At 34.3% G+C, this 59,409-nt stretch overlaps 3 protein-coding genes and 1 non-coding gene across 4 annotated transcripts; 2 read left to right on the top strand and 2 right to left on the bottom strand.

Annotated features, from left to right (window-relative positions):
- Positions 1-28,265: 28,265 nt before the first annotated feature.
- TRNAN-GUU lies at positions 28,266-28,339 on the top strand. The gene has a single exon. It is a non-coding gene; the product is annotated as a tRNA-Asn (tRNA).
- A 623-nt stretch (positions 28,340-28,962) lies between these two features.
- On the top strand, positions 28,963-29,397 carry LOC115991344 (AAA-ATPase At3g50940-like). Its single transcript, XM_031115049.1, has one exon. It carries the CDS (start codon positions 28,963-28,965, stop codon positions 29,395-29,397), a length of 435 nt encoding a protein of 144 aa, XP_030970909.1.
- Positions 29,398-30,551: 1,154 nt separating this feature from the next.
- LOC115991674 (V-type proton ATPase catalytic subunit A) lies at positions 30,552-42,517 on the bottom strand. The gene is made up of 20 exons (XM_031115508.1): positions 42,195-42,517; positions 40,388-40,514; positions 39,716-39,771; positions 39,581-39,637; positions 39,299-39,410; positions 39,166-39,203; positions 38,935-39,036; positions 37,426-37,482; positions 37,255-37,326; positions 37,069-37,170; positions 36,915-36,977; positions 36,685-36,817; positions 35,759-35,865; positions 34,596-34,790; positions 33,649-33,735; positions 33,434-33,538; positions 32,887-32,984; positions 32,694-32,772; positions 31,042-31,130; positions 30,552-30,950 (listed from the first exon to the last, which is right to left on the bottom strand). Exons 1-20 carry the CDS (start codon positions 42,270-42,272, stop codon positions 30,836-30,838), a joined length of 1,872 nt encoding a protein of 623 aa, XP_030971368.1. The 5' UTR covers positions 42,273-42,517; the 3' UTR covers positions 30,552-30,835.
- Positions 42,518-49,994: 7,477 nt separating this feature from the next.
- LOC115988872 (receptor kinase-like protein Xa21) lies at positions 49,995-53,642 on the bottom strand. Its single transcript, XM_031112499.1, has 3 exons — positions 50,779-53,642; positions 50,255-50,653; positions 49,995-50,167 (listed from the first exon to the last, which is right to left on the bottom strand). Exons 1-2 carry the CDS (start codon positions 53,474-53,476, stop codon positions 50,280-50,282), a joined length of 3,072 nt encoding a protein of 1,023 aa, XP_030968359.1. The 5' UTR covers positions 53,477-53,642; the 3' UTR covers positions 49,995-50,167; positions 50,255-50,279.
- Between the last annotated feature and the right edge of the window lie 5,767 nt (positions 53,643-59,409).

Genomic DNA, 59,409 nt, shown 5'->3' with positions numbered 1-59,409 from the left:
TGTCTATGCTATTCTAAATTTGGAATGGTACTGTAGCTCAATGCAAAAAATTTTAGCATTTGCAACCTTAGAGCATTCACAAGAAAGCTCTTAAAAGATAAAAACTCAATTTTTAGCAACTCATTCCAAAAAACACACTACAACAATGTTGTCATTTCTATAAATTTTGACAAATGAGTTAGAGCACTCTCATCATTGTAAAATTTTTAGCATTTAGCATCTAGAATACAACCTACATCACTTTACAATACAACCTACATCAAAACTTCTATTTTTTTTTTTTACCACTTCATTTAAATATTCTTTCTTTATTATTTTTTATTCTTCCTTTCGCTCCCTATCTCTCTCTCCTCTATTTCTCTCTTTCACAACCCAACTATTCTCAGCACCGCCGGCCACCACACCACCAACAATCACCACAAAACTCACCACCCAACCACTCACCGAAAACCCACCACCCATACCACAACCACCACAAACCTACCACCCATGCCACAACTAACAAAAAAAAAAGTTTCCACCATCGCCACCACCACCCAGATCCACCCACAACCACAAACCACAACAGGAAAAAAAAAAAAAAAAAAAAAAACCCTCCACCGTCGTCGCCACCAGCCAAATCCATGACCATTAAACCGTTGGACCCATGATCCATTAAAAATATCGCACCGTGACCCATGACCCACAAGAACCAAAGCCACGACCATTATACCATCGAACCCACGACCCATGCCCATCGGACCACAATCACCGACCATCGGACCATCGTTGCCACCACCCACGACCATTGGACCATCAGACCATGACCCACAACCCAAAATCAAAACTCACAGTCATCGGACCCACAACCCTGACCATCAGACCATGACCCACAACCCAAAAACAAAACCCATAGTCATCGGACTCACGACCTTGACCATCGGACCACAACCCATGACGACCTATATATAATCGCAAAAAAGAGAGATGAGAGGAGAGAATTGAGAGAGGAAAGAGAGACAGAAATGAGAAAAAGAGTTGTTGGTTGGATAAAAAAAAAAACGATTTTTATTTTTATTTTACAATCTAGCTACAATGAGCTGTTATTGATAACAGCTTGCTATAGCTCAATGCTAAAAATTTTAGAATTTAGCATATTTGATGTAGGTGTGTTTTTATCATTTGAGGCGCTAAATAACAGCTTGCTGTAGCTCAATGCTAAAATTTTTAGGATTTAGCATATTTAATGTAGGTGTGTTTTTATCATTTGAGGCGCTAAAAATGCTAAAAAAAAAAAAGCATTTATCATATTTAGCACCTTTGATAAGAATGCTCTTATAGTAGATTGCCATGAATGTTTTGGTGTTCTAGGATAATTTAGGCCATCTACTATAGCTCAAAACTTATTACTAAATGCCTACCCATCCTAAACCACTACATGCCTTCTCCTATGCATATGTTACTAAATTACCAATTCTATGTTCTATAATTTACACAAACTAGTACTTTTATTTTTGTTTAAATTGATGCTAAGATACTCTTTTATTTCCATATACCTATCATTTGCTAATTATCATTTTTACGCGCTTTTGGGGCTCTATAAAGTGATATAGGCATATAATAAGATGCTCTTTTATGCCATTTTTCATTTGCTAATTATGATTATTATCAAGTTCTCTTAATAAATTAAGATTGTCAAATTTTATTTTTTGGTTAATTTTAAGCATAAAATTTATGGGGATTTTCTAATTACTTCTGTCTAACTCTTTATGGTACAACATCTTTCTACTTTTTGTTTTATAGATATAAAGATCAAAGATCTGATGACCCAGGAAAACCAAACCGGTAAAAAACCTATGGAGTATTTAACCTAGCTATCCTCAAGGTAAAACAGATCCACTATGAAAGAATTGAAGTTTGTACAATAAGACTTAGACCACTAACATCCTATTGCTACCTCGAGTAAAAAACTTACTACCACAACCATGTGACAACTCCGAGTCCACGAACTACTTCTTTCTCTTGATCCATAGCAACCGCAAGTTCTCCTACTTGTGACTTTGAGACTCCATTCAAAGATTTCAGATCTTCATTAAGTTCTTGCGCAGCAACTGAAGTGATCACCATACTCTTGACATCAATCTTGATCTTGATAACCCTAAGTATGTATGAAGGTAAACACCTCTAGATCTCACAAGAGATTCACACATACAGCATATCAAAAGCCTTTAAAACATAGCTAGGGTTTTCTTTTTATATGAGACATAATGCATAAAACCCTACACGTTAAACGGGATTGGGCTGAGTTGGAAATTATACAGAAAAAACAATCTATACGAGGTTCGATCGATCAAGTCTAATTTTTGATCGATCGAGCCTTACAGAATTTGACCAATAATTTCTGCAGTCACTCGATTCCAACTTTACAACAAAGCATACTTTGAGCAAGTCTAAACCTAGACTCTATGTTTTGATCATGGTTTGCCAACATATACATATTGAAGTTCTAATACATTTGTCCCTAAGGTTTTAGAACCTAACATACTCCTACATGGGGACAAGGATAGTGAGTCACCAAATGAGAGCATCTCCCCTAAAAGATTATCAAGTCACTACAAAATGAGAAACATTCTCTCCTCCAAGGAAGGTTCTGGGACTTGTAAATAAGTTTTGAGAAATAGAAAGTGATTTGCCCTTTGTTGCCTTTGATGCAATAAGGACCAAAATGTTGTTAATATTGGTGAGGGAAGAGGAGAATAATAACAAGAAGGAGTAGAAGAAGAAGGAGGAGAAGAAGAAAAATTATCAGAATAAGAAGCTAGTTTACAAGATTGGAGATACTGAATACAATAGTCCAAGCCGACATCTTTAAGTAACTCTTCAAACTTGTGTATTGATAAAGAATTATCAAAAATAGTTTGTTTGATTTTTTTTTTTTTTTTTTTTTTTTTTGCAGGTTTGCTAGAAACACAACCTAGTAGGTAAGAGAAATAGTAGTTGTATTTATCTAATTTTTCTTTTAGGTGCAATAATGTTTTATGGTATTCCTCACTTAATTTCACATATAATCTGCTATACAAAAAGTAGATAATTGAAGGAACCGTCAACATCTAAACCTTCCAAAGGTGGTGTTTTACAGCCATCATAATCTAAATCCACAACCACAAACCTTGATCTTGGTACGCATTTTTTTGTGTGGCTGTATATATCTAATTTTTCTTTTAGTTGCAAGAATGTTTTATAGTATTCTTCACTTAGGGTGTGTTTGGATACCGCTTATTTTGCTGAAAACTGAAAACACTATAGCAAAATAATTTTTAAAAGTGTGAATAGTGCCATGAAACCCATTTTTAATGAAAGTTTTGTTAAAAAAAGAAGTTTGTGGGTCCCGTGAATAGTACATGGGACCCACTAGAACCTAGTTAAGACGCTTCTTAAAAAAAAAAAAAAAAAATGGCCAAAACGTTGGTCGTGGAAATTTCATCTGTATCCAAACGAATACTTAATGTCACATATTATCTACTATACAAAGAGTAGATAATTGAATTGTAGGTGTTCTATAACTGTCAAAATCTAAACAGGGTTCCAAAGGTGGTGTTTTAAAGGGTAGTTTTTGGTTTGCTATTTATGTTAGAATCTAGGAAGCACTTGCACGGATATAGGTGCAGGTGCAGTGCAGCGACGTGACAATTTTTGAAAAAATAGGACACAGGTGTGGCAAGATACGTTTATTAAGCCAAATGATATAAATTAATGAATGTAATATCATTTAATGAAGGTGATATATATTTTAAAAGAAATAATATAATAATAAATAGGGTGATTAGATTTGTTATTTTAAATATCAAGCTTGGGTCTTTTTATAAATGAACAAACATTGTTGGGACTAGGAAGCTCCCTTTTCACCTAAACTCCATTCCACCACCTGCCTCGTGCAAATGCAATGACTTCTCTACTTGTATTCTACTTTATTTCAAAATCTCATCAGTTTTATAACTTACAATATCTCATCACTCCTATTTTCTTAGAAAGTTTCAGAGAGCCAGAAGTTTTTAAGTACAAAACTAAAGAAGAAAATTTCAAATGCAACCAAAACTTGAGCTTCCTCCACCACGGCTCTAAATTTTTGTTTTCTTCTTCTTCTTCTCCTTTTTTATTATTATTATTTTTTATTTTTTTATTTTTCAAATCATTTGGTAGCACTGTAGCAATCCCAATCCCCTTGTGAATCGCGGCAACCAAGACAGTACTGTTCAAGAGTAAATGCAGCCAGGAGGTTTGGTGGGATGCATTAAATGTGGTGGCAACCACCAACTCTTCAATCATGACAGTGCTAGCCCCTTCCCCCAAAGCTCTTTTTTTACAGTATGACCTTCTTTGATGATGTGCTATTGACGTAGACTTACAGTTCAAGGGCGTGGCCTCCTCGGCAGGATAACAGTCCTCCTCAGCCATGGGTATGACACATGGCGCAATTACGTTATCGGAATTCCTATACCCCACACCATGCATATGCATGAAGTTACAAGCTAGTCTATATATATAATAATAGGTGAAGTTGAGAGAAGTTCAAATTAAAATTTCAAATTAAAGTTTCAATTTTGCACCATGTGTCCTAAATTATTTATTCTTAAAGAGTTTTGTTTCTTAATTTTAGAATAAAATGTGGGACTACATCATAAATATTCATCCAAGTGAGTTATTCAGTACAAAAACCAAAGAGTCTAGAATAAATAATTCGTAAAATAAACATGTTTCACAATAATTTAAAAAAAATGGACAATTTACATTTTATACCTAAAAATACTCTTACAAAATTTTTAAAGAGTTAACAAAATATAAAAATGACTATCAATAATATTTAAATTATATATATATATATGATTATATTATGCATCTTATTATATATCTTTAAATGTATCCATGTATATGCATGATGTTACAAGCTAGTCTATATATATAATAATAATAATAATAATAGGTAAAGCTGAGAAAAAATTCAATTAGATTTCAAATTAAAATTCAATTAGAGCCTAATTTTGTACCACGTGTTCCATCTAATCTAAGTTTTTAATTTTTTGTGGCAAGTGAGTTAATTCAATGTAAAAATTGGATTTTAATTAGAGTTTGATTTTGCAACATGTGTCCTATTTAATCTAAGTTTTTTAATTTTTGTGTCAAATGAGTTAATTTAGTATAAAAAAACGAGGAGTCCAACATAAGTAAACAAAAAAATATATATAATTTTTGAATATTTTATATTTTTGAGCCTTTTTTTTTATAGAATTAAAAACAATTCAAGTTTATAAGTCATCTATATATATATATATATATATTTATATTTATGTATGTCCCATCTAATCAAAAAAATTTAATTTTTGTGCCAAATAAGTTAATTTAGTGTAGAAAACGAGGAGTTCAATATAAATAAATCATTAAAAAAAATAATCATATATCTAACACTATATAAAATCAAAGGAAGAAAGAGTTTGAATGATTTTATATTTATGAGTTTTTTTTTTTTTTTTTTTTTTTGTATAACTAAAAACAATTCAAATTTATAAGTCATCTATATATATATATATATATATACTCATAGGTAAAATTTAGAGAAAATCCAATTAAATTTTACAATTAAAGTCCAATTTTGTATCATGTGTCCTTAATTATTTACTTTTAGAGAATGTTTTATTTCTTAATTTTGAAATCAAATGTGGGGGACTATATCATAAATCTCCATTCAAGTGAGTTATTGTACACAAAAACCAAAGAGTTTACAATTAATGAACATAAAAATATTTTTAAAATGGACAATTTACATTTTCTACCTAATAACATTCTTACAAGACTTTTTAAAAAGTTTTGAAAAATAAGAATAACTATCAATAATATTTAAATTATATATGTAAGAATTATAGTATGTATTTTAATGTGTATCTCTTAAGTATATTCATGCATATGCATGGGGTTACAATCTAGTATATATTAATAGGTAAACCTTAGAGAAAATCCAATTAGATTTTAATTAGATTCTCAATTTTGGGCCACGTGTCCCATTTAAATTAAAATTTTGTGTCAAATGAATTATTGGGTCTAAAAATCAAAGAGTCTAATTCCATTTAGATTCTAAATTAGATTTCAATTGAAGTCTAATTTTTCGCCATGTGTCTATTTAAGTTTTTAATTTTTTTAGCAAGTGAATTATTGGATGCAAAAACCGAAGAATCTAAAACCAATTAAATTCTAAATCATATATATACACACACACACACACGCATATATACATGATTTTAAAAAAGTGTAAGTTAACACCGTGTATAATTTGAACATCTTCTAAATAAAAATGTATAATTTGAATTATATAATTATGATTGTTTTTAATTATACCCATGCATAAGCATAGAGCTACACACCAGTAATAATAATAAAATTTAACTAACACTACCAATATCCTAGTAGTTTTTAGAGTACCTGAGTTTCAGTAATCCTATTCCTAATATTCTTATCCTTATCCTATGCAGCAAATAAGATAACATCCAAGGTTTTTTAATTTTATAAGCCCTCGAATCGAAAAATAAAAAATAAATGAGAGAGTTCAGAGTTCAGACCTTCTTCAGGATGTGGTGTGTGGTGACAACGCAAAAGCTGGTTCTAGGTTAAAATGACATTGCTCTTTCTCGATCCCACAACTAATCTTGTGCCTTTTTTTAATTGTCTTTGCCATTGTTATATTGAATTGAATCATTAATGATTATTAGCTCAGCTTGAAGAGTTATGTAAGTCGACGGGTCCCTTCAAATCAAACTCTTGGGCCTTTGATGTTTTCTAATCCATTACAATCGGGCTTGGGAGACCCATTAATTTTTCAATTTCTTTTGTGTTTGTTTTTTAGAGAGAGAGAGAGAAAAAAAAAAAAAAAACAATCGGGCTAGGCTAAATCCCCAACTCAATGAAATTCACTCTGAATTTGGTAAGTGTGTTGGGCCGAATTAGAGTGGGTTTGGGTTAAATATAGGTCGTCCTAAATGGTTTGTGAGCTGAGTTGTATTTTTTCACATGTAGGGTGAAAAAATAAATTTATTGTATTATCTTTCTCTTCCTTTCAATACAAATAGGAGAATGCATAACATAAGAATTAAAAATAAAAATTAAATAATACATAATAAATTATTAAATTTACAAAATCCAAGATTTACTAATGATATTATCACCATAAAAAATAACCATAAAAAAGTCTTCGACCATGATATGTATAAAATTTTTAATTAAAGTATATCATCACTATAAAATTCCAGTATTTTAGTTTCTTTTTTATAATCGTGTGTGGGTGTTATCTAGCATGTGCTTGTAAAACTATGAAGGATAAATATAGATATATACAAAGTAGGTTTTCTAACATAGATGGCATCAGTTTATGTGGATATGTAAGCTCGATACACACACATACACACAAACTATTAAGAATAAATATAGATATATGTAATAATGAGTCTGAATTGAATTCCATACTAATTTGTATTGAAGTAGATTTTACAAATCTTCGTACAATCCTTCTTTAAGAGTTATTGAGAAAATTAAAACTAAATAAGAAACAATAAATATAGTTTATGTTTACATATGACAATTATAGTTGTTTACTAATAGCTCTAAGCACAGTAATATTATTTCCATTTACAATAATTACTGTGCTTCCACTCACACTCTTCAGCAGCGTGTCCCCTTCCCCCTGTATGGTATCAGAGCCACTCTTTTCTGGCCGGTGGTAGTGTGGTTGTGTTCTTTGTCTTCTTGTCCGTGTCTACCCGAACGCTTGACATTCCGTTGTTGTGTTCCCTTCTTACCGTCGTTGGCGCCACCCTAGTCGTAAAGTGAATTCCTAGGACCTAGCTGTAAGGCCCGTTTGAGCCAAGAGAGGGCGTGTAGGGCATGAGAGGTATAAGGTTGGTTAGGGTATGTGTTACGAAATGCAACGGTTGTGAGAAAAACATGATAACTGAGTGTTGAACCTAGGATAATATGGATAAGTTGTGGAGATCCAACTCCTCTATCAGCTCCAGGACTAGTTGTCCTCCTGATATTGTAAATGAAGAAGATCACACTATTGATGATAATGAGGTGATCCCTGATTTTCGTAAATGGACTATTCCTAAAGTTGATACTAAAACTATTTATAAAACTAGTTTTGTTGAAAGTACTTTTCATTCTGCTTATAAAGCTAGAACTGTTGAACAAATTTTCTCTATTTCGAGAATTCATGAAAAATGTTGTTTATTCACTAAAAAGAATATTAATGACTTCCTTGCTGCTAAAAAATTCTATTATTTGCATATTGGTATGGTTCAAGTTGCTATTAAACCACTTACTCGAAAGGGTATTAATGCTTCTGTTCTCATGTGTTTAAGAGATGCTAGATTTAAGATTTTTAAAGATAGCATTCTTGGTATGATCACTGCTTCTTTGTATGATGGTCCTGTTTATTTTAACTGTTATCCTGATCTTACTCTTGCTTTGGATGATCCTAATATTGTTAAAGCTTTAACTTTGAATATTGCTTCATCTGGCTATCACATGGAAGAGGGTAGTAAGCCTTTTGCTTTGATCTATCGCATTTATTATAAACTAATGGGTACTCAAATGAATCCTTGTGCTATAATGCCTAGAGAGCCTTCAGGTAAAACCATGTTAATTCAATGTTCAACTCCTGATGCTAAAATCCAAGTTCCAAAAATGATTCAATGGCAAGATGTTAAACTTCCTAATGATTGGTTGTTAGAACAAGAAACCCCTCCTGCTAAACCCATTTTTGATGAGCTTGATCTCACCCATATTCAACAATATCTTGATGGTACTGTTAAAATAAGTTTTCAAAACAATCCACCTTTAAGGATCAACGAAGGAAGACATTCCTTTGCTGGATCTGAAAGTATTTCAAAAAGAGATCGCGAGATCAATGAATTTTTGAAAAAGAATTTGGAAACATCCTCTGATTTAAAGCTAAAAGGTATTTCAAGTGATAAATCCCAATTTAGCTCTGTTTACTATTCAACTAAGCCCGAAACTTCCACTCCATTTAGTAAAACTGCTAATGAAGATGAGGAAGATACTGTTTCTGTTACCCCATCTGATCTTGATTCTCCTATTGAAACTCCTCCTGTTTACCAAAATCAATTAAGAGTTTTGACTTTTTTAAATGATGATTTTGAAATTGATTGGGACTCTTTGTACAATGAGTTTATGCTTGCTTCAAACAAAACCAAGAGAAAATATTTCCAAGATAATTTTGCTCAGTCTGATAAAGACCGTGTTAAAAGAAAATGGTTGGAAATGATGAACCAATTGAAAAAACATATTTTGTTTTTTGATTTTCTTGAAAACCATTATGTTCCAAATAATGAGGTTTCAAAACAACATTTGAATGTGATAAAGAAATCAAATTTTGTTAAGATTGATAAAACCATTATTAGATCTAGTCATCCTCCTCTTGATTCTATTTTGATAACTACCAAAAAAGATGAAGTGACAAAAGAGGAAGTGAAGGCCTCTCCTTTCAAAATTGCTGATGATCAAACTCCTATTGTTAGCCTTATTGAACAAAACAACTTCACTAATCAATCTTTGCATATTATTGGTCAACAGCTTGACCGTATTGAAGAAAAATTTGTTGAAAAATCTGTTCCTGTTTTTGAAAAATCTGTTCCTGTTAAGACTGAGAAACCTTTGATTGATTTACCCAGTCAAAGAGAAAAAGTTATGTTTAAAACTTCTCAGTCCAAGACTCTTGAAATTGTTGACAAAATGCTTTCTAATTTAAAAATTAAAACTGAGGATACTGGTACAAGTGCTTCAATGAATCGAACTATTTCCAAAAAGGAAATTGTTTCTGAAGAAAATACAGATTCTGATACTGCTTCTTCTGTTTCTTCTGTTCCTGCAAAAAGAATCTTTGATGACGATTTCCCAGAAATTAAAAGATTTGTTGGGAACTCCAAACCCATGTCTTTTACAAAAAATTGGTATCCAAAACCTACTCCTCCTGACATGCAGTTTGAAGAGAGATCTTTTCAAACACAGTTTTCTGTCTCTGCTGATAAGCTCTATGAATGGAATATTGATGGTTTGTCTGAACAGGAAATTATTAATAAAATGAGTCACATGTCTATGGTTGGTATTGCTTATCAAAACAACCATGATCTTGATCAACCTGAGATTGTTAACTTGCTTCTTACTGGGTTTTCTGGTACTCTTCGTGGATGGTGGGATTCGTACATCACTGAGGAATCCAAAGAGTCTATTAAACATGCTGTTAAAAAGAATGAGGAAGGTTTGCCTATTTTTGATGAAAGTATTGGTCGTGGTATTCCTGATGGTGTCAATACCTTGATCTATACTATCCTCAAACATTTTGTTGGTACTCCATCCAATATTTCGTCCCGTGTTTCTGATTATCTGAATAATCTGAGTTGTCCAACTATGTCTGATTACAGATGGTATCAAGATGTTTTTACTTCCAGGGTGATGCTCCGGAAAGATTGCCATAAGCCTTATTGGAAAGAAAAGTTTATTGACGGGCTGCCTCCTATCTTTGCTCATAAGGTAAAACAAGAACTAATGGGTAAAAATGATTCTATTGATTATGATAATTTAACTTATGGTGATATTTTCAGTACTATTAAAAAACTTGGTATTAATATGTGCAATGATGAAAAATTGTTAAAACACCAATTAAAGAATAAAAGAAAAGCTAAATATGAAATGGGAAATTTCTGTGAACAATATGGTTTGCCTCCTATTGCTCCTTCTAAGCAAAAAAGTAAAAAACATGATAAAAGCTATAAAAAATACAAAAATAACTTTGTTAAACCCAATGATTTCTATGCTAAAAAGAAAAAGGTTTCTAAAAAACATGTTAAACAGAGATCTAATAAAGGTAAATGTTTTAACTGTGGTAAACCTGGACACTTTAGTAAAGACTGTAAAGAAAAACCTGGTAAACTGAAAAACAAGTTCAACATGTTAAACATTGATGATAATACGCAAGAAGAATTATTCAGAATCCTTGAATCAAACAACTCGTCTGATTCTTTGGAAGATGATTTCTCTTCTTCATCTGATTCTTGCTATCACTCTGCTGATGATTCTTCTGATTCTCCTAATATTAAAATTGGTTGTAGAGATTCTTGTTGCAATGTTATTAATGCTCTCACCAAAAGTGAAGAAGATGAAAAATTAATAATTCAACTAATAAACCAAATTCAAAACCCTGAACTCCAGAAAGAATATTTGGATAGGTTTAAGAAAAATTTGATAAGAGATGAAACTGGTAAAAAACCAAAATCTACTATAAGCTTTGAAGAAACTTTGGAAAGATTTAATAAAAAGAAATCTAAAGAACTAACTGTTAATGATCTCCAAAATGAAATTCATATTATTAAACATGAGATAAATGAATTAAGACATGAATTTAAAAGCATGAAAAGTGATAACCATAATCTCAAACAAGAATTGACAATGCTAAAACTTGATAAAGATCTTAATAAGTCCAGTAACGATCAAAATGAGCACAGTGATGGAAATGATTCCAGTCAACAAACTCTTCTTTCTGATAAAGGTACTCCTGATACTTTCATTAATCCCCAACTTGCTTTTGTTAATAAATTATTTCCTCCAAAATGGTTTACAAAGGTTAAAATTGTTGTTTCTCCTGATTATCATTTCACTGTTATTGCCATGATTGATTCTGGTGCAGATATGAACTGTATCCAAGAAGGATTAATTCCCTCAAAATATTTTGAGAAATCTACTGAAAGATTGGTTTCTGCTAATGGTTCTCAAATGAAAATTAAGTATGAATTGAATAATGCTCAGGTGTGCCATGATAATGTTTGTTTCAAGATTCCTTCTGTTCTTGTCAAAAATATGACTGATAAAGTGATTCTTGGTCTGCCATTTATTAATGCTTTGTATCCCTTTCTTGTTGAACATGATGGAATTACTACTGATCCATTCGGACAGAAAGTAAAATTCAAATTTGCTTCAAAGTTTGAGATTGATATTGATAATCTGTCTTATAAGAAAGACTCTCCCATGAATGAACTTGTTCAAGAACTAATATGAATTCTGATGATTTTAAAGGTAATTTTCACAATACCAAAATGTTAAATACTATTCATTATCCTAACATTATCGATGATCCTTTGCAGGAACTGGACAATGATGCGTGGATAAATACCGCTAATAAGTGGGATAATAATAATATTCATATTTATACCACTAGTAAGTGGATCATTATGGAAAGGAAAAACAAGGGAAAAGCTCCTGCACAGGACTATTCTCAAAACAAAGGCTTCCCAGCGGGACGACCTTTTAAATTGCATGAAGGCGCATCTTCTGGTGTAAAACCCAGTGGATCAACATCCCTTCAAGGAGATGTCCCAGCAGAGGTGACATACTCTAATGGTGATATATTAATTGCTTTACAGGAAGTTTTGTCAAGAAATCTACAATTCCACAATGGAACCTATTCAGAATTACCAGATTCTATTAAATTCATTCTTGATAACCTTCAGTTTGCTTTTACCAAAAACCACAGTAATGTTTTTCATAAAACCCTTAGAGCCCTTGAAATCCACCTTGTTAACCTTACTGCTCAAAACGAGATTTACATGAGCCATTATGGTAACCTTATTCCAAATAATGACCTTGCGTCAAATATTGACTTTGTTCCAGAAAACAACCCTGTTTCAAAAAATGAGGCTCTTGTGAGCCGTCTCAAAGCCTACATTAGTCAACTCTTTGGCAAAGAGGAAATCCATTCGATGGATAAAAAGACTATAATGGGCACTGATTATGCTAGATTGAGTCTTAAGACCCAATCCATGTTAAGAAGTGCTGTTGCCAACTTGCCTTCAGATTTACAATCTCGTATTCTAGATAGCAAGGTTATGTCTAGGTCTTTTGACCTATGGTCCAAGTATTTCAGAAAACTTGTTACTGCTACTATTCCTGACCCTAATGAAATAGACGAAGGTGATAATGTCTTTATTCAACTTGAATGGGAAGATCACTTTGGGAGCAGTCTCAGAGTGTATGAAAAGAAACATCCATTTCCCGGTCTCCTTATTAATTTTGGTGATGGTTCATATTTCACTGATGAAGAATCAGATGATGGTGATGATGATGATCCTAATTCTAGCTGGCTTTCCCAAATGTTTGAATATGGCTTTGTTAGGTTTGTAAAGTTGACAAGTCATAAACAAGCCAGCCAACTTCCACAGATCATTCAGGATGCTATTAAAGGGTTTGAAAACTCTTCCACTAGACCTTTTGTTACCATTAGATGCTGGAGCACTCTACCAAAATGGGAAAAAAATAACTGGATGAATGTTAACCCCTCAAAGCATCTTATTCTCATCAATGGTCATACTCACCAAGGGCCTTGGTTCGAAGGCAATTCTCAATTGTCCTTTAAAGATCCTTCTGGTCTTGCAAAATGGTGGAGGAATTATTTTAATAATCAAATTCGCGAAGTTGCTCACGATCTATGGAAAAATTATCATTTCATAGGAAGCACAGGTAGAATTGCTGTTTTTGGTCCCAAACCCTACGCTGATGCCTTTGTTCACCTACAAACAAAAGATCATCCTAATCTAAACAGTCTCCTTATCCCAGGAAAAACCCCAAATTTTGAGCCAATTTTATATTGTGGATTCTGTAATAAGTATGCTATTTACCATGAGCATGTATGTGATTCTCCACAAGGTCCTTTTGATCCTTTTGATGGATATCCCTCTGATGCTCCCTCTACTGATTGATGAGGTCATTACTATCTCAAGACTGGTGTTACTTTATTTGTCTGGCTTGCACAAACAGCCAAGTTAAAATATTGCTATTCACAAATATGTTGCGGAAAATCCGGTACTGGTTCATAATAATCCGGATTTTGCGGAAGATTTTGATTCTCTTATTTGTCTAGCCTGCACAATGGCCAATGCTCCAATATTTACTACTGTTAGAAGCTGGTTTTCCACTATTATGATGCTTCCAAAAAATGTTCACATGAAGACAACAAAATGCATGCCTATTTCCTTTTGTTGGTCTTTTTCTTATTGACTTCTTTTGTCTCTAAAGGACACCAATGATGAAGCCTTGTTCCTACACTTATAGGACACCAATGATGAAGCCTTGTTCCTACACTTATAGGGCACTACGGAGGATTCCCAAAATCCTACAAAATTCCTCACAAGATTGGGTCAAAAAAGAGGAGATATTCCAAATGTCACTATTCACCTGTCACTATTCACCTGTCACTATTCACTGGTACTGTTCATCCGTTACTATTCATGACACTGTTCACTCCGAATTTTGCCTATTTAAGGGGGGTTGTCCCTTATGTTTAGGGGGTTTTTTAAGCATAGTTTTAGTTCTGATTTCTCTTCCCTTAGAACTAGCCTTATTAGAAAGAGAACCCACTTGCTTCCACTACTACTATTGTTCTACTACTACCTTGTTCATCCTTGATTACTATAAGCCTTGTAATCCTACAAACCTTGTAACTAGGACTAGTTCAAGCTTTGTAATTCACTACTACTACTGTAAGTGTTTATCCTACTTTCAATAAGAAGTATTTTCAGTTCTATGTTCATTACTTTACTTGTTGCTACCACCACCTTGGACGGATTACCGCCATACCGGATGGTTCTAAATTGCTTTCATTTATTTTGAACTATTGTTCTTATTTACTTTAAATTATTTTGATATATACTGCTTGGCTGGTTCTACCGCCTTATTATTGTTTCAAGGGCTCTAAGGGTTTTATGAAAAACATTACTGTGGTTTTTGGTAAAAGCAAACTGAAGGTTATCAAGAATGAATTTAATAGAATCTGGTAATTCTGGATAGGTTCCATTGTGGAATTGTAGATTTCTTGACAAAACTTCCTGTAAAGCAATTAATATATCACCATTAGAGTATGTCACCTCTGCTGGGACATCTCCTTGAAGGGATGTTGATCCACTGGGTCTTATACCAGAAGATGCGCCTTCATGCAATTTAAAAGGTCGTCCCGCTGGGAAGCCTTTGTTTTGAGAATAGTCCTGTGCAGGAGCTTTTCCCTTGTTTTTTCTTTCCATAATGATCCACTTACTAGTGGTATAAATATGAATATTATTATTATCCCACTTATTAGCGGTATTTATCCACGCATCATTGTCCAGTTCCTGCAAAGGATCATCGATAATGTTAGGATAATGAATAGTCTTTAACATTTTGGTATTGTGAAAATTACCTTTAAAATCATCAGAATTCATTATTAGTTCTTGAACAAGGTCATTCATGGGAGAGTCTTTCTTATAAGACAGATTGTCAATATCAATCTCAAACTTTGAAGCAAATTTGAATTTTACTTTCTGTCCGAATGGATCAGTAGTAATTCCATCATGTTCAACAAGAAAGGGATACAAAGCATTAATAAATGGCAGACCAAGAATCACTTTATCAGTCATATTTTTGACAAGAACAGAAGGAATCTTGAAACAAGCATTATCATGGCACACCTGAGCATTATTCAATTCATACTTAATTTTCATTTGAGAACCATTAGCAGAAACTAATCTCTCAGTAGATTTCTCAAAATATTTTGAGGGAATTAACCCTTCTTGGATACAGTTCATATCTGCACCAGAATCAATCATAGCAATAACAGTGAAATGATAATCAGGAGAAACAATAATTTTAACCTTTGTAAACCATTTTGGAGGAAATAATTTATTAACAAAAGCAAGTTGGGGATTAATGAAAGTATCAGGAGTACCTTTATCAGAAAGAAGAGTTTGTTGACTGGAATCATTTCCATCACTGTGCTCATTTTGATCGCTACTGGACTTATTAAGATCTTTATCAAGTTTTAGCATTGTTAATTCTTGTTTGAGATTATGGTTATCACTTTTCATGCTTTGAAATTCATGTCTTAATTCATTTATCTCATGTTTAATAATATGAATTTCATTTTGGAGATCATTAACAGTTAGTTCTTTAGATTTCTTTTTATTAAATCTTTCCAAAGTTTCTTCAAAGCTTATAGTAGATTTTGGTTTTTTACCAGTTTCATCTCTTATCAAATTTTTCTTAAACCTACCCAAATATTCTTTCTGGAGTTCAGGGTTTTGAATTTGGTTTATTAGTTGAATTATTAATTTTTCATCTTCTTCACTTTTGGTGAGAGCATTAATAACATTGCAACAAGAATCTCTACAACCAATTTTAATATTAGGAGAATCAGAAGAATCATCAGCAGAGTGATAGCAAGAATCAGATGAAGAAGAGAAATCATCTTCCAAAGAATCAGACGAGTTGTTTGATTCAAGGAGTCTGAATAATTCTTCTTGCGTATTATCATCAATGTTTAACATGTTGAACTTGTTTTTCAGTTTACCAGGTTTTTCTTTACAGTCTTTACTAAAATGTCCAGGTTTACCACAGTTAAAACATTTACCTTTATTAGATCTCTGTTTAACATGTTTTTTAGAAACCTTTTTCTTTTTAGCATAGAAATCATTGGGTTTAACAAAGTTATTTTTGTATTTTTTATAGCTTTTATCATGTTTTTTACTTTTTTGCTTAGAAGGAGCAATAGGAGGCAAACCATATTGTTCACAGAAATTTCCCATTTCATATTTAGCTTTTCTTTTATTCTTTAATTGGTGTTTTAACAATTTTTCATCATTGCACATATTAATACCAAGTTTTTTAATAGTACTGAAAATATCACCATAAGTTAAATTATCATAATCAATAGAATCATTTTTACCCATTAGTTCTTGTTTTACCTTATGAGCAAAGATAGGAGGCAGCCCGTCAATAAACTTTTCTTTCCAATAAGGCTTATGGCAATCTTTCCGGAGCATCACCCTGGAAGTAAAAACATCTTGATACCATCTGTAATCAGACATAGTTGGACAACTCAGATTATTCAGATAATCAGAAACACGGGACGAAATATTGGATGGAGTACCAACAAAATGTTTGAGGATAGTATAGATCAAGGTATTGACACCATCAGGAATACCACGACCAATACTTTCATCAAAAATAGGCAAACCTTCCTCATTCTTTTTAACAGCATGTTTAATAGACTCTTTGGATTCCTCAGTGATGTACGAATCCCACCATCCACGAAGAGTACCAGAAAACCCAGTAAGAAGCAAGTTAACAATCTCAGGTTGATCAAGATCATGGTTGTTTTGATAAGCAATACCAACCATAGACATGTGACTCATTTTATTAATAATTTCCTGTTCAGACAAACCATCAATATTCCATTCATAGAGCTTATCAGCAGAGACAGAAAACTGTGTTTGAAAAGATCTCTCTTCAAACTGCATGTCAGGAGGAGTAGGTTTTGGATACCAATTTTTTGTAAAAGACATGGGTTTGGAGTTCCCAACAAATCTTTTAATTTCTGGGAAATCGTCATCAAAGATTCTTTTTGCAGGAACAGAAGAAACAGAAGAAGCAGTATCAGAATCTGTATTTTCTTCAGAAACAATTTCTTTTTTGGAAATAGTTCGATTCATTGAAGCACTTGTACCAGTATCCTCAGTTTTAATTTTTAAATTAGAAAGCATTTTGTCAACAATTTCAAGAGTCTTGGACTGAGAAGTTTTAAACATAACTTTTTCTCTTTGACTGGGTAAATCAATCAAAGGTTTCTCAGTCTTAACAGGAACAGATTTTTCAAAAACAGGAACAGATTTTTCAACAAATTTTTCTTCAATACGGTCAAGCTGTTGACCAATAATATGCAAAGATTGATTAGTGAAGTTGTTTTGTTCAATAAGGCTAACAATAGGAGTTTGATCATCAGCAATTTTGAAAGGAGAGGCCTTCACTTCCTCTTTTGTCACTTCATCTTTTTTGGTAGTTATCAAAATAGAATCAAGAGGAGGATGACTAGATCTAATAATGGTTTTATCAATCTTAACAAAATTTGATTTCTTTATCACATTCAAATGTTGTTTTGAAACCTCATTATTTGGAACATAATGGTTTTCAAGAAAATCAAAAAACAAAATATGTTTTTTCAATTGGTTCATCATTTCCAACCATTTTCTTTTAACACGGTCTTTATCAGACTGAGCAAAATTATCTTGGAAATATTTTCTCTTGGTTTTGTTTGAAGCAAGCATAAACTCATTGTACAAAGAGTCCCAATCAATTTCAAAATCATCATTTAAAAAAGTCAAAACTCTTAATTGATTTTGGTAAACAGGAGGAGTTTCAATAGGAGAATCAAGATCAGATGGGGTAACATAAACAGTATCTTCCTCATCTTCATTAGCAGTTTTACTAAATGGAGTGGAAGTTTCGGGCTTAGTTGAATAGTAAACAGAGCTAAATTGGGATTTATCACTTGAAATACCTTTTAGCTTTAAATCAGAGGATGTTTCCAAATTCTTTTTCAAAAATTCATTGATCTCGCGATCTCTTTTTGAAATACTTTCAGATCCAGCAAAGGAATGTCTTCCTTCGTTGATCCTTAAAGGTGGATTGTTTTGAAAACTTATTTTAACAGTACCATCAAGATATTGTTGAATATGGGTGAGATCAAGCTCATCAAAAATGGGTTTAGCAGGAGGGGTTTCTTGTTCTAACAACCAATCATTAGGAAGTTTAACATCTTGCCATTGAATCATTTTTGGAACTTGGATTTTAGCATCAGGAGTTGAACATTGAATTAACATGGTTTTACCTGAAGGCTCTCTAGGCATTATAGCACAAGGATTCATTTGAGTACCCATTAGTTTATAATAAATGCGATAGATCAAAGCAAAAGGCTTACTACCCTCTTCCATGTGATAGCCAGATGAAGCAATATTCAAAGTTAAAGCTTTAACAATATTAGGATCATCCAAAGCAAGAGTAAGATCAGGATAACAGTTAAAATAAACAGGACCATCATACAAAGAAGCAGTGATCATACCAAGAATGCTATCTTTAAAAATCTTAAATCTAGCATCTCTTAAACACATGAGAACAGAAGCATTAATACCCTTTCGAGTAAGTGGTTTAATAGCAACTTGAACCATACCAATATGCAAATAATAGAATTTTTTAGCAGCAAGGAAGTCATTAATATTCTTTTTAGTGAATAAACAACATTTTTCATGAATTCTCGAAATAGAGAAAATTTGTTCAACAGTTCTAGCTTTATAAGCAGAATGAAAAGTACTTTCAACAAAACTAGTTTTATAAATAGTTTTAGTATCAACTTTAGGAATAGTCCATTTACGAAAATCAGGGATCACCTCATTATCATCAATAGTGTGATCTTCTTCATTTACAATATCAGGAGGACAACTAGTCCTGGAGCTGATAGAGGAGTTGGATCTCCACAACTTATCCATACTATCCTAGGTTCAACACTCAGTTATCATGTTTTTCTCACAACCGTTGCATTTCGTAACACATACCCTAACCAACCTCATACCTCTCATGCCCTACACGCCCTCTCTTGGCTCAAACGGGCCTTACAGCTAGGTCCTAGGAATTCACTTTACGACTAGGGTGGCGCCAACGACGGTAAGAAGGGAACACAACAACGGAATATCAAGCGTTCGGGTAGACACGAACAAGAAGACAAAGAACACAACCACACTACCACCGGCCAGAAAAGAGTGGCTCTGATACCATAAAGGGGGAAGGGGACATCGCTGCTGCGCAGTAATAGTAATATTGTAAATGGAATGTAAAGAGCTTGAAAGTAAATAGCTTGAAAGTAAGTAACTTGAATGTAAGAACAATAATAAGGCGGTAGAACCAGCCAAGCAGTATATATCAAAATAATTTAAAGTAAATAAGAACAATAGTTCAAAATAAATGAAAGCAATTTAGAACCATCCGGTATGGCGGTAATCCGTCCAAGGTGGTGGTAGCAACAAGTAAAGTAATGAACATAGAACTGAAAATACTTCTTATTGAAAGTAGGATAAACACTTACAGTAGTAGTAGTGAATACAAGATCTCAACAGTTACAGGTTAACAGTTACAAAGCTTGAACTAGTCCTAGTTACAAGGTTTGTAGGATTACAAGGCTTGTAGTGAACAATGGTGAACAAGGTAGTAGTAGAACAATAGTAGTAGTGGAAGCAAGTGGGTTCTCTCTCTAAGAAGGCTAGTTCTAAGGGAAGAGAAATCAGAACTAAAAAACTTTGCTTGAAACCCTAAGGGACATCCCCCCTTAAATAGGCAAAGCTTTGAGTAAACAGTACTCATGAACAGTAAAAGTTAACAGTAAAAGATAAATAGCTGAAAGCAATCTTGATGTGACTAAAAGTTACGGGAAACACGGAGAATCAACTTTTACTATTGTTCTACTACTACCTTGTTCATCCTTGATTACTATAAGCCTTGTAATCCTACAAACCTTGTAACTAGGACTAGTTCAAGCTTTGTAATTCACTACTACTACTGTAAGTGTTTATCCTACTTTCAATAAGAAGTATTTTCAGTTCTATGTTCATTACTTTACTTGTTGCTACCACCACCTTGGACGGATTACCGCCATACCGGATGGTTCTAAATTGCTTTCATTTATTTTGAACTATTGTTCTTATTTACTTTAAATTATTTTGATATATACTGCTTGGCTGGTTCTACCGCCTTATTATTGTTCTTACATTCAAGTTACTTACTTTCAAGCTATTTACTTTCAAGTTCTATACATTATTTCCATTTACAATAATTACTGTGCTTCCACTCACACTCTTCAGCAGCGTGTCCCCTTCCCCCTTTATGGTATCAGAGCCACTCTTTTCTGGCCGGTGGTAGTGTGGTTGTGTTCTTTGTCTTCTTGTCCGTGTCTACCCGAACGCTTGACATTCCGTTGTTGTGTTCCCTTCTTACCGTCGTTAGCGCCACCCTAGTCGTAAAGTGAATTCCTAGGACCTAGCTGTAAGGCCCGTTTGAGCCAAGAGAGGGCGTGTAGGGCATGAGAGGTATAAGGTTGGTTAGGGTATGTGTTACGAAATGCAACGGTTGTGAGAAAAACATGATAACTGAGTGTTGAACCTAGGATAATATGGATAAGTTGTGGAGATCCAACTCCTCTATCAGCTCCAGGACTAGTTGTCCTCCTGATATTGTAAATGAAGAAGATCACACTATTGATGATAATGAGGTGATCCCTGATTTTCGTAAATGGACTATTCCTAAAGTTGATACTAAAACTATTTATAAAACTAGTTTTGTTGAAAGTACTTTTCATTCTGCTTATAAAGCTAGAACTGTTGAACAAATTTTCTCTATTTCGAGAATTCATGAAAAATGTTGTTTATTCACTAAAAAGAATATTAATGACTTCCTTGCTGCTAAAAAATTCTATTATTTGCATATTGGTATGGTTCAAGTTGCTATTAAACCACTTACTCGAAAGGGTATTAATGCTTCTGTTCTCATGTGTTTAAGAGATGCTAGATTTAAGATTTTTAAAGATAGCATTCTTGGTATGATCACTGCTTCTTTGTATGATGGTCCTGTTTATTTTAACTGTTATCCTGATCTTACTCTTGCTTTGGATGATCCTAATATTGTTAAAGCTTTAACTTTGAATATTGCTTCATCTGGCTATCACATGGAAGAGGGTAGTAAGCCTTTTGCTTTGATCTATCGCATTTATTATAAACTAATGGGTACTCAAATGAATCCTTGTGCTATAATGCCTAGAGAGCCTTCAGGTAAAACCATGTTAATTCAATGTTCAACTCCTGATGCTAAAATCCAAGTTCCAAAAATGATTCAATGGCAAGATGTTAAACTTCCTAATGATTGGTTGTTAGAACAAGAAACCCCTCCTGCTAAACCCATTTTTGATGAGCTTGATCTCACCCATATTCAACAATATCTTGATGGTACTGTTAAAATAAGTTTTCAAAACAATCCACCTTTGAGAATCAACGAAGGAAGACATTCCTTTGCTGGATCTGAAAGTATTTCAAAAAGAGATCGCGAGATCAATGAATTTTTGAAAAAGAATTTGGAAACATCCTCTGATTTAAAGCTAAAAGGTATTTCAAGTGATAAATCCCAATTTAGCTCTGTTTACTATTCAACTAAACCCGAAACTTCCACTCCATTTAGTAAAACTGCTAATGAAGATGAGGAAGATACTGTTTCTGTTACCCCATCTGATCTTGATTCTCCTATTGAAACTCCTCCTGTTTACCAAAATCAATTAAGAGTTTTGACTTTTTTAAATGATGATTTTGAAATTGATTGGGATTCTTTGTACAATGAGTTTATGCTTCCATCAAACAAAACCAAGAGAAAATATTTTCAAGATAATTTTGCTCAGTCTGATAAAGACCGTGTTAAAGGAAAATGGTTGGAAATGATGAATCAATTGAAAAAACATATTTTGTTTTTTGATTTTCTTGAAAACCATTACATTCCAAATAATGAGGTTTCAAAACAACATCTAAATGTGATAAAGAAATCAAATTTTGTTAAGATTGATAAAACTCTGATAACTACTAAGAAGGATGAAGTGACAAAAGAGGAAGTGAAGGCCTCTCCTTTCAAAATTGCTGATGATCAAACTCCTATTGTTAGCCTTATTGAACAACACAATTTTACTAATCAATCTTTGCATATTATTGGTCAACAGCTTGACCGTATTGAAGAAAAAATTGTTGAAAAACCTGTTTATGAAAGACCTGTTTTTGAAAAATCTGTTTCTGTTACGACTGAGAAACCTTTGATTGATTTACCCAGTCAAAGAGAAAAAGTTATGTTTAAAACTTCTCAGTCCAAGACTCTTGAAATTGTTGAAAAAATGCTTTCTGATTTAAAAGTTAAAACTGAGGGTACTTCTACAAGTACTTCAGCTGCTCGGACTATTTCCAAAAAAGAAATTGTTTCTGAAGAAAATACGGAATCTGATAATGTGTCTTCTGTTTCTTCTGTTCCTGCTGATGAACTTTATGAATGGAATATTGATGGTTTGTCTGAACTGGAAATCGTTGCTAAAATGATTCACATGTCTATGGTTAGTATTGCTTATCAAAATAACCATAATCTTGATCAACCTGACATTATTAACTTACTTGTTACTGGTTTTTCTGGTGCTCTTCGTGGATGGTGGGATTCATATATCAATGAAGAATCCAGAGAGTCTATTAAACATGCTGTTAAAAAGAATGATGAATGTCTGCCTATTTTTGATGAAAGTATTGTTTGTAATGGTGTCAATACCTTGATCTATACTATTCTCAAGCACTTTGTTGGTACTCCATCCAATATTTCATCTAAGGATTATTTAAATGATTTGAGTTGTCCAACTATGTCTGAATACAGATGGTATCAAGATGTTTTCATTTCCAGAGTAATGCTTCGGAAAGATTGCCTTAAGTTTTATTGGAAAGAAAAGTTTATTGACGGTCTGCCTCCTATCTTTGCTCATAAGGTAAAACAAGAATTAGTGGGTAAAAATAATTCTAATGATTATAATAATTTAACCTATGAAGATATTTTCAATACTATTAAAAAACTTAGTACCAATAGGGGTAATTATAAAAAATTGTTAAAACACCAATTCAAGTACCATGCTAAGAAGAGACGTGTTCACTATGGAAAATCTGGATACTTTAATAAAAATTGTAAAAGAAAACCTAGTAATTTACAAGACAAATTCAACATATTAAATATTGATAACTCTTTTGATATTAAAATTGGTAGTAGAGGTTCTTGCTGCAATGTTATTAAAACCAATGTTCTCACCAAGAGTAAAGAGGATAAAAATTTGGAAAAATTTAATAAAAAGAAAGCTAAAGAACTAACTGTTAATGATTTACAACATGAAATTAATATTGTTAAACAAGAAATAAACGAATTAAAACATGATTTTAAAGATATTAAAAATAATAAAAATAATCTTAAACAAGGACTCGAGCATAATGATGGAGATGAATCCTGTCAACAAGCTCTTCTTTCTGGTAAAGGTATTCCCGATGATGTCACTATTTCTCAACTTGCCCTTGTTAACAAAATAATTCCTCCAAAATGGTTTACAAAAGTTAAAATTGTTGTTTCTCTTGATTATCATTTCACAGTTATTGCTATGATAGATTCAGGGGCAGACATGAACTGTATCCAAGAAGGACTAGTTCCTTCAAAATACTTTGAAAAATCCACTGAAAGATTGGTTTCTGCTAATGGTTCTCAGATGAAAATAAAGTATGAATTGAATAATGCTCATGTTTGCCATGCTAATGTTTGTTTCAAGATTCCTTCTGTTCTTATTAAAAATATGACTGATAAAGTGATTCTTGGTTTGCCTTTTATAAATACTTTATATCCTTTTCTTGTTGAACATGATGGAATTACTACTGATCCTTTTGGACAAAAAGTAAAGTTCAAATTTGCTTCGAAGTTTGATATTGATACTAATACTGCTTCAAACATGATTCATGCTAAAATTAAACATCTTCAATTTCTTCAACAAGAAGTTAAATACAAGAAAATTGCTGAACAAATTTCTGATAAATTGTTGCAATCCAAAATTGATAATTTTCAGAAAATGTTGATTGATGATGTTTGCTCTGATGTTCCTAATGCTTTCTGGCATAGGAAGAAACATATTGTTGATTTGCCTTATGTCAAAGATTTTGATGAAAAAAATATTCCCACTAAAGCTCGTCCTATCCAAATGAATGTTGAAACTGTTGAGTTTTGCAAAAAAGAAATCCATGATTTATTGCAGAAAAAATTGATTAAGAATAGCAAGTCTCCTTGGTCTTGTTCAGCATTTTATGTCCAAAAAAATGCTGAAATTGAGAGAGGAACCCCAAGATTAGTCATTAACTACAAACCCTTGAATAAGGTTTTAGAATGGATTCGGTATCCCATTCCCAACAAGAATGACCTTGTCCATAGGCTGAATGAAGCTGTTGTGTTCTCCAAGTTTGATATGAAATCTGGGTTTTGGCAAATTCAGATTAATGAGAATGATAGGTACAAAACTGCTTTCACCACTCCTTTTGGACATTATGAGTGGAATGTTATGCCATTTGGTCTTAAAAATGCCCCAAGTGAGTTTCAAAATATCATGAATGATATTTTTAACTCCTTCAGTCATTTCACCATTGTTTATATTGATGATGTTCTTGTTTACTCTAGCTCTATTGATGAACATTGGAAACACTTGAATTCGTTTCTAGATACTATCAAAAGAAATGGTCTTGTTGTCTCAGCCAAGAAGGTTAAACTATTCCAAACCAAAGTTCGTTTTCTTGGTTACGATATCTCTGAAGGACAGATTCGTCCTATAGATAGAGCTATCCAGTTTGCTGATAGATTTCCTGATGTTATCATTGACAAAACACAGCTCCAAAGATTTCTTGGGTCATTAAACTATGTTGCAGATTTTTACAAAGATATGAGGAAACAATGCAAACCTCTGTTTGATCGGTTAAAAAGTAATCCTCCCCCTTGGTCTGATGTTCATACTTCTATTGTTAAACAAATCAAAACTCATGTCAAGACATTGCCTTGTCTTGGTATTCCTACTGTTGGTGCTTTCAAAATTGTTGAGACCGATGCCTCTGATGTTGGTTATGGTGGTATTCTAAAACAAAAAGTTTCTCCTGAGTCCTCTGAACAAATTGTTCGTTTCTATTCAGGCATTTGGAACAATGCACAGTTAAATTATAGTACTATTAAAAAAGAGATTTTATCTACAGTACTATGTATTTCAAAATTTCAAAGTGATTTGTTAAACCAAAAATTTTTGTTACGAATTGATTGCAAAAGTGCTAAATATGTTATTGAAAAAGATGTTGAAAATATTGCTTCAAAACATATTTTTGCTAGATGGCAAGCTATTTTAAGCGTTTTTGATTTTGATATTGAATATATTAAAGGATCTCAAAATTCTATCCCTGATTTCCTTACCCGTGAATTTCTGCAGTGTCACAATGGCAAGTAGAAGACCAAAAGATAATCCTCCTGTTGAAACACCTAAACAAATTGTTAAAAAAGAACCTGCTTCTCCTCTTGATTTAACCAACCGTTTCACCACCCTAGGAACCATCCCTAGGATTAATTACTCCACTGTCCTTGCTTCATCTTATGATCCTTATGCCTTAACCCCTGTTAACCGACCCATCAAAACTATCTTTCCAAAAAGTTCCCCTCAATACATCAAAAAACAATATTACCAACACCTGTTTTATGTTGAACCCAACAGGGCCTCTATTTCTGATCCTCTCAGACTTGCTAAGAGTTATTTCCCTCCAAAGTTTCATTGGATTCCGGAGCATAGGGAAAAGAATTTAAATTATTACTCTGATCTTCTGCGCCATGAAAGATCTATTATTATTAACACCATTTCTGATCATAAAGACACTTCCAAAATTATTTACCACAGTGTTTACTTGGCCAATTTCATTTCTGAAGAACAATGGGGCTCTTCTCTTACATCTACCAGAACAATGCCAAGTTCCCCCATTCCCTATTCATATTATGATTATATCATGGCTTGGACAAGATTCATGCTGCACCAGAATGAAAACATGTCTCATTCCTGGTTTGTTAACTTTGACAAAGAATTCACTGGTGATTTGCCCCTTTGGTTCAACCGCTGGTGGGGCCAATTTGGTCCTATTACTGAATTATTTCCTGCACCATTGCTTGATGCTTTCAACTGTTTCAAGAAATGTTATAGGTGTGATGCTTATGGAGCCAAATTTCCTGCTTTGCTTCATTTTGTTAAGAAATATAAAATACCTTGGATATTGAAATGGCAATATGAGAAAGATGGTGATGTTCTCTCTAGGCATTGGTATGTAAAGTGGTGGGGAAAATTCCCTCACACTCAAAAGATCATTACCGCTGTTGCCTCTATTTCCAGAGAATCTTCATCTGTTGCTGCTTTGCCCATGGCAAAAAATCATTCCTTTGTTCAAACCCCTGCTCCTGCTGATGCTCCCTCTTCCTCTTCTGGCAAGAATGTTCAGAATAAAAGCTCCTCTATTGACGATTTAAGAAAGAATCCTGATGCTCTTCGGGCTTTACTCAAATGGGCAGAAGAAGCTGTTGCTGCTGATCAAGAAGAATCCAAAGCTTCCTCAGAAGAATCTGTTGCTCACAATCCCTATTTCCCATATGACCAACAACTGTTTGGACATGATGAAGATAATACTCCAGATCTCCGTGAAGATTGAGCTTATTTGTCTAGCCTGCATAAAGGCCAAATGCTACATTGTTTACTAGTAGACTTTCACTGTTAATTTGCACTCCTGATGTTAATCTTCTGAAAAGTTGATTCTCCGTGTTTCCCGTAACTTTTAGTCACACCAAGATTGCTTTCAGCTATTTATCTTTTACTGTTAACTTTTACTGTTCATGAGTACTGTTTACTCAAAACTTTGCCTATTTAAGGGGGGATGTCCCTAGGGGGTTTTTTAAGCATAGTTTTAGTTCTGATTTCTCTTCCCTTAGAACTAGCCTTCTTAGAAAGAGAACCCACTTGCTTCCACTACTACTATTGTTCTACTACTACCTTGTTCATCCTTGATTACTATAAGCCTTGTAATCCTACAAACCTTGTAACTAGGACTAGTTCAAGCTTTGTAATTCACTACTACTACTGTAAGTGTTTATCCTACTTTCAATAAGAAGTATTTTCAGTTCTATGTTCATTACTTTACTTGTTGCTACCACCACCTTGGACGGATTACCGCCATACCGGATGGTTCTAAATTGCTTTCATTTATTTTGAACTATTGTTCTTATTTACTTTAAATTATTTTGATATATACTGCTTGGCTGGTTCTACCGCCTTATTATTGTTCTTACATTCAAGTTACTTACTTTCAAGCTATTTACTTTCAAGTTCTATACATTATTTCCATTGTTTATTTTGTTATAATATTGATATTTTTTTAGGTTACTTGTTGAAATATTGTCTTTAAAACTTCTCTCGCGCTAATTTGAAATCTTGGCTCTGCCACTATTTCATGGGAGAATATAAGAAAACGTGCAAATAAAAAAATTTCAGAAAATGTCCTTTCTATGATTTATAAATATTTTTTGGCCAGCTCCTTTTGTAATTTTTTTTAAATATGTTTTCACCCATAATATTCCAACCAATAACCATTAATTACCCCCTCCCCCCTCCCCCCCCCCAAATTTTCTTTATTTTCTAAACTCTAGTTGTAGTTCATGGTTCTGCCTTTCTGGCTTTCTACTCTATGGGATAAGCTAAAGTATAAAAAACAGAATGCATAATCACAAAAGCTGGAATAGCTCAGTTGGTTAGAGCGTGTGGCTGTTAACCACAAGGTCGGAGGTTCAAGCCCTCCTTCTAGCGGATTTTAAATATTTTTTCCTTCCATAAAAAAACTGGGTTCTGGGCCGAAAAACTTAAATCCCAAAGGGAAGTCCAAAATTCTTTATGTTTTCAAAAGTTGGGCTCAAATTTCTTTCACCACACGGAGTAGAATGAAAAACTAACATCAGCTTGGTTGAGTTGAGTAGATTTTTAACCAAACCCACCATATTGGGTAAAAAAAACTCTAACCCATAACAAAAGTCTAATCCAACCCATGTGGATTGGATTGGATTAGGTTGGATTCATGGGTTGGAGAGCTTTTTTTTTTTTAATTATTATTATTATTATTATTAAATTGAGCATTAAAATAATACTACCACAAATAAAAGCAAATTTATAATTAAATAATCATCAGCATATCATTAAACAAACACAAATTATTTAAGGAGAACTTAGAGTTTTGGTTTTATTTAGGAAGAGGGGCAAAAAAGTAAATACCAAAATTATATAATATATATTTCAAATTTTAAATATATTTTAACTATAGGTGGGTTAGGCGAATTTGTAAATTTTATGACCCGAACCTAACCCAATCCACTGTAAAAGAAAATTTCATAGTCCAAACTAACTCACCAATGAACGTGATCAATCTCAATCACCCAATGACTTTTGAGACCCTTGCTACGGACTCAAAGCTCAAGAAGACATTGATTGAGGATTTGAACAAATTTTCGAGTGGAAAGGAGTACTACAAAAGAATTGGGAAGCTTGGAAACGAGGGAGGGTACTTGTTATATGGCCCTCCTAGCACGGGCAAGTCAAGCTTGATTGCAGCCATGGCTAATCACCTAACCTTTGACATCTATGACTTGGATCTAACTGACATCCACTCCAACTCTCAGCTCAAGTCTTTGTTACTCAGTATATCTGGCAGATCAATACTTGTTATAGAAGATATCGATTGCTCTATTGAGCTGGAAAATCGGGATTACAAGTCTCAACCATGGAATCATGGCAACAGTAAACTTAGTGCGATTATAATATCTGCCATTTCTAAAAATTGTCCTTATAAGGTTAGTAGTAACAATGCCCTCTAGTTAACAAAACTCATTGAGATTAAGAGAGAAAATGGTAAGAGAGTCCTTGGTGGTTTAAGCTTTAGGAGAACATCATGGCTAGAATGAGTTAAAATTTGGGGCATTTGTTGCTACTTGCTAATACTTGTTGTATCATACTTTGAAATGATATGTCTTGGTGGTTTAACCTACAGGGGAACATCATGGCTAAACCAAGTAAAATTTAGGCATATTTGTTCCTACGAGTTATATCATAGTCTGAAGAAATATGTTTTCTAACTAGTGTTCTTTTCAACAGTTGACACTCTCAGGACTGCTCAATTTTATTGATGGTCTTTGGTCATGTTGTGGTGATGGACGCATCATTATCTTCACAACTAATCATAGAGAAAGACTTGACCCTGCTTTGTTATGACCTGGACGTATGGACATGCATATTTGCATGTCCTATTGCACCATTTCTGAGTTCAAGCAACTTGCAATTAACAATCTGCGGCTTCGCCATCATTGTCTCTTTGAACAGATTGAAAGGCTTATAGAGAAGGTGGAGGTTTACTCCAGAAGTGGCAGAGGAGCTGGTGAAAATAAACGACCCTGAAGGCTCCCTTCAATGCCTCTTTGAACTTTCTTCAAGACAAGATAATTAACGAGATGAAGATAAGGGAAACAGAAACTGAGTTCTGAAAGGGCAAGAAAATTTTTTTTGGTAGTTTTTCTTTTGACCTGAGTTTTGGTTCCTGAGGTTCTTCATTGAAAATACTAAATGGCATAGTCCTAGCCTCCAACCATGCTCTGAACAAATTCAAGGAAACTGTCTTTCAGAGGACACTTAAACCCCTGTCCATGTCCATTCAGACTCTCACACAAATATCATCGTTATTTCATCATATAACTTCCTCCAGACTCATCTAAAAGTTGGAAATTGGCATCCAATGGTTCCTTAAGAAACATTGGTATTATGGTACCATAACTTTAGGCTTCATAACTATGGAAAGGTATAGAAACCCTCTCCTAGTTACTGTGGTAGTAAAGAAAAGTCCATAAGGAATCATAACTACTTCCGAGGCCACGTCTAACAGAATTAAAAGATTGTCAGATTTTACAAACAAAATTTGAGTAGTGCAGAGGAACAAAATGAATGGTAAAGAAAAGTAAATGAGCAACTTCACAAGCACTTTAATACTGAAACTACAGCTCTTATTGCTCAACACAATAACAACAAGACGGTGTGTCTTTTCTTATTTATCAATAAATAACACAAGGTAATTATTGGAATACATAACAAAAATTATAGCTATAAACCCCACCTAAAACAAATCCCATACAAGCAGTGAATTCGCTAGAGATATACCTAACAACACAGCAGTTCTCCATACAAAAGTGAAAAACAGAAACTCAATCCAAGGATATAACTGCCACTTTGACAATTGATAATAAATCATACATTTAGGACATTTAATCACCGAGTTTCATCCTCAAGGTTGCGGAAACCATTGGTCAGGTCGTCATATAACTTATTGAATTTGGCCACAAGAGCTGCTTCACCTTCAGCCGGATCCTCAAATTTCTGAGACCTGTGATGCCAATAAATCAGCAGATTACAACGTGCTTCTCATACATTATGAATAGACCATGTTCCCTTATTTTAGCACCATTATTACTTACACTAAACGGTAAAAGAGATCTCCCAATCGATGTTTGATAAGGGTATAAGAAATCTTTTGACCATCCATACCAGCTCCTCTCTCCACCGCCTGCATATTTCAAGCAGCATTACATTAACGCTCATTTTGCACTCTTGCTCCAATTAGTTGTTATAAGAAAATAAATAAATAAAAATAAAAAGGAGAGAGAGAGAGAGAGAGAGAGAGAGAGCATAATGATTAAACAAAACAGAGGAAAAAGGAATGTTAAATCCATTCACTTTCAATTTGCTTCCTACATCCTCCCAAGAGCCCAATGAAGCACTAAGGAGTAAGAGAACCTTTAGCTCTTATGAATTACGATACTTTTGGATCTCAAATCAGGATATCAAATATGAAAAAGGGGGGAGTACATAATGAACTCTTTGCCCTGCTGCCCTTAAGGGAGCCAATTTATAAAATTCTCTCTCTCTCTAGAAACAAAAGAGACCCTTAGGATCCATTTGGTTGGAGGAGTGGAAAAGTGGGAGGATGGAAAATATTTAGTTTCCCTTGTGTGTGTTTGGTTGGAGGGATGGAAAAGTGAGAGGATGGAAAACTTTTTTGTTTGGTTGAAAAGAAAAGTGGGAGGATAGAAAAAGTAGTTTATATAAATTGACTATTATACCCTTGTTACATAATAGGTAAGAAATAGATTTATTTATACTCATTAAATAATATAAAATTTACCAACTATTATATTTTTCAATAAGAAGTGTTATGCCCACAACATTTTTCGCAATACTTTCACAACAAAATTTATGTGAAAAGTTGTTACTAGTTCTAATTTGAACCCACCACTAAAATTATTTTTTTACTCACCAATATTAACTAATAACAATCTGTTACTTAAAATTTATTGTGAAAATATTGTAGTAACATTTCTCAATTAGGATTTTTTATTTTTTATATTATTTCTCTTTTCAATCTTTTCATTTCATCCATACGTTTTTCTTTTTCTTTTTTTTTTTCTATGCTGTCTCCTCCACCACACACGTTGTAACTCTATCCCCACCCCTTCTTTTTCTTTTTCTCCACACACGTTCCAGCAAACATCCAGCACTCTCATTCTCTCTTCATCTTCTCCAGCTCACTCTCTCTGGTTTTTTTTTTTTTTTTTTTTTTTTTCCTCCAGACACGTTTTTCCTTATCTCTTTATTTCCCCCTTCTTTTCTTTCTTTTTCTCCCTCATTCAAGAAGTGCTTTCTCTCTTTTTTTTCTCCAGCTCTCGGTCTCTGGTTTTTTTTTTTTTTTTACTTGATTCCAGAACAGCCGTTGTGTTTGTGAGGAGGGTAGGTGGGAGAGGGCATTTGTGTAATTTCACCGTAAGAGCAGTTTTCTCTCCACAGTTTTCCTCCCGATTTGGGAGGAAAAAAATTGGTGGGCCCGGGAGGAAAATTTTCTCCCGGTTTTCCATCCTCTCTTTTTTCCTTTGCTTCCCAAACAATGGAAAACACTGTTTTCCACACCATTTTCCACCCATTGTTTTCCATCCTCCCTATAATCCCTCCAACCAAACATAGTGTCAGGTAAAACAGGCGAGAAAAAACTTCAGTCAATGATGAAGACATGATGGAAGTGGTAGATCAGTAGTAAAAGGGAATTGAAAAGAAATGAAACAAACAAAAAATCTACCTGATTGGCCAAATTAAAAAAATGGATAATGTTGCGCATCATCCAAACAGACTTGTAGAAAGGGCAGAATTTGTCGTATCTGTCATAGCCACACAAAATTCATGTATCAGATTAGGTAGAGGCTACTCTGTCATATTAAACTAATTTTTACAGGATGGATTTTAGACAGATTGACTAATAAGCAGAGACTTACGGAGTAAAAGCATTCTGAGCAAGATAGTCTTCCCTCAAAAGCTTAGCAGTCTCTAGGGTAATCTTGTCTCCTTCAGCTAAAGCATCCTTTCCTACAAGCTGCAAAAACAAGATAGTCATAGGTGTTAAGTAATTAATAGAAGAAACCATTTAAATTAGCTAGAAACACTTTGCTCCAAATGAAAGCAATAATGGACATTCAACTTAATTTCACCCCGGCTTGGGATCTGTGCTCTATAGTACAGATAGCCGAAAATAGGTGGTTAGGTACTTAGGTAGGGTGGTGGTACCACTCAGATAGCAGTCAATAGGATACCTTTGTATCCAAAAATCAATCCAAAGGTGAAGTCCATATGTCACTTACACAACTGTGTATGTCAGGTAATTAGTCCAGCTTTATCTTAATGATTAAGGACCTCTGAGTCACCCATTACTTTTAGCTAGCAGAATTCCCCCACTTATTAGTTATATCACGTCTATAAACAGTTAAAAGATGAGAATTATTTTATCTCCAACTAAAAGAAAGACCAGGACAAATGAAGACATACCTGGACAATTTCATTCAGGTCATCCTCTCTCTGCAGCACCTCACGGGCCTTTGTCCTGATGTTAATAAAATCTGGATCAAATTGATCATAGAAAGACTCTAATGCCTGGAAACATGAGAAACATACTAATCAATGGATAGGACTAGTATCATTGTACACAAAAGGTTACACCATGAATTTGATAAGCAAGATGTGGAAACAGTTTAAGAACACACCCCTGAGTACTTTGAATATGAAATAAGCCAGTTTACAGAAGGGAAATGTTTCCTCTGGGCAAGTTTTTTGTCCAAACCCCAGAAAACCTGCAAAAAATAAATAGAACAATCAAATAAAGTAGCAGATAGATTAGATAATGGTTGCTAGTATTGGAATAATAATTGCTAGTATAAATTGCTTAATATAATTTTTAATCCCATGTAATGGATTTGATTTTTGAGGATTTTGCTCCAATAAAATACAACAACAACAAAAGCCTTAGTCCCAAAATTTGGGGTCGGCTATAGATCCTTGACAACTAAGATTAGGTCAGCCACATGAATTCAGCTAGTGTTATATATTTTAAAAAACATATTAAGCCTAATTATTTCCAATACAAAGATTAGTAACGGTTACTTCAATCCATGAATTTCATCATCAAAAGAAAATTATTTTACTATTCCAACTTTATTCAAGCCACTTAAACTAAAAACTTAAATGCCATTCTCTTTGACTACTTCATCCAAATGAACCATTAGATAGTTCTGCATAATAATCAAACCAAAAACTCATTCACCTGCACGATGATGAAAAAAGAAATTCTGCATACCTCAGGCTAACACTTGTTTCTCAACCAAAAAAAGAAAGAAAGAAAGGTACACTTAATTCTCAAATTGACTTGCTATAATATAGAAAAATATCAATGGAGCACCAATCCAATTAATGCAACCTATGAAGGGCAATACTGGACTCAAAATTGTGGATTTACCACACTCAGTTCCCAACTTCAGAAATGTGCCCATAGAATGTTTTATATTTTTTTATTACATCAGGAACCTTTCTAAAGAAGAACCCTTTGGACTTGCTTTTAGCCAATAAAACCTACAAGCAACTGACCCCATCCACCAGAATTAGTGCACATAGAAATTAATATGTGATATGCAGAAAGCATATCAGAATCTTTTACCTGAACAATGCCAAGCGTTGCAGATGTCACAGGATCTGAGAAATCACCTCCAGGGGGAGAAACAGCACCAACAATTGTGACGCTACCAGTACGTTCTGGACTACCAAGACATTTTACTTTACCAGCACGTTCATAAAATGAGGCCAAACGTGCTGCCAGGTAGGCAGGATATCCACTATCTGCGGGCATTTCTGCCTGTGTAAGAAATCAAGACAAACACCATTAAAGTCGGCTGAGGAAGTAGAGGGGATGACAATCTCCAAAGTGAGATGTGCATAAAATACAATAGATCATGTTTCTTTAGTCACTTTCAAATATTAAACATAAGGCAAATAAAGGCCTACATGCTCATATTTATGACCTCCAAGAAAAACAGAGAGGAGAGTTAGGCTAAAAAATTATACCAGTGACAAGATTGCAATAATCACTTAATCATAAGATTGATGAAAGATATACCAACTTCTCTTGCTGTTGAAAGATATACTGCCTATTAGACTAACAAAATTGAATATGGATACTGCCTCCAAAAGGCAAAAGACTCAAGGATGCATCCAACAGTACATGTGAGTCAATCACCAAACCAAGACCTAGAAAAGAAAAAGTACTAAGTACCTACAGAACGCCATTAGAAGTAGCGAGGTACATCTCAACCCAATCACAGAGCAACAAATACTGAATATAAACTTGATTTCACTCTAACAAGAAGATGTACTTTAGTCTCCAGAAATTAAGAAAGAGAACACTCCTCACCTAGCAAGGTACATCTCAACCCAATCACAGAGCAACAAAAACTGAATATAAACTTGATTTCACTCTAACAAGAAGATGTACTTTAGTCTCCAGAAATTGAGAAATAGAACACTCCTCACCTAGCAAGGTACATCTCAACCCAATCACAGAGTAACAAATACTGAATATAAACTTGATTTCACTCCAACAAGAAGATGTTTGACATTAGTCTCCAGAAATTGAGAAAGAGAACACTCCTCACCACTTTGTAAGAGCAAAGGCCACAGAGAGAGAGATAGTAAAAGCAAAACCCATACAACACGGGATTAACGAACCATTATCAATGTAGCACATAAATCATTGAACTGATTCCTTCAAAAAGTCAAGAGTACAAACTCCTGTTACATGAGTTAAAATTAATTGAGAAAACTAACCAGCCGTCCAGAAATTTCACGCAATGCTTCTGCCCATCGAGATGTTGAATCTGCCATCATGCTGACATTGTATCCCATATCTCTGAAGTATTCAGCTATTGTGATCCCTGACAATTCAAGATTAAGTTGTAAACTATCATGACACAGCCCTCTGTAAATAGTGGACTACCTTTTGCCAGACCAGCAAAAGCAACCACATCGAACATATCCTATGCAAGTAATTTTAGTCCTCCATAGCACAATAATGTTCATATAAGTGCAGTATAAATATGAATCATAACATACCCAGACTGCAAAATGAACTTGTCAGGAATATATCTAATTAATTAATTAAAAAAAATATAATACACAGGAAGACATAATACTTAATAATTAAAGAACAATTACAACGATGTTCAAAAAGTATCTTTCCATCTACAACAGCAATTCAAAAACAAAGTAGATCAGAGAAAGAAAATTGAAATTGTATAATTAATTATGCACTAACTTCATTGTTTCAAATAATATAATAAATATAATGCTAGAAACCCATCTTCACATCAATTTTGAAACGAATTGCACCAGAAGTTAACAGAGGAGGAGAGGATTAAGACATACATTGCATGAAGAACATATTTTCTTAATTGGTAGGTTACACAGGTATCCAGTGGGTATTGAATCCACAGCCTCACCCTCCACCCATTGTTATGGGAGAATGAAGTGAATTAAAGGACAAATCTAATATGGAGATAAATATCATGTTCAAAAATTTCTACAATTGTAACACCAGATGACTAAACAGAATGAAAATAACTATAACTCAACTGCAATGCATTAGCAGAATATGCATTTAAAATTCATGATAGAGGTCATTTCATCAAATTATTCAGTGTTCAAACCATAACAAGCTGAACTAATTAGGGTTGCACAGGACCTAATACAAATACCTGTATAAATTGAAGCCTCACGCGCAGCCACTGGCATGTTTGAAGTGTTGGCCACAAGTGTTGTACGCTTCATGACAGATTCTTCACGGCCATCAGGCAATGTCATTGTCAATTGAGGGAAGTCCATAAGAACCTGAAAAATTGGTAACACCTGATTAATCAACTGCAAAAAAAAAATAAAAATAAAAATAAAAATGATTGATTGATGATCAACATAAGAAAATACAGACCTCTGCCATTTCATTTCCTCGTTCTCCACAACCAACATAAACTACAGTATCAGAGTTAGAGTACTGCACATATAAAGGTATGTTAGAAACTCAAAAAATTAAAATATATAATCCAAAATATACACAATAAGCCTCTAAAGGTCAACAAGTTCACCTTAGAAAGAGCTTGACTAATGACTGTTTTGCCACAACCAAAAGCCCCAGGTATGGCACAAGTCCCACCAAGAACTGAGGGGAAAAGGGCATCAAGAACACGCTGAAATAAAACAAAACCATCAGACCTGCACAATTCTCAAAATAAAAATTAATAGATAAAGCAACCAACAAGACATTTATATACCTGACCAGTAAGCAGAGGGGTATCAGCAGAAAGTTTTGATGCAACAGGCCGAGGTGTACGTACAGGCCAAGTCTGAATATGGGTAAAGTACAACAAAACACATATAAGTTTATCAATGGTAGAACAAAGCTATAGGCATAAAAGTGAAAACAAGGGAACAAAGTTAGAAACCTGAAGCATGGTAAATTGCTTTTTGACACCCTGGAACTCAAGCTCTAAGACAGTATCCTGCAAATAAATTTAGGAAAAGTTAATAAATTGCATGCTAAAGTGTGAGGTCAAAAACATGGCTTCGAGTTTATTCTCTTATTTGTTAAAATTATAAGTTTCAGATTCTATTTAAGATTCTATTTAAGTTCATGTTCAAGTTCAAGAAACACTAGGGAAAAGCCCAAAAGATGCAAACAAATGTATAAACATTGACAAAAATATATATATATATATATATATATTCATAAATGTCATTCCAATATCACAAAATATGCAGCTATAACTGTCACAAAATAATTGCAAATAATTCAGAAAGAAAATTTTAACTTGACAAAGCTGATGGACTAGAAAGCTATGTTGCACGGACACGGATACGGACACGGACACGACACGGACACGGACACAGGGATACGCCAATTTTTTAAAAATAAGGACACGACACGGCGGGGACACGGCGGTTAAATAATTAATTAAATTTTATATTTAGGCATATTTTTAAATATTTTTAGACATAAAATATGTTTATGTCTAGAATTTAAATTAGGCAACTGACTGAGCTGATTTTTTACTTTCAATATTCATTTTAGTAAAATCACCTATAATATTTAACTTTAATAAATAAATAAATAAAACTATAGCAGGACATACAAAAACAAAAATCACTAAATTTATAATGGATTTTACTAATATGTGTCCTAAGGGTACAAAATAATAAACCAATTTTGAAAAAAATTTATCAAAAATTGAAAAAATTTTGACAACTATTTTAATTCTTAATAAAAATTTTTCAAAAATAGATTTGTTAACAGGACCCATTTATAATAAACATTATAATTTGAGGCAAAACAAAAGGCTGACGGGCTGAGTAAAGAAACACAGTAACGGGACAGTGAGAGTGGGATTAAAAAAAAAAAAGCGTGTTATAAGTAACCCACTAACCCATTCAGTCATTCACCCAAACCAAATGGCCGAATATCTGAAAAAAAAAGAAAAATCAGAGAGAAGCTTAAAGAGGTAGGACCTGACGCTGAGAGAGAGAGAGATCGGAAGGGACAAACACGGCGTCGACGTTGATGGAGCTCGCCGATCGGCCCGATCTAGCTCCGGCGAGGAACAGAGGGCAGCGGCAGCAACGGGCAGAGCAGAGGGTGGGTGGGTTGAGAAGTGAGAACTTGAGATGTGGGTTTCGGGACTTCTCAGGCTTGTTGTTTCACAAAATCAATGTTATTGGTAAGTCAAAATCTGTGATTTCCTTTTTTTTTTCACCGCTGGCGTGTCGGAGCCGTGTCGGAGAAGCGAAAAAAAAAAAAAAAAAAGAGACACTCGCCGGACACCGGAATCTAGCGAGTCGTACCCGTTCCGGTGTCCGACACGTGTCCGACACCGACACGACGCCAAAAATGGCGTGTCCGTGCAACCTAGCTAGAAAGGCACACAAGATAGCATGCCAAAGAAATTAGATGGACAAACCTTCAGCGAATATTGACCAGGTGGTGCAATATAAGTAATTTTTCCCATTGCATCAGGAGGAAGTGCAACATGATGTTGCATTAGACTGTTTTCAATGACGCTCTGCATTGGAAAAATCTTAATGTTAGGCCTTAGGAGAAACTTAATGCTAGAAAATAAACAGTCGAGGTACTACTCTAATAAGGGTTTATTTTTTAAAACAAAACAAAGATCAAATCTTAAAAAACTTACAGCATACAAGTCTCCGCCCGTTATAGCATCTCCCTCACCTGCCATCAGTGGATGACATTAGATGCTACCACAATCAAACAAAATCAAAATAAAAATCATTTTTAACAGCTATGATTAAATTTTCGTATATTACCTATCTTTTTAGGCTGGAATTCCCAAAGTATATCTTTGTCTAGAGCAGGAACAGACACTCCACGCGGGATATAGACATCACCGGATATTTTTGCAATAGTTTTCAAAGGCCTCTGTTTCAATTAGATATAAAAATTAAAATAATGCAAAATCAAAAACTGATTTGTTGCCAGCAATGGCAACATTCTTAAGGCTTGCTAGGAAAAGCGGTGCTTAAACCTATAGGAGATTTAAAAACCAAAGAAATCATCAGATTACAGTTGCAAGCATAATTCAGACAAACCTGAATTCCATCAAAAATATTTCCCAATATTCCAGGTCCCAACTCCACTGATAAAGGCTGTATTCAACATAGCATTTGTTAGCTGATGTTTTCAACACCATTAGAAAAGGTGGGAAAAAGACAAGGTGGACTCACCTTGTGTGTCCGTAGAACAGGGTCATTCACTGTCAACCCAGCTGTTTCCTCATAAACTGAAATAACCATAGGCACAAGGGTTTTCATCAATTCTAATGATTCTCATATCTTCTATCAACAATTCTTTTTTTTTTTTTTTTTGGGGATAATTGAATAGTTGGGGGTGGGGGATTAGAATTATGAATGTCTCCGTTGGAAACATCAGGGAGGGGCAAAAGCTCTTGGCATCTCTATTGACCATATTACAGCAGTGAAAATTTTCTGATATATATATTTTTTGATAAGTAAAAAAAGAAGGATGTTTAGATTTTACCATGTCATCACTATTTTTTTCATTTTCTTATGCATCGATAGTTGGGGTGGGAGATTTGAACCCAAGATGTCTCTGTTGGAAACAACGGGAGGTCTTGACATTGCTAATAATATTAATAATGATGCTGATAATGATGCTATTATTATTTATTTGGTCAACAGGGCAGATCAACATGAATCACCAGAAGAGAGCATAAATGCAAAGGATAATGCAAGGAAGAATGAATTACAGCAGAAAGATTATTCAGAGGTGAGATATGGAAAAATAATGCTACATGGCAGACAAAGTTTACCTTCTCAGATGGCCAAGAACATTACCAAAAAAAAAAAAACAAAAAGAGTTGGGACAAAAGCAAATACCCTGGATGGTAGCAGAATCTCCTTCCAACCGAATGATCTCACCAATAAGATTATCGTGCCCAACACGGACAAGCTCATACATTGCAGCCCCAGCCATGCCATCTGCGATGACGACAGGTCCGGATACCTGTCAAATTATATTTTGTAAGTGCAAAAACACACAATTTTTTCTTTTTTTTTTGAGATATCACTGTCAGTTCTTTACATTTATAAATTATTAGAGAAAAATTCAATTCAACCAATAAGTCAATCCAATACACGCAAATTTAACCAATTTCCAAACTAGTAAACCAGCAACTTGAAGCAGAAATATATTATCAAAAGAAACATAACCCAATAGAGAACAAATTAAAATGATGCAATTGAGATCTTTGATAAATAAAAAATAATAATAGTAAGAAAAAGGTCCCACAGAAACACTAGCAGTAACAGCAACATCAATTCAACAACACTAACCATTGTAGGTCAACTAATTCATGAATGGAAAACACAGGTATAAAAGCAGAACCCCATTAACCATAATATGGGTTAACAAATTGATTTCATAATGACTTCAACGTATGAAGTGAGTCAGTTACTGATCACCATAGCTCTCATCTTCTTTCATTCAAATTACTGCATAACTATCAAAAAGCATCTCAAAGTACTACAGTGAAAGAAGAGATACATGACAACCTAATACTTCATTAGTCTAAAAGATTCATAACACTTTGAGAACTAGATTGATAGAAGCTCTCATCCCTATAATATAGAAAGCTGAAATTTTTTCACTGAAAAATTAAAAAGATGTTAACTTTATCACTCAATCTATTTTCCCTTAAATTCATTCCACCCCATACCAGCTTTTAAACGCACCACGTTAGCATTTTGTCTATCAAATATGCAATTTCTTTACCGACAATCAATAACACAAGGAAATAAACATCCTTGACAACGAGATTGATAGAAGCTCTCGTCCCTACAATTTGGTCCAAGCTCAATTATCATCACTCAAATTTAAAAAGTTGCAATTTTTTCACTAAAAAATTAAAAAGATGTTAACTTTATCACTCCATCCATTTTCCCTTAAATTCATTCGACACCGTATTAGCATTTCGTCTATCACATATGCAATTTCTTTAACGATAATCAACAGCACAAAGAAATAAACATCTTTGAAAACTAGATTGATAGAAGCTCTCATCCCCTATAATTTGGTCCAAGCTCAATTATCGTCACTCAAATTTTAAAAAGTTGCAATTTTTTTTTTCACTGAAAAATTAAAAAGATGTTAACTTTGTGCTTCCATCCATGCTCCCATATCAGCATTTCGTCCATCGCATATGCAATTTCTTTAACAACAAATCAACAACACAAGGAAATAAACATACCCACGAATCAAAAAACAACATAATCATGGCATGTTCCAAGTTACCAAAAGGCCTAAAAATCCACCCATTCAAACCAACAAAGCCGACCTGGGTAGTATCAAACAGCAACATGTCGAAATTCGGTCACATTTTCATTCCCAATTCAAACACTCTCACTAACTAAGATTGTCAGTCACATGATCATGATTATGATTAGATCAAATAAAAAAGCTTAACAAGTTCAAATTCAATCCAATTCGAATTAATAAAAGCATACAAAATAAAACCCAAAAATGACAATTCAGATCAATCAAAAAAACCTAAAATAAATGTGACCAGACGATCTAATAAAAAAAAACGCACCGTTTAGCATTTTCCGATCTACAACTAAATCAGATTTGTTCCAATCCCAAACAAATTAAAAATAAAATAAAAAAATAAAATTGTTGTGTACGGACCTTTCGGACATAACCGTATTCGCTCTCTTTCTCCGAATCTTCGAACGTTGTCAATCGAGCTCCGTACACGGCCGGCATGGTTGTGTTGTGTTTGTTAACAATATGGGATCGGAAAATTTGAAGATCTGAGAGAGTGTTTTACTAAACTAAACTCGACAGACAGACAGAGGATTCGACGAGAAACAGAGAAGTCCCTCTTTCCGATTCTGAAAAAGGTTTTGGATCGAATTATATACAAAACGACAGAAACTTAAAAGGAAAAGAGAGATGTAGATAGAGAGAGAGAGAGAGAGAGAGAGAGAGGGGGAGAGTGATGATGCATGTGAGTCGTGAAATTAATCAAAATTATCAAAATTATAATGTAGGAGTAGGACACGAGGTTTGTCGTTTTTTTTTGTTTTTTTTTTTTTTTGCTACTTTTTTTTTGAGAATGTTTTTTTTTTTTTAGTTATCTACCATGTTATATAATTTAGTTAAATAATACATGTAGATAGTTTTATATATGGACATGTATTACTTATAAATAAATAAATGGACATGTATTGAGTTATAGAAAAACTTTGTTAATTTTCGAATGTTGTAAAATTTTTATTGTGTTCTTAGAAAGACTATTGTATAATAAGGTTTTTTTTTTTTTTTACCATAATGTATAATGAAATTAAAAGAGCTCAATATCAAAATAAAATATATGAATAAAGGGAGAACACTTATACAGTTAAATATATGTGAAGTGACTACAGCCTTGTAGGTTTTAGCTTAATTAACACATTTTTGTGTTTTCAGTGGAGATATCTAGAATTCAAATCTCCATCTTTTCCATTGTTTGTATCTATCTGAATAAAAAAATTATATGCAAATTAATATTGAAGTAAAAAAAGTTTATCAATTTCACAAGTGAGATTGGATGGTTTATGTCAGGATGAAGCATAGTAACTAATCTAACTGGTAGAATTAGTAGAGAGCATATTCCTTGCAATCGATGAACTTACTAACATCAACATATTGATGAAAAATGCTAACTAGCAATAAAATCCCAACTCAACCTATTTAAAAAAAAAAAAAAATCCCGACTCAACACTATGTATAATTAGATCTAGCCAATATGCCACTATGTATAATTAATTCTAGTTAGAATGGTTATGTGACAAAAGGATTCAGTACGCAGTGGTATAATAGACTTCTAAATTCTAACATAAAGATACACCATAAATTTTACTCAACCATCATGATATGTTGATGCTATGACATTATTTATACGGGATAATGATGAGGTAATGCTTTAATGGGCACGTAATTGATGGGAAATATTTCTCTCTCTTTAAAGAAAGGAAGGTGCTCTTGCAAATGGACAACAATGTACCATTTCTGCTTTAGAGAAAGTCCAATCTTTGTTGTTATTTTCCATACAAATCAAGGCCAAATTTGGTGGTTATTGAAAGCAATCCTATTTCTTCACCACCACCAAAGAAAAAAAATGGCAATCTTATGGAAAAATTTTCACTTTTATTTTACTCCTTATACTTATAGTGTTGGAGTTGTAACAGATTTGAATCTTTTGAAATTTCAAATGTTACAAATTAAACTCTAAATTTTGTTATTTTTAAATTAGAATTAATTTAAACAGAATATGTATTACTTTCATATTGGAGAAAATTTGCACAAAAAATAGGATATTTATTACTTTCAGTTCCATTAAGCTCATTCAATGGGTGGTTAATCTCGTTTTTGATGTTTGGAGATAGTTTCTATACTTTTTGTGTTTGTGAAAAATATGGTTTTTATGATGAAATGAGTATTGAGGGTGATGAATTTTGTGGCTGTGTTTTTGAAGGATTTTGTCCTTGTGATTGCATAAAAATCATTGATGGGTTAGAGCATTTACAATAAGAGAGCTAAAAAATTTAGCGTTTAGCAACTCAAAAACTTATTTTATCTATTTTAACAATACACTTTACAATACACCAAATATCAAAGTTTCTATTTTAACATACACCACATTAAAATAGTATAAACAAACTAATAAAATAAATATAATAAACCATAACTCACCGCCACCATCAACCTCAAGAAATAAATTTAATACACCACATTAAGACATTTCTTTTGAATGGTGGAAAGGTGGTGCTTAGGAAATGTTGAAGCCAATTTCATGGCCTTTGAAGGGGTTTGACGAAGGTGAGATTGAAGTCTTTTTAAATTAATTTCAAAACTTTTACGTGAGAGAATTCTAAAATTGTCCAAAGTGGTTCCCTTTTCTTTGTGATTCCTTTATTTATGATTTTTTTTTTAAAGATTTCTAAAAACTTAGGGAACATTTTCAGCTAAGAGAAAAATTGGACAAATAAAGATTTTTTTTAAGGCCTGAAATCAGATTGCCAATCTGACCCATCAGACTATCAGAGTACTAATCTACTTATAGTGGGCTCAAATCAACACATCAATTCAAGACCCGGTGAAGTATGGCACTTTGACTCCAATTTTCAGGAAAAAAAAAAAAATCCACTTTTATTCTGATTTTTGGTATTTTCAAAAGTTATATCAATTGGTACTGGGTTTATTATTTAAATGGAATTTTTCTTAATTAGCAAGGATAATTTGAATTGGGACTAGGTTTTTCAATAATCAATTTACTTATTTATTTTTGAAAAGCAAATTATTATATTTAATATTTGAAAATTCCACAATCATCTTGTAGGATCTTCCTATGCATATATGTACTACTGATAATCTTTCAGTTGAACCAACAGAATCAAGATTTTAATTGAATTTTATTTTAAATCAACAATTTTTTTTAGAGAAAAAACCCAATTCTTTGATTTTTTTTTTTTTTATGGGAAGAAAAAAAAATTCTAAAGATAAAGAATGTTTTAAAATACAAAATATCTTACATTTCTTTTTATGCTCCCCAAAAACTCATGTTTAGTAAATGATTATAAATTTTATATTTGCATTCAACTTCAAAATACCAAAGGATTTAAACAGAAGGTAGGATCATATACGTGTCCGTTTGGCATGATTAATTTTGCCAACTTATTTGACTATTCAACTTATTTTTGCTACTATTTATGGGTTTTACTGCATTTTTTGATATTATTTATGGGTCCCACTATATTATTTCAACTAACTTTTACCTTTTTTTACAGTACTTTCAACAAAAAGTTTTCAGTTTCAATAAAATAAACGGATCCCAAATAGACTAGTGAAATGCAGACTTGTAGTGCTGATAATAACTTTGATTATGTGAAAAACAATACTAATAATAATTTTATTGTTATTTATTTAAAGTAACATGGATACACAGAACAAACCAGTAATAAACTCTGGACAAATATAATGCTTACAAATTCCTTCGAAATGATGCTCCCCTTCTCTTGGAAATGAACATAAATAATATTCTAATTGCACAAAGTCTCTTACTTTATTTACTTTCTTTTGCAAATCCATCAGGTCCACTGCCGTCAACGGTGGTGATTTCCTTCTGATAATATTTTCCTCATATTTTGGTAAGGTGAATAAATTTGAGTTTTTTTTTTTTTTTTGATAGCTTTAAATAACGGTTATGACAGGGGATTGATTATATGGCAGAATCCTAGCCTTTTATTTTAAAAGGAAGGTGGGAATTTAAAGAATTCTATATGGTAGAGTAATCTAAGAACTTTAGAGGATCTTAATCCAAAGACACATTTTATTTTGATCATTTATTAGTCAATATGTTAGTTTGCATACTTGGTATTTTCATGTGACAAGTCATTTATGGTGCACAATATATTCATTATTTATTTTGGGAATTTTTTATTATTGGTTGCTGCAAATGATATATATAAATAGTTATTATTGAATCCTATAAAAAAAACTATTTATTATTGAATATAAATAAATAAATAAAATAAAATAAAATAATTCATTATAACTTTTGCTTAGTGAAAGGTTTAATAAATCAACTAATTAAAAGATAAGATGGAAGTCTAAATAAAAGAATATCTCACAAGATCAAATTTTTGGGAGATAAACATTTTGGAGAGACTCCTTGAGTAATTAATACAATATATAGAGACACACTAAGGCAAAAGAACTAATCATTATTTTCATCTTTATTTAATGTGAGACTTCACATACATGTGAAACCCAACAAGAATCACATGCTCTAACACATAAGATCCTTACTTTTATATACATATAGATAGATTTGTGTTAACAATCACGTCTCTCAATTTCTTCTAAAAAAAAAAAAATTCTATCAATTGCAATGCAACATATGGTATCATTTCTATCAAATAAAAGCATCATTACTTATGTTATGTGAATTGTAGTATCAGTATAGCTAAGGTTATCGAAAATTCAAAATAGCAACCAGATTGGAATCCCACTTGCCACTTTGTCCATTCGATTAGTGATGGGAATGAGAAGTGAAAAAGACATCTTATTGTAAGACAAAATTCAGAGTGCAGCGGAAACAAAATAACATACACATACCTTCAGCCATAGTTGTTTAAGTGTTTAGAGAAAAAGAAGACTCACTATATGATAATAGTGTTTATAAAAGGTGTCTTCTAGTCTATGACCTTTACTTTACATATATCCTTTTGATGGAGACAGGCTATATACATAGGCTAGACTAGGGACCCTTTTAAATGAAGATTTCCATAACTCTCCTTCCATCAAGGAGTTTAAAAGTTGTAACTTCATGGTGTTTATTAACCAAATGGGTTACACCATTTGAGAGTTACTAAAGGATGTTACATCTAACATGTAACTTTCACAAATAGGAAACTTAAGACATGAGTTTCATCTTCACTCAGATGTGGGCCACATAAAATTCTCTTTAAGGAGATATAATCCTACATTCTCCCACTTGGCCCACATGAAATTTAAATAACTCAATAAGTGATTATCATTATGCTATAGCCATGATATTATCCATGTCACTAGTTGTGAAATGCTCCCACTCAAATAAAGAATCCAATACATGAATCATGGCGGTAATACCCTTAATTATAATGAGTACTTCCTTCCATGTATTACAATGTATGGTAATATTTACGTGAGTACTTTATGGGCCATTAATTCTTTATGAATGGACTACCTATTAGCCATTCGGGTCCTCCTCTAAACATCCCCACAGATATACTGTTCTTTATTTATCACCATGGATTAAATAAACTTTATATATATATATATATACTTTATGTGCACAAAATAAAAATCATATATTTTCTTCTCCAAAAATAACCAAATATGTGTCCAAAACATAGAATAATTAGAGAGAAATTAAACACTAAATGAGCTAACAGGTTCCATACGTCCAAAAGACTTTTATACTGCTTTGTCGGCAAACCTTTAGTTATGAAATTAACAAATATTAGCTCAGTAATTTTAACACAATGGACACTTTCAATTTCTTAAAACTCTCTCTTAGACTGAGTTACTTTATGTCGATATGTTTATTTCGGCTTTCACATTCATTGTCCTCAGAGAAGAAAATTATAGCCGAGTTATCTTTGAAAAAATCTTTAAAGGTCTCATCATAAAATCAACAACCTTAAGACCTATCCATAATGCCTGTCTTATAGCTTCATAGCATGTAGGATGTCTTACATGACAAAATAAAATCACTACTTCCAAGTAGTATGTCACATATTTAGGCGTAAAAATAATGCATTTACTCCCACTGATCTTAAGGTATATTCACTGATTAACAATGTGCCCAGTAAAACCAAATGGCACAACAAAGTTGGTGTACCTTTATATACCATTAGTAGGGTGCTTATATGCCTAAATTTTGCAATATAAAACTTTTATTGGGAGTCAAACCTTAATGGATCTTGTAAACTAATATAAATAGCTTTCACAAAACCTTTACCTTAAAGGAATAAATTCCCAAGTTTTACTCTTGAGCAATTAGATCACTCCCACCCTTGTACTTAATTCTCATTTTAACATATTTTATTCAATGAGATGGGTGATTCATCCACATGAGTACCAAAACATAGATCCACAAACCCAAAGAATATAAACTTTAATGCTATGAATCTTAAACTTTAATTCTAAATTAACCAATGTTAATTTAGTAGTAAATTCGACCTTCCTATGGGCAGAGGTGCATCATGCATGAATTTACTATAAAACTTTATTCATAAAACTAGTAAATATAAACACTAAGAATCAAATTTTCCATACCTATGGGCCTAGGAAAAATCTCATCTTAATGCTATATTCACCATTTTATTCCAATTAAATCATAAAAATAATAACCTCCCTATGAGGCCAAGTCATTATCTTCATGAATTAATTGCCACTTAGATGCCTTTGTACCTAATGAAGTCTTGTAAAAATTTCTTGATGTGATTATCATCATGGCTTAGGATGCTATGGCCACTCCCATGTCATTTTGATATTCACCACTTCAAATAGCATCATAAAGATCAACCAATCCTAATATTGATCATGACAATATGCACTCTAAAATGACATGAATTAATACTTAAATACATGATAAGTGCAAAGAAACCTAAAATGCACTTAAATAAATTACTCACTTGAATGATCCAAATCTCATATGTAAGTGTAACAATAAACTTTATGAAATAATTTCAAACTTACATGCAACACATTTATCCCCATAATTTATTGTAAAAAGTTATGGTTTCCAAAATATAAGGATCATTTGTTTTATCATGCCAAATATATTGATCCACAAAAAATTGTCTCTAAAGCAATTTACAATTGAAAATTGTACAAATTATTGAGGCCTGTTTGTCATATGAGCCACCATACTGTTACAAATTATTTTCCAAATAATTAAGATTTTATATCCAGGAAACAAACTTAAATACTTGGATGAGCACTTGATGAATATCAAAATCAAAATCAAATCTATGAACACTTTAATATTAACAATTCCAAATAGTTGAATTACCTACTGGTGCACATTAGCATTTTGTAATACACAATACGTGGACAATTTTAGAGAAAACAATGTCATTGAGTCACAAATGTAATGAAAAAACAAATTGATATAACATATTTACCTTTGAACCTATGTAGTTCTATATAGTTAATAATCTTATGGATTTCAAATTGATTCTTCAAATCTCAAAACTCAATGGTAATTCATTACGAAAATACCAATAAAGATGCAAAACAAAGCTTGTTCTCTAGGATTTAAAGTATACATGCTCTATATTTGCATCCAGCACAACTTAAATTTCATCCCAAAATTAAATTAGTGCATACAAACTTTAACCATAAATGGTACAAAAATATACCATGATTGGAAATAATAGAAATTTCTCAAACTAAAATCACTAAACAACATAGCATGAAGGATGGCTCTGATACCAAATGTAAGACAAAATTTAGAGTGCAGCGGAAACAAAATAACATACACATACCTTCAGCCATAGTTGTTTAAGTGTTTAGAGAAAAAGAAGACTCACTATATGATAATAGTGTTTATAAAAGGTGTCTTCTAGTCTATGACCTTTACTTTACATATATCCTTTTGATGGAGACAGGCTATATACATAGGCTAGACTAGGGACCCTTTTAAATGAAGATTTCCATAACTCTCCTTCCATCAAGGAGTTTAAAAGTTGTAACTTCATGGTGTTTATTAACCAAATGGGTTACACCATTTGAGAGTTACTAAAGGATGTTACATCTAACATGTAACTTTCACAAATAGGAAACTTAAGACATGAGTTTCATCTTCACTCAGATGTGGGCCACATAAAATTCTCTTTAAGGAGATATAATCCTACACTTATATGTTGGCTTTAAATATTACAACTGCAAATGAAATTAGATATATAATTACTTTTCCAAGCATAATATCAATTTATTTGGAGTTACATATAATATACATATGTAAGATGAGTAATATAAGCACTACGCAGAGTACTTCTCAGTAAACCATAAGCATGTTTATTAAGCAGGCCAAAAAGTTCTTCCTTCCATTGTAAAACTTTATGAGCCTGCAATAGAAAACATAAAGAGGAAAAGTCAAAGTAAGTAAAGAATTTAATACCAACATTAAGAGGGAGACAAGTTTGATTTTTGACCTTCCGTATGGCCAAGCATGTTGCATTAAATCCCAGCGCCAAGAAGAATGTCCCTGACCAATTGCAACTCAGAGATGGCCTTGCTAATGTCCCATCGTTCTTGTGGCAACTCCATAGAGCATGCCAAGCCAAGCTTCACCATGGATATCAAACACTCATTCGTTCTATTTGTTGGGGTGCAATTGTGATTGCCAATTACTTCATCATTATTGTTTAAAAGTTTTGGGTCCGCAATCTCCAATACACAGTTAGGCCAGGCTATGCTAGCGTAGTTGTGAAGATTCAAGCCTCCATCAAACATACTATCTGTAGGTCTCTTTCCTGTTATCATCTCCAACAATAAGATTCCATAACTATAGACATCCCCTTTAGTTGACACTTCACTTCCTAAACCGTACTCTGCCATTCAAAATGTTTGATATAGGTAATACAGTCACATTAAAATTTAGGAACTCAAAAAGTAATCACATTAAATGTGGGAAAATATATGTTAACAAATGAAAATTTCAATAAATTGTTGTTACCTGGAGGAGTGTACCCAATTGTTCCTCTTATTCCAATTGAGCTGCTTTGCTTCAGATTTGTTTGTTCTAAAAGAAATTTTGCAAGTCCAAAATCTCCAACATGAGCAATCATATCATAGTCGAAAAGAATGTTACTTGGCTTTAAATCACAGTGAACAACTGGCACTGGGCAATGGTGATGTAGATAATCGAGTGCACATGCAACGTCAATGGCAATGTTTATTCTTTGAAGAAGGTTCAAATTTTGTATCTCTACTTGCCCAAAATCTTTTTCCAAATCATGTAACCAATTTTCTAGATTTCCATTGGGCATGAACTCATAGACTAGAGCCTTAAAATCATTACCATGAAAATCCACACTTGAGCAAGAAGTTATGATCTTCACAAGATTTCGGTGACGAATATTTTTCAAGGTTTCACACTCAGAGATGAAGCTCCTAAAAGCTCCTCTACGTTGAAGATTTAGTACCTTGACTGCAACAATTGATCTATCCTCACCAAGGATGCCTTTATACACTGAGCCAAAACTACCCATACCAATTAAATTTGCTGTAGAGAACCCATCAGTTGCTTTAAGGAGCATTTGGTAAGATACTTTCAGAAGTAATTTTCTCAAGTAAGATCCCGAAGTGGTTTCTCTTCTTCTATTTTTGTGCCAAGAAAATAAGAAAAATGACACTGTGGTTACTGCTAGAATCACACAAGCCATTGAAACTAAAATTTCGATTGTAAGAGGCCTCTTCGTTTTCTTCTTTTCTTTTGTTAAGCACCTAGGCAACTTTAGTTTCAATATGCCCCCACAAAGCCTATTGTTTCCTACAATTGATAGTGCGCTAGCATTTGCAAAAACTCCTTTTGTTGGAACCTCTCCCTCAAAATCATTGAAGGATAAATTCAAATTCTTCAAGGAAAGTTTATCCAAGAAATTTGGAATTTGACCTGACAACTTGTTTCGAGAAAGATCCATAACTTGAATACCTCTTGAAGTACTCAAAGATGTTGGAATTACTCCCTGAAAGAAATTGCCTTCCATGTAAAGGTACTTAAGGCTGGTGCAGGAGCTAAGGCTACTTGGAATTTCACCAGACAACTTGTTCTCAGATATGTCCAATTCTGCTAAATGGATAAGATTGCCAACCTCTGATGGTAATGATCCAATTAAAAAGTTTCGAGCTAAATTAAGTGAATTTGACAAGGAGGAAATTGCAAAGAGTTGTTTTGGAATGGGGCCACTAAGATTGTTTTGAGATAGATTTAACAAATTCAGATTTTTGCACTTTCCTATACTTGATGGGATAGTTCCTTGCAATATGTTATTTTCTAAATGCATGACACTTATTGAAGACAGGTTTCCAAGGGTAATTGGTAACCTTCCTGAGAGTTTGTTGTTATGTAAAAATAATCTTTGTAACTTTTGGAGATTACCAATATCACTTGGGATTGTGCCTGTGAATTTGTTTCCATCCATCCATAAGTGGATCATGCTAATCAAATTACCTATCCCTGAAGGGATTTCCCCAAAAATAAGATTGTTGCTGATCATAAAAAATTCAAGTTGGGTTGAAAGATTTCCCAAAACATTTGGTAACATACCTTTGAATTGATTTTCTGAGAGGATCAAGTTCTGCAAACGGCTACAGTTGACTAGAGATTTAAAGAAATCCAATTCATCAGCATCTCCGCTTCCTAAATTATTTACATTAATAAGTAACTTTTCCAAACGTTGTAAGCCTCCAAAATTGTCTGCAACTTTTCCGGTAAAATAGTTTACTTCAGCTTCTATGGATTGTAGCTCTGAAGCATTAAATAATGAGGTTGGAAGAGACCCAGTAAATTGGTTTGCAGCAATTTGAAGCCATTGGAGATGGGGAAGGTTGAGGAATAAGTCTGTGGGAAGACTTCCACTAAGCTCATTTCCACCCACTGAAAAATCAATTATAGATGAAAGATTATGCAAAGACGAAGGAATCAAACCCGAGAGTTTATTTCCACCCAGTGCAAGATGTTCTAAGCTTCTTAGTTGACCTAAGGCACTTGGAATCTGTCCTCCCAAGACATTATAGACTACAGATAAAGTTTGGAGAGAGCTAAGATTTCCAATGAAAGGTGGGATTTCTCCAGTGAGATGGTTTAAGTGAGCAGAAAATTCTACTAGCTTTGACAAAGAAGCAAACTCCATTGGGATTGACCCTGAAAGGTTATTAAGACCGACCCTAAGGTACTTGAGGTTGGAGCAATGGGAAAGGTTTGCAGGAATTTCTCCTTGGAAGGAGTTGTTAGTCAATCTCAATACTTGCAACCTGAATAGACGACCAACTTCATTATGAATCTTGCCTCCAATGGTGTTGTTCGAGAGAATGATTTCCCTCACGAAGCTGAGGTTGCCGATGTGTGGAGACAAGGAACCCACCAATCCTCTGGACGTAAGGTTTAATACAGTGACTCTTCTATGCTTGCGGCCACACGTTATACCTTCCCATTGGCAGAAATGGAGAGAATCATTCCACGAGCTCAAAACTTTTCCAGGGTCTTGTGTTATCTTTGTCTTGAAGGCCAACAAAGCCTGATAATCTGTCTCATTCCCACCAAAATAACTAGAGGTGCCACTATTGCTAGATAAGACAGCAAGAGTTGAGTTTACATTGAACAAGAGAAGGATGGCTAGGAAGTGAATTGAGCACAGAAGTCTCGTTCTCATTGCTACAAGTGAAGATCCACTTCCTTGCTGATTCAATTTAATAAGCAAGTTCTGGGTTGTGTTTGAGTAAATGAGGTTGAAGCAGTAGAAAAATGTTGCAGAACTAGGGACTTGAATGATGAAAAAGTAGAATTAGATTTTGGATGGCGAAGTGAGTAGTGGGTCATAAGAGAAGGATGGCTTGGAAGTGAATAAGATCCTCTTCCTTGCTGATTCTATTTAATGAGCAAGTTTTGCGTTGTGTTTGACTAAATGAGGTCAAAGCAATAGACAAGTTGCAGCACTAAGGTCTTGAGTGATGAGAGAATAGACAGGGATAGTGGGGTGATCATATAACGCGAATGTTACTTGTTAGTTGTTATACCGTTTCCTCGCGCACACCGGAAAAAAGTAAACCACTAACGACGATAGTTCGTCTAGATTGGGATAGTGAAGTGTGTGGTTCGGATCACATCGCAACAACTAATATGAATGCTACAATTTTTCCTCATACACGAGGAAAAAAGTAAACCAATAGTCTTTGTCTTTTTTGAAGATTCCCACTTTTGGTTCATTTCTTTCATTCAAATTCAATGGTTCTAAGTTCTACCAGAGATGGTCCAAATTCCCTTCTTTTTACGGTTTACTCTCATTGGGCATTAAATAATTTAATTTAAAATTTTTTTTTTTTTAGCTGCTGAAGTTCAAATTGTTATTATTAGAACTAGGAATATATCACAGAATATATATATACTGATAAAATATCACAGAATATATTACAAATTTTTTTTTTGAAAAATAATTACAATATACTGCTAACCTCGCAATTCGAACTTTTTACCCCCTAAATCCCCAAACGTTTTATGTATAAAGAGATGTCAATTCAACTACAAAATGATTCTAAATACCATACCGAGGGAGCCTTTATGCCATGTATATATGAACTAGAATGACTTTTGTCTGGTCTCACACGTTTGCTGAAAAAAAAAAAAAAGCCTCGTTGTTGCTTATATGACCTTCTTCTAAATTTTTTAGAACCAACCTTCTTCTAACTTTAATTATACTATTTAGTTTTAAATTGTTTGTCATGGATATATAATAACCATAAGATGTTTGTAATTAACATAATCATACTATTTAATTTTAAATTGTTTGTCATGGTTATTGTAAGGACACAATTTTGTAACGAACCTAAACAGTATTGGGTTCGTACGTAAAAGGGCCCAGACAATATGATTTGTAGAACGTGGGTGTAAAGAACTAGGTTAACTGTGGTCTCTCTTAAAAAGATTCACTCTCAAGAACGTTAAAGGTCTAAAGTTGGTACAATGAACGTTTTCTTTAGTAACCAGTGCAACTCTTTTTCTCTACTCTTACTTTCTTCTTTTCTGTCTATGTCTGTTCTTTTCTTTCCCTTTTTCTGTTCCGATCCCTTTCTTTCATGCTTTTCTTTTAGTTTATATACTCCCTTTTGCGCTGCATCCTTACCGCACACGTGTAGGTTGGGTCCGGAGGATTTCTTTCTGTCCCATCTGGCACCTCCTAGAACTTCCTATGGGCAGCTGTAAGGCTGCTTCCTTACTGTTCAGGTATCACCTCCACATTAATGAGGCCATAGAGTTGGTTAAGAGGTCATTAATGCGGAGGTAGCTGTAGTTACAGATATTTGTTTGCCTTATCTCTTTCATCCTTAGTCGGTTACTCTTATCCTTTACGGTGACTTAATTCTGAGATCTGATCGTAGTAAGACCACGTCCCGATCGTCCTCGGACGCGATCATCCTCGGACGCATACTACCGAGGAGTATGGCGTCCTCAGACGGGTACACGTCCTCGGATGGGCCACGGGCCCATCAATCCTGAATCAATTTTGAACCCTATGGGCCCATTAATCGAACGGTCCCCACAATAGCCCCTCAAAATCCTACTTTTCGACTCCTCGGGAGAAAAGGTGGATTTTGACGTCATAAGCCTGCACCTGTGCGCATTTTGGGGCATGCCCCTGACGCTTCAGCACCCCAATTTTGGCAGCATTAAATTCTGACAACTCCCTTGTCTCCCACGTTCGACGGTGAGATCTAAATCAAACAGCAGGGGGCTTCTCTTGTTTTGTGAGCGGGAATTTCACCGCTCACGATCCTCACATGACTATAAAGGCGCTCCCTAATTAAACCTGCACCTTACCCTTGATGATTACGTGGTTCCAGAGCTTATACATTGAATCTGCCTTCTTCCAGTCTTCGCTATTCTCCTGGCGACTACAAATAATCGTACGTTGTCCTCGGTCCTTCCTTTAAACCTGTAAGTCCTCTTGAAGCTTTTACCATTTTTGTTTAAAGCCAAAAAGTCTTTTCTACTAAGTTTTTTAGAAAAATGGGGAAACAGAAGAATCCCTTTCGATGTCTCGTTGACTCCGAGGAGGGTATTAGAAACTTCCGCTCTAAGTACAAGATTCCCCCAACGGTAGGGATGAGGTATGTAGCCCAAGGGGAGTGGGTTGATGCCAGGCAAACTGGGGAAGTAGTTATCCCCATGATAGCCTTTATTGAGGGCGGGATGACTATCCCCATGGGTAGTATCACTAGGGGTTACCTCAACTTTTTTAGGCTATCCCCCACCCAATGTGCTCCCAATATGTTTAGGGTCCTGGGAAGTGTAGACGCTCTGAATCAGAGAATGGATCTAAAGCTAACCCATCATGACGTGAATTGGGTGTACAGCCTTCACTGCCTAGCTAACCAGGACTATTATCTCAAGTCGAGATATCCTGAAGTAAGGCTAATTCAGTGCCTCCCCACTTCAAATAAGAACCTAAAAGAGGATTTCCTTATTTTTTCTGGGGAATGGCATGATGGTCTACCTTGCCCGACTGTAGAGGGAACACCAGGTGGGTGCGAAGTTATAGACCTATGCTATTTAGCTCGCGAACACATTTTACTTACCTTTATTATTTTCGTGTCTTACAACTTTAACTTTAGAATCAATGGTTTTGCAGATAGACGCTACACAAAGCCCAATCTCAGATTAGTCAATAAAGCGAGCCTAGACAGATTATTGAAAGCTGAAATATACGTGAACGAGGCCGATGGTCAGCTATGGGCAGCACATTTAATTCTTGGCTATACCCCCCTTTCTTTTGGCTTTCAGGCGCCGAAGTGCGTGATTAGGGCACGCGATCCTCGGCTTCGCCGTATCAGTGTTGCCTACGAAGGGTTTATTGTTCCAGAGGGTATTCCACTTCCCAAATACACACCTCGCACAGAGCCTCTTTTCGTGGCCAGCGTCTCGGCGGGACCTTCTTCACCCTCACCTTCCCTTAAGAAAAAGGGAACCAATAGGGGAAGGAAAAGGGGAAAAGACGAGGAAATCGTTGTAACAGTATCTGAATCTGCGGACGATTTCGGGATTTTCGATCAGCCCACAAGCCCCGAGGAAAATCCTGACGAGATGGGGATACAAAGGAAACCTCAGAAAAGCTTGATGGAGCTGATGGAAGGTCAACCGGGAAAGTCTGCACCTGCCAAAACAATACCATCCCAGGCTTCATCTCTTCCAGCCAGGTCTCCTCCTCCAGCTCCTCGCCACCCTCCTCGATCATCTCCGCAACCAGCGCCGCCCAGCGCTGTCGAGCAGGAAAAACGTAGGGAACGGAAGGGCAAGGAGGTGGTAGATGCGAGCAAGTCTCGTCCCATTCGAGAGGAGGATGTCTAACGAGCTGCAAAGCAGCAGAAAACTAGGCACCCCGTTATGCGGGGCCAAGAGAAATCCGATTCCCCACGTCCTGAGTCACAAGCGTGGCTGCCAGTTCCTATACTCGGTGGGGAGCCCCTGCGAGACGATGCCTCTATAAGGGACTTTAACGGCGGCATTGGGTGTCATGTAGCCTCGGCCATAGAGGAGGCCTTATTGCTCCCAAAAGATATGGCTGAGATAAAGAGTATGAGGAAGAATCAAATCATCCTTGACAACAAACGATACTTGGGCATGGTGAGAAGCTGTCTTTTACACTGTTTCATTCTATGACTGTTACTTACTAATGCGCACTTTTCATTAACTATAATGCTAACTCCCCCCCCTCATTTTTTACAGATCATCCAAAATACTTTCAAGCTAGATGAGATGCTCAATGCTTGCTCCAATCAGCTAGATGGTGAAAGGAAAAGAAGGGTAATGGCTGTACAGACCTTGTCCAAATCTGAATAGGATTTAGTCGACGCAAGGAAAAAACTACAGGTCGAAGAAGAAGCTCGCAAGAGTGCTGAATCGACATCAGAAGGCTACCAGAAGCAGGCCGAGGAACAAGCAAAGCTTCTGCGCGAGGCGAATGCCGAGCTGAAGAAGACTCAGGAGCAAGTTCTTGTTCTTAAGAAGCATCTAGAAGAAACTCAGAAGCTAAGGGAGCAAGCTGAAAAGCTCAGAGAACAAGCCGAGAAAGCGAAAAACAAGTCCGAACAGGCAATGAATGAAGCCGAGCAGAGGGGCTACGAAATTGGGATAGCTGAAACTGAGAAAGCTTTAAGAGCCGAGGTTCCGGAGGTGTGCCGCATCTACTGCGCGAGAACCTGGAGTGAGGCTCTTAACCGTGCTGGGGTTGAAGCCTCATCTGAGCTATGTAAGCCAGAGAACGTATATTACCCCGAAGCGATACGCTCCTCAGCTCCTCAACCATACCATGCTGATACTCCTTCCCCAGCTATTAACCCTAACGAGGAGGTTTTGCCTCGCAATTCCCTTCCAGGAGCTTCCCCAAACAAATCTACCACTACTTCGAAGGCAGAGACGGCCTCACAGGGTTTTCAACAAGAATTGGACTCCACAGTTCTATCAACTGGGGGCATTACCAATTGAAAGTAAAAAAGTAGAAACTGTTTTGTAACTTTAAACAGACACTTAATAGAGGACTTTTTCGCTTACTTTCTTATCGTTCTGACGGCTCCAAGTTACCTTCACACTCATTTACTTTGTCGTCGTAATTTTGTATGGGTTCATTTCAACCACCTTTTTCATTGTATGCCAATCTTGCATTCGAAGCTCTCTCTTTCTGAATCCTTAATGAATGTTCATAGGGCATTTATTTTCATCAAGTTTATGATTTAGAAAACTCATCACAACTCTATTTATCATTTAATAATTCAATATACAACTTAGAAGGTCAATTTCTACCGAGTTTGTGGTCCGAGGATTTGGCATAACTTAGCCTTTGTTCCAAGTTTTAATATAAATCACAAGATGTTAATTTCCACTAAGTTTGCGATCCAAGGACCTGACATAACATAGTTTCTGTCTAACAATACAGCATGAATGATAGGATGTTAATTTCCACTAAGTTTGCGATCCGAGGACCTGGTATAACTTAATTTCTGTTTAACAATTCAGTATGATAGGATGTTAATTTCCACTAGGTTTGCGATCCGAGAACCTGGCATAACTCAGTTTCTGTTTAACAATTCAGTATGATAGGATGTTAATTTCCACTAGGTTTGCGATTCGAGGACCTGGCATAACTCAGTTTCTGTTTAACAATTCAGTATGATAGGATGTTAATTTCCACTAGGTTTGCGATCTGAGGACCTGGCATAACTTAGTTTCTGTTTAACAATTCAGTATGATATGATAGGATGCAAAATTTACAGGATGCATATTTGACGTAAGTTAAAAGAGAATATTTGAATTGAAACTTCTTTACTAATAATAATACCTTCTGAGATTATTTACATTCCAAGGATGGAGTACAGGTTTTTCATCTAGGTCCTCTAGATAGTAAGCCCCTATTCCTGCTACAAAAGTAATCTGATATGGTCCCTCCCAATTGGGTCCCAGTTTTCCCCAATTTGGATTCTTAGTGGCCCCCAGGACTTTTCTCAGCACCAGATCTCCTATGGCTAACGGCCTCATCCTCACATTGCTATCGTAGCCCTGCTTGAGTTTGTGCTGGTAGTAAGCTAGCCGAACCAT

Source organism: Quercus lobata, chromosome 5 (genome assembly GCF_001633185.2).
Source record: "Quercus lobata isolate SW786 chromosome 5, ValleyOak3.0 Primary Assembly, whole genome shotgun sequence".
NCBI lineage: Eukaryota > Viridiplantae > Streptophyta > Magnoliopsida > Fagales > Fagaceae > Quercus > Quercus lobata.
This window is presented reverse-complemented; position numbering and strand designations above follow the sequence as displayed.

Coding starts and splice junctions, on each gene's coding strand:
- LOC115988872 (XM_031112499.1), bottom strand. CDS start 53,476: ATGAGAACGAGACTTCTGTGCTCAATTCACTTCCTAGCCATCCTTCTC. Junction 50,654..50,778: donor AATTGGGTACACTCCTCCAG/GTAACAACAATT, acceptor TTTGAATGGCAG/AGTACGGTTTAGGAAGTGAA.
- LOC115991674 (XM_031115508.1), bottom strand. CDS start 42,272: ATGCCGGCCGTGTACGGAGCTCGATTGACAACGTTCGAAGATTCGGAG. Junction 39,772..40,387: donor AGATTCTGCTACCATCCAGG/GTATTTGCTTTT, acceptor TGGTTATTTCAG/TTTATGAGGAAACAGCTGGG. Junction 36,818..36,914: donor GAGGAAATGAAATGGCAGAG/GTCTGTATTTTC, acceptor CCAATTTTTCAG/GTTCTTATGGACTTCCCTCA.
- LOC115991344 (XM_031115049.1), top strand. CDS start 28,963: ATGACTTTTGAGACCCTTGCTACGGACTCAAAGCTCAAGAAGACATTG.